We start from the raw sequence: 72,089 nt of genomic DNA on the forward strand, positions 1-72,089 counted from the left end.
TGTTAATAACTCTGATAAAATTAAATTTTTAAATTAGAGGTGGGAGGGTAATAGCTCAGTGGTACAGTGCATGCTTAGCATGAACAAGGTCCTGGATTCAATCCCCAGTACCTCCATTAATAAATGAATAAATAAAAACTCAATTACCTAGCCCCCATAAAAAATAAATAAGTAAATAATAAAAAATAACTGCATGCAGAGCCATGTGATCCCAGCCCCAGCTCCCAGAGTTTCTGTACACCCTCATGAAGACCCCTACTCTGGAAGTAAGAACTGGGGAGCAGCAGTCATTGTGAGGACCCTTCATATCTGCTCAGGGAGCTCAAACCACGAACATCTCAATGGCAACCATGATGTCCCAAGGCCAGAAGCCCATCCCCCAATTTTGTATACTGTGTACATTACCCATTTGTGTCCCCACCCCAAAAAAACACAACACATTATACATTTTGACAAAGGATGGGGGTGGGGGACCCTGAACCAGATTTCATTTTAGTTAGAAAAAATAAACAAATGCATTATTTCTTGCATCCAAGTATTGTGTAGTTACATCTGTCTTCGTTCCACCTATTCCTTCTGCCACAAATGCCCTCCAGTTTCACCTTCCTAGTGAAATCCTTATTTCAGAGCAGCCAGGCCACCTTCTTTAGCCCTTCTCTTCCACTTGGCAGAATTAATTACTCTTACATTTTCATTCCCATAGTTCTTTATACTTACTGCCAAGATATTACTTGGTTCTATGGGACCCTTGTCACCACCTTGAGCTTATATATCTCTTCTAGATTATAAACTCCTTGATGGGAAAATCAATGTCTTCTTCATCCTTGAAACGCCAATAACTCTAATCCCTTGGATCCATGTCACATATAAGAATCCACTATTGCTATCAAAGGACTACTTACCATCACCTTCTAGGAACACCACGAATTCTGAGGAGATGCTTATGTGCTTGAAAAAATCAGCATGATATACTCTGCGTATGAACATATATATTTAAATATTTAAACATATTTATTACTTCTATGCAATAAAAACTATAAAATCTTCTTCAAGCTATTAAATAAGAAGACTCTGGAGAGAAATGCAGAGAAAACTGGCAGGGGACTGGCGAGGCACCTGCGGAGAAGCTGAAAATCATAAGTCCAATAACCACACTTTCTGAACTAAATATTGACTTTACAAGGTATGAGAGTGAAACTGGATTCTCTTGGAATATTTGACACATATTGTTTCCTAATTCTTTGAAATCTTAATGGGAAATTAGAAAGATAGGTATTGTGCAAAACAGAAATAGACTCAATACAGACTTGTGGTTGCCAAGGGGGCAGAGGGTGGGAAGGGATAGACGGGATTGCAAAATTGTAGACTAGATAAACAAGATTATACTGCATAGCACAGGGAAATATACACAAGATCTTATGGTAGCTCACAGAGAAAAAAATGTGACAAAGAATATATATATGTTCATGTATAACAGAAAAATTGTGCTCTACACTGGAATTTGACACAACTTTGTAAAATGATTATAAATCAACAAAAAATGTTTAAAAAAAAGAAAGAAAGATAAGTATTGTGACTCATGAAGAAGAAAGCTTATGACACAACATTGTAAACTGACTATAACTCAATAAAATAAAATTTAAAAAAAAAGAAAGCCTAGTAACTGTGTTTAGGAAGCCTTTAGGAAGCTGAAAAGTGGACTGATGATTTGAGAAATCTAAGAAAATTGGAATTTGAGGGGCAGTGTTTTACAAAAAAAAAATTTATTGAAAATATTCATCGTAGAAAATTTGGAAAATATAAACATGTATGAAGAAAATGAACCATCTGGAATCATCCTCCCCCAAAAAATGACTCTAGAAATATATCCACCCATGAGCTTCATTTCTGTACTTGAGGGGGGAAAAAAATCACCCCCAATCAATTTAGTAAATACTTTAAGAAAACTTTGTTCTGAATAATAACCAGAATCCTGTCACGATCATCTAGATCCCACATCAGAGTGATAGTTCTAGAAGAATAAGAGGAAGATGGACTTTTACAAGGCCTTTGTCAACATCTTAGAAAGTATAGGTGCATCTTAGAAAGTATAGGTTGACATGCTGGTTGTCAAAGTTGGGTAGGGAAGCATGGAAGAAGTCATCTGCAGGTCTCCCTCTGGGGCCTACGCTCTAAGCCTTATTAGTAATAGAATCTGTGCTGGGTCCGTTTGCCCCTTTCAGGTCACAAAAGAGAAGAGTGAGAACCCATCTCGCTGGATACTTCCATAGTCTAGGGCATGGCTGGATCCTTCCAACAGCTCCCACTGAAGATAAGTTCACTGTCAAAAATTACAAGACAAGGGGAGACCAACTGCCGTGAAAGGGATCCCAATAAAGTGAGAATTTATAGCAGAGGAATCCAAATAAATCCAAATAAAGAATTTACAGTTCAGGACCTAGGAGCAATAGAACCATCTGGAAGGAACTTTGAGTTTGTTTCGATTGTGTAAAGAACCAAAGAAAAAATAGGTTCCATAAGCGAGGACAGGACATTATTGGGGGGGGGGGAATATCCATGTTTGAAAATGAGCTACATGAAATAGTAGACAAAAATTTATAGTCACTGGGATAAATTTGGGTAAGTGAAGACTCCTTCCTTGATCACCTTTTTTTGTGGGTAGGGCCCCAGGCAGGGGTCCCGTAGAAAGTACAGTTGACAGAACCTGTGCTGAGCTTTAAACAGTCTTTTATAGAGTCTTCCAACCTGGACCCTTCACTAGGATTCATTCTCATATAATCATTTTAAAATTGTGGAATCTACTACTAATATGACAAGTGCTGAGCTTGGTGGGGCAGATAATAAAAAATGAGAGGCAGCCTCTATCCCTAAGGAATTTACTGTCTAGTAAGAGGTGATTTCCACGAGAGTTACAAGGATACAGTCTAATTATAAAAGCTGTAGTTATAACAGCTTTATGCAAACCACCTAGCTAATTGCATTCTCTAATCCTCACAAGGACCCTATAAGATTAGTATCATCATATCATCCCCATTTTACAAGGGAAAACTGGGTCCTAAGAAAGTTATAGTAACTTCCTCAAAGTCAAACAGGCAGAAGATTTTAGAGTTAGAATTTCACTCCAGGTCCTCTGACCCCAGCACCCACCTTCTTCTTTGCTATACTTGACTAGCATTTTGTGTAAAATGCTTTCAGAGCACAGAAGGAGCAGTGGTCTGGCCTCACAAAAGTCTCTATCTTAGCAATTTGATCTCTTTTTTCCATTCCATAATAAGACAGTTACCAACCACTCAAAGAACAGTGTTTTGGCTAAGAAGCCAGTGAATTGTGAGGCCTGGTTCCAGCTTGCAAGGAGCTGCTATTTCAGATAGAATGAGGGGGGAAAAAAAACTAAATGATGTATGAATATTATGAAATGTGTAAATATTGTATATGTGTAATATACTTTAAATGATAGGTGAGAAAGAACACTGAAGCCTCAAACAGTCAAAAAAAGCATGGAGAAAAATAAAAATAAAAGAAAGACAGCATAGAGGAAAGGACAGAAGTTGGAAAACAACCAGGCCTTGAAGAAAAGTAAAGGAATCAAAGGGAAAAAGGAAGGTCGTTGCAGGAGAGTTGAGTCAAAGGGTTGGAAAATTCAATCCATGAGTTCCCATGAAGAGAAGCGGTTTGTCAATCCTGGGTCTTATATTTACCAGCTGTTTGAAAACTATTACTAACCTCTGGACCTCAAGTGCCAATTTCTTTATCTTCCGAATGGGGATAAAAATGCCAACAGAATTTTGTCGGAAGTAAATGCGATCACGTCAGTGACTTGCTCGGTGTGTGCACATCTCTAGGAGTCAACAGATGTCAGACGTACACACATCTCATATTCCCTCTAAAGCTGAGAACACTGAGGGAAATGTAATCATAGCCTTCTAGAATATGAAAGATTTTGAAAGAAAAGATGATAACTGTTTTCCATGTTCACAGAAAAGATAAACCCTCTCCCCGCCCCCAAAATAAAAAGGATTTAAGCTGATTGTAGCCGTATTCAAGGAGAGCAGTATTGGAAACTGGAATCTGTTTCAGAGAATTGGAAGCCAGTGGGGACTGTGGGGGTGGGGGGCTTTATCTCTTCTCGTAAAAGGAGAAGAGATTTATTATCTCGTTGGACATGGTTTGAGGCCGGGGATAGACTCCATCTCACACTAAGACGATAGGATTCTGTAAATATATAAGCTGGTATTTGCCAATAAAAACTTCCTCCTGTGTGGCCCTTTTTATCCAATAATGATTTCCTGCTCTACTTTGGCTGCCAAATGTATCCAAAATGTAATCAGTGAGTAGATTTGTAAGTCGAATTGCAAGCTTTAGAAATAATGGCTAATGGTCTGATCATTTGTAGTAGAATTTTAAAGCCGGCCAATGTTTAAGGTTTCTTGGGGTTTCCGCCTCAGCGGTAGTTTTGTTTTAACCTTTTCCCCTTTCAGTGCCTCAAAAATGATCAGCAAGAATCCTCTTGCCAAGAACCATCTTTTCTCATTAGAATTATTCTGAGTATGAAACTCAGCCAGAGTCATATGAAACTTACATGGAGTCAAAGTCAAATTTTATAATCCTGGGCTTCTAAAGTGTCACCCAAATCCTCTCCTGCCTGCAGCCCAAGTCTGTAACATTTCTTTCCCCATCAGGAAAACCCGCTTACCTCTCTTCAACCCCATACCCAGAGCACCAGCTGCCCAGAGACTGTGAAGTGGAGACAGGTTAGGCCAGGCGACCAGCTGAGGCAAGGGAGGGTTCAGTATCAGACACAGTAGGCACTGAACTCCCAGTGTTCGGTTCTCCCTGGAACTAATTTGCCTGTGATCTAAATCTTCCCTCTTTGAATTCCCAAGTCCCTAAACCAAGTTTGGCGTCCTGATGGCAGCCTCCTGGGTCTGCCTGTCTTCTTCCTGCTTTTCTTAACCCAGATCCTAACTTGTGGCTCTCTCTGTGAGTGATTGCAATGCCCCCACTCCCATCTTGACCTCTCCCTAGCCTTCCTGATCCCAGAGCTTGTTGTGGCTACGAAAGAAGATTCCAAGCCAGCATTTCCCAAGTGTTTTCTGCACTATGCCAGCATGGGGACATACCCCTTAGACTAAATTCTCCTGCAGATTCACAATGTGCAGTACGTAGCACAACAGAGGCTCCCAGATGAAAGGGGGTGGGGAGGAATGACCTGTTTTAACTTTGTTTAACCCAGCATCTTCCTATCTAGACTGGACAGTTATTCTTTCGTCAAAATGCCTACTTCTTCCATTTTAATCTCCTAAATCTAAATAGCCGTTTAGGATTCATACAGGGCTCAAACCTTGGCTCCAACACATTCTGTCTGTGACTGAGCAAGTTACTTAGCTCTCTCAAGCCACGGTTTCCGTATCAGGAAATCGGTGCTAACATGAGTTAATATTAGTATCACCTTGGGTCATTGTGAGAATGAGACGCATTCCCAGCACATGCTAAGCTCTCATTAAAAGCTTGATTTTTAATTAATTCTTTCTAGATAATGTTCCACCCCTCCGGATTACTGTATCCGATTCCAGCCAGCCTCCCAAATTTAAGTCTCTCTCTTGCTCCAGTGATTCCTGTATGCTGTTGCCAAAGAATCATTCCAAAATACTGCTTTTATCAGGTCCCTGGGTTCTGAAGTCTTTTTCTTTCTTTCTTTCTTTCTTTCTTTCTTTCTGGATGGGAGGGAGGGATGGAGGGCGGAATGAAGGACAGAAGGCAGGAAGGAAATCCTGTCAGTAAGGAAGTCCTTCCTTTCCTTCCTTCCTTCCTTCCTTCCTTTTTCTTTCTTCTTTCTTCTTTCTTCTTCTTTCTTTCTTTCCTTTCTTTCTTTCTCCTTTCTTTCTTTCTTTCTCCTTTCTTCTTTTCTTTCTTTTTTTTTAAGTGAATTAAATTAAGTCCAAACTCTTCTGCTTGTCTGTGAAAGTTCCCCATATCCTGGGATCTTCCTCCCCACTGCTTGCCACCAAAGCCCCGGGTTCCCTGGGAAGAATGAAGACTCTCACCCATCCGCCCTATCTCCCAACCTAGGCACACACTGTCCATACACACACTACATACATCGCTTATGTGATATTGGTCCTAGAGAAAACACCCTCCTTTAATTCATCCCTTTGGTAAATCTCCCCTAAGCTATGCTGGTCCATATTCATGGCTCCCTTCTCTCTGCTTCCTGTGGTCTGTTCCACACAATTTAGCCTTTAATTATATGCTATCTTCCATGGTCCACTAATTGTTTCCTGTATCTTGGTTTCATCTTCTCAAAGAGGTTGTAAACAACTTGAGGGCAGGGACCACATCGTACACTTTTCTTCTTAATAACCCCGGGCTTGCACATAAATTAGGCACTTAATCCATCTTTGTCAATTAGCTGAAGCTAACCTAACCAGACTGCCAAGGAGAGACCCCAGGAATCGCACATATTTGGCATACACAACCTGAAAGACTTTCAGGTAACCCATGCTTGTTACGTTTATATTTTCGTTGAACCGAATTGACCTGCTGACCAAATAGTCCCACGCTCCCCCAAATTCTCAACGTATGGATGTAGGAGTTAAGAACATTGATATTCCAAATTCCAAATCCCCTGTGACTTGTTCATAAATAGCTCTGAGGAATGAGGAGTTGGACTCCGTTCTCTTTGGGGAGCTGCTTTTCTGTCTTGGGAAGTTTATGCAAATGATGCAGGAGTTGGTGGGAGACTTAATTACTCTCTAGTGAAAACCCAGACGACTTGTTACCATCTGTTTCTTCAAGGAGAGCCAGCCACTGCACAGTAACCCTCTGTAAAGTTTCAATCCCAGTGGTAAAGTCCTCTGGGATCCTTGGATGAAAGAAAGCCTACAGGTCTAAGACACTATTATTATTGCCATAAATTAATGGTGCTTTGTATTTTATCAAAGGAGCTCAGAGTGGTTTGCAAACATTAACTAATGAATCCTCAAATTAAAAAAAAAAAACCTGTGAAATAGGTAGAAGCAAAATATTATTAACCCCATTACTCAGGAGGGGAGACTGAGACATGTATGAATTCACTGACTTACCCAAAGTCACGTGGCCAAGTCTAAATAGAACCCAGGTCTCCTGACACCCAGTTTGAACAGACCACACTGCGTCTTGTGATGTATTAAAAAAAAAAAGTATGATGTATGATATAAAAATAAACCTTGGGAAAGTGAACGACATCTAACCTTTCAATCACTGTCATGTAATAAAACAGCAGACGTGGGAAAAACAACATCTCGAAGAAAAGATGTGTGGGTAGGACAGTTTAATAAATACAGTGCTTTAATCAAAACTTTCCCAAAGGAGCTAGTGACTCTTTATAAGGAATCTGACATTTAATCATTGCTGTTCTAATCGTTTAAAACAAAGAGGTATAATCCACCAAAGTTTTAAAGAGAAACTAGTCCAACAAGTTCTATACTTTATTTCTGAAAGCTATTTCCTTATTTTTTCAGCATTCTCAAGAAGGTTTTAAACGTTTATCCATGTGATGCAAATGTCACATGGAAGATAGAAATACTACTCTTCAGATACCTCGCATTCTTCCTGATTCAAAGTCTTGGTTCAATATTAATGCAATTCAGAAAATTTGACAAGGAACAGTGTCTCCAAGGAAACGAGTGGAGGAGGGGGAGGGAGATTTGAAGCTGCAATTTGTTTAATAATTAGACACTCTGCCATTTTGCCACTCCCCCCATCACCCATGAATACGCCGATAGGTAAAGTGCTCAGTGTCCACACCCGAGACCCCCAACCAAGAGCCGGCGAATCCTGACCAGATGACACCAGGCTAGTTTTGATTTCAGAAACTCCGTGTCATCCACCTGCATATTCCTTGGGCAATTTTTTTATTTCAAAATTGTCCTACATGTGATTTTATGTAGTATTGTATTTCCTAGTCTCTGCCTTCATGAAATTGGTATGAAATGGTACAGAAAATCAAATCATTCTCTATCAAGAGCCACCATTAGAAATTGAGGTCACCTTTTTGTAATTGAGGCATTACACAACAGAATTTTCTAGCAACCTCATTCAGTTTCTGTTTAAGAAGAATTTTTCAGTCTTTTATTTTGACTGATCCATTATGGCCATAATTAGGTTTCTCTCTGGTGTTTATCACCACAATGTCTGTGTCCTCAGGAAGAGATACAAGGAAATAAAGTGACAGCCAATCTAGTTGAGAAGCTGTGCTGTATACCAGAGACACCCACCAGGGTGGAGAGGGTATAGCTCAGTGGTAGAGCTACATACTTGGCATGCACAAGTCCTGGGTTCAGTCCTGACTAGCTCCATTAAAAATAAATAAGCAAACTTCATTACCTACCCTGCCCCCTCCCCAGAAAACAATGAGTACCCATGAACTTTAACCTCATTATTCACCTATCACATGTCGATGGAAGTTTACCTCTATTGTGTTTATGTTTCCATTTTAAAAAAGAATCAAAACAGTACTTTTACCAACAGCAAAAATATGTTAGGCATTTGTGATCCTAACTTATTCTAAGTGTCTGAAAGTCCCTACAAAATGAAGGTCTTTTGCAATGACTAAACACAACAGAAAGAATAATCTTGAAAGAAAGAAAGAGAAGAAAACTCGAATGATTTGCCCCAGCAGACCCTATTTCACCTTCAGCAGCGTGATAATTTTCCTCATAGCACAGATTCACCAGCCAACACTAGAAAAACAATTTATTTCAGAATGTTTTCAACCTACCAACATGTTATACCTTTAAATCTATAAAAGGAAGCTGACAGCATCTACTGCTTAAAAGAATCAAATTTAAAGAAATGACAACATGCCACTTGGAAAATAAAATTGCTGTTACCACGGGCTTATCTGGGCTAATTCCCACTCTCTGTTGATTAAAAAAAAAAAAAAAAAAAAAAAAAACCTATCAGGATTGAAGCATTTCTTCCAAGCAACCTGTTGAACAACTTCTTAATGTGCCTATCAATCATCTGGTGATAAGAAGAGTTTGCATTCATAATAGCTAGTTGCTAAAATAAATATGAGTTACTATACCTAATTCAATCAACAATGGAACCTCAGAGGTCAGCAAAGAAATAATCAAACAATAAGTATGAATAGGTTGTAATTTTTCTGATTAACAAATGTTCTCCTTGTCATATGATGTTAAGAGCTGCTTAAAGCGCTCAGGTAAATTTAGAATGTATGTATTTACTTTGGAGGGGTCTGTGTGCACTCTCCCAATCAGAAATCCATGAGCCTGTAAGTTTTGCAAACATCAAGTTTTGCTTTCAGAAAACATTTCTCTCTGTGGAATTTATGTTTAACAGGCTCCAGAGCCACAGGGCATAGACTCTCATAGAGATCAAATAAAATCTCCATCCCTACTTTTTAAATATGTTCGTACTCCACCAATCTAAGCTTATCTTCTACAGCAGTTGATGTAGTAAAAGTTGATCATGCCATCTTCTTTTGCCAATTAGAATTTTATTCTTTTTCATGGAGGCAAAGAGAAAGATTTGGATTCTGGGCCAGCCCTTTATGCCACCGCCCCTGCGGTGTCAATAATAACCAGTGTCAATTAGAGTAAAAAGGTCCCAGTGAAACTCCCCATCCACTGCTCTTACCACATCCTTATAATACCAAAATGTCAGATCCAAGAAGTTTCTACTACTTCTGACTCCTCATCTCCACTCCTACCTGGTCAACCGTTTTGAAATGGATGGCCGCGGTAGCAAACAGAGTTTGGTGTAAAATTGAACAATTAGATTAAAACTTTTGGAAGGGGTGGGTGCAGTGGCTTTTTAACAAAAGCAAAAAATTCGAGAAGCAAACAAGAATGCAAACAAAAAGTTTCATTTCTTCCTTTAGTTTAGACACAGAACTTCACTGCTATCCCCAGATTTAAGGTTTTTAAACAGCTGATTGGTTTAGTGCTTTTTTTTTTTTTTTTTTTTTTTTTTTTTTGCCATAATAATTTACCCTAGATTTGGAGGACTGAATAAAAAAAAAAAAAAGGATGGAATGAGTGGATTGGACAAATGATTGATCTCATAGATTGGTGCTTGAGGCATCCTTATTGGTTCCTATAAAGGAACCCAGGACAGAGGAGTCTCCTCCCTTAGGGCCACTGACTCATTTCAAACACCTAAGGGTGGTAGGGATTAGGGTCTCAGAAACACAGAGAACTGAACAATTTGTCAGGTGGCATTTATAAAGGAAGCAACTGGCACAAAATGACTGTTAAATGTCTAGCTATGAAAGCATAAATGTCATGAGACAGTCAGATTCTTCTCTGGAAACTAGATTTTAATAGGTTTTTGATTGTCACTTTTCTTCTTATTTCTTCATTACTCACACCTTGGAGGGATCTGCTTTCCAAAGGATTTGCTTAAACTTCCCCCTCCAAATCCAATTTGCAAATACACCTGCAACTGAATTTGCAATATGTATAGTCACAGGTGCTCTCCTTTGCATGCAAAAGAGTCCTAGCTCACACGTCTGCCCATGGCAACCGGGCTACACCGCAGAGTCCGGGTGACCGATGCCTGCAGCACAGAACGGGGTAGAAGAATTGACTCCATCAGTCAGCTCCAGGGGCTGCAAGTCCACCTGGCGTAAATTCTGAATTCTAGACAGACTCTCCAACCATCTAAGTGCTGGGCCTGTACTCTGAATAAGCAGGCTGAATTTAGATCTCACTTTTATTGGAGGAAGTCTATCCAGAAAGTACAAATAGTTTCCTGATACTTAGAAAAAAAAATAATTGGGTTTAAAGGACAATGGATTATGGAATCCATATTTTGTTTATTCTATTTCATGACAGAACAAAATTATGAACTCTGAGTCTGTGCACATCTACTCAAGGTTTTGATCAGTCAACAATGTTTTCTGAACGCCTGTTGTGGGACTGTCTTGCATCAGGAGCAGAAAAAAATGAAAGGGAAACACTGACTTGAGTAGAGAGGCCTGAATTATAAAATATCTATTAATAACTAAAGCTGTGTAGCACAGATCAACCTAGCTATTAAAAATGAAAAGCTATATAAAACAACTTAAGATTCCATTGCAATAAGAACATTATATAATCTAGGGCCATCTTTTAAATTTTCTCTGAAGCTATTTGTCTGTTATTTCAATTGTATTGGAAGTTGCCATTAACTAATTAAATTATAGTAATAAGGTAATTTTAAGCATCAGACATCATTCAGAGTAACTTTCCTACTGACTACACCGATTTGATTATTAGTTTTCAATTAAGTTAACAAATTGTAACAATAGATTATAATAGTATGGTATCTTCCCTGGGATCCTTGAAATTTCCTGCAGCACCTCTGATCCATGTGGTTCTTTATTAAAAGGTCAGGATACATTTTCCCCCTTGCTCATCAGTAAACTAACACTCTTTGAATGGTTATCTTCTACTATACATGTCTAAACTATGTTGTGTGAAATGTTTCTAATTGCAGCTCTTTCTATGTTTGAAATACTTTTTCCTTCTCAGGCTCCAATTAATTCCTCTTCCTTTCTCTACATCTCTCTGTCTTCATATCAATCTGGGGCACCTTCAATCTGTTTCTTAATTTTTTGCTTCTATCCACTCCATCCCTGAAACATCTTGAAATCTACGTTCACAGAGTTGCCGTTTGATATCAACAGCCATAAATTACCCTTGGTCCCTAACACCCAACGAAAGCTTTGTAATTACAGGGTTAGGAAGGAGGAGGGAGATGAAGCAAAGCATATTCATATGTCACATCATCCACAGAGGAAAATATTTATGTTTTTAAAGAAACACAAAAGAAAGTTGGCGGTTTAAAAAAAGAGTGGGGCAGAGGAATGTGGGCTGCAGGATTTCAGCATATTCTTACTTTACTCCTAGTATCTGCCTCCATTGTCGGACTTATCAACCTCCATTGTAATATGTATCTGGCTCTCCCACTAGACTGAGAGCCCTTTGAGGGCAGGAACTGTGGTTAGTATCAGATCAGGCTCCAAGGAGATAATCAATAAATATTTGGTGAGTGAGTAAATAAATTCCTTTCTGTTGGAGGGCATTGAAACATTGCTCCTACCCGGACTGCCCTACCCTCTCCGCTCATATACAGTCCTATCTCCTGATTTTCCTGTATGCTCCCCCCCAGGTCTCTCTGCTTCAGCCTTTACTCTCGGGACCCCCTGATGTCTCTGCTAGTGATGCTGGGGACAGGAAGCCTCCGGGAACACCTAGCCCGGGTTGCTCAGCAGAATTAAGTTCACTGCTAATCTTGATGTCATGGCCTGTCCTTTGGATAGCTAAGGTAATCTTAAAAATGTGCATGCCCCACTAAATGACCTTTAAGATTCCTAACAATTCTAGGATTGTAAGATAAAAGAATTCAGGTCTGTTAGTTTTCATGGAAATTCCTGCTTGTAACAGAAATGTCGCAGCGAGTCCCAGCACCACCAGATGCATCCACATGTTCACTTTGAAAATCATTAAAGAAAATGTACACTTTCCATATAAAATTTAAAATGCACAGATTACCCTCAAGAGCACAGTCAGACCCAGACTAGGCTGTGGGTCCTTTGCCTCCCCTAGTCTGCCCTATCCGTTTCCCTTGCCCTTTGGCTTTCCTTGGAAGAGATTTACACCAAGTGTGGCAACGACCTGTCTGAAGGTCAGAATCCTTCGAATTCAGACTCCTGGGCCTCCCGTTGGCCTCAGCCCGCAGCCATCTCAAATTCTGAGTCAGTGAGGCTGGAATGGCATCAGGAATGTAGATGTTTAACTAGCTTTCCTGATCGTGACACTCAGCTAGATATGGGAACCAGGGACCTGGGGCGAGATTCATGAAAAAAGCCAAAACTTAACTTCCTCCAAGGACCCATCACCTGCCAGAAAGCAGGTCTTGAGCACCTAATTTAAGTTTAGGCCATGGAATCAAAGGGGTTTTCAGGGGGGTGGTCAGAAGCAGGTGGGAGAAGATAGGGAGTCGAACTCAGCTGGGAAAAGCCAATGGGCTTTTTTGGTTTAAAGAGTCTAAATGTGATTTGGGGAGACAAAGAGGCTGACAGAGGCGGGCGATCTGGCACTATCAAAGTACACACAGCAGAAAGAGAGGGTTTGCTTGTCTGAATGGAGAGGACCAGAGAGGACTGAAGAACAAAGGAGTAATCACAGCAGAGCCACTAACTTGAACGTGACAACACTGAAAGGCTTTTTTTTTTTTTTTTTTTCAGCAAATGTGTCTTGAGCCAAGTTCTGTTCAAGGTGCCAGGGGTTCAAGGTTCTCCATATATAGTCCCTGCCCTGCAGGATCACAACTCAGTGAAAACTTCTGATATCAGGAATTAGCACACATCAGTTGCAATCCCATTTTACAGAAGGACATGAGAAATGGAGCATATAGGAATTTATTTAAGCTCCGGGATCTTGGGGGGAATTTTGCTAAATGAAAAGTGCAGTTCGTTTCCCACTAATATTTTCCTTGGTCAAAGAGGTAAAGTGACATATTTTCTAGTATAACCCCAGTTCAGGTCTTCATTACCTTTCTCCCACATTTTCATAATAGCCTCCTGGTCTCCCTGACTCTGGTCTTTCCTGTAAGCTTTACATACTAACCCATGATTAATCACCCTTGTTCAAAAACTGTCCCTGGCTCCCCAGTGCAGAACAAAACAAAACAAATAAAAGAACTGAATTACTTAAAGCTGCCATCTAGATTCCCAAAGATCCAGCCTCAACCTTCCTTGCTGATAGAGTCCCGGGATTCGCTCATACAGTCATTCATTCATTTATTCCAGGAGTATTCATTATACTCTGGCTACTTAATGAGGCTTGAGAACACAGAAGTGAAAATAAGACACAGCTTTTGCCTTTAAAAAGGTAAAAAAGGAAACTAAATAACATAATCATCATCATCATAGTAATAATCATTTAATGATCACACACCCAATGCACTAGGTGCTTAAAAAGATGGACCATGTCTGCCTGGAGGAGGGGATGGAGGATAATCTAAGAAGGCTTCAAGGAAGGCAATTTAAGAGCAGAAACCAAAGAATAAAAGTAGAATTTTCCAGATGGACAAGAAAGGCAAAAGAAAAACAGCGTGTGTGAAGACCAGGGCTGTGGGTGGGTTCTCCCAGCTACAAGTTGGGGGTTCAATACTGCAGGCCATAGGATGCAAAAGGGAAAATATAAGGGAGTGTGACTAGGCAGTAGATAGGAGACGTCACAGTCCCTCTAAAGTTGAGACATTTATCATGTGGGTGATGGGGAGACATTGGAGAATTTCATGCAGGGGAACAAAGTAATCAGATTTAGAAAGACCATCCATCTCCCAGGAATGAGGACAAGATATGAGGGACCAAGTCCAAAGAAGGATGAGACAGAGAGCAAGTCAGAGGGAGAACAAAGGCGCAGTGGTTCAAGTTGGAGCTGATGAAGGCTTCCTACATAATTCTAGTCAAACCAAACTCATTTTCGTTCCTCATTTAAAAACCACAATTTCCTGTCCTGCGGTTTGGTCTTATGTCCAGGAATGTTCCCATCCCCCAGCCCTGCTGATTCCACATGTGCAAATTCAGCCCAAATTATCTCTCTCCTACGGGCTGTCCCTAAAACCCCAAAGGGAAGTGTCTCTTCCTATTTGAATCTCTATAGCGATTAATCAGTCTCTCTCTTAAGGCACACCACACTTTTTCCTGGGGTGTACTTCTTGGTACAGAGGCAGTGTCTCTTCTATGACCACAAACTCACAGAGAAGGGAGCAGAACGTAGACATCAGCCAAGCCTGGTATAAAGCTCACATCTATGACTAAATGGTTTATGGTACTTTAGTTACCCCAAGGAGTTTCAGTTTCCTCACCTGGAAAATGGGACAAGTAAGACCTATTCTGCAATATATTTTTGAAGCATAAATGAAATAATCAATATAAGGCCCCTGGCATAGAAGCTGACCCACAGGAGTGCTCAGTAACTGGTAGTTATTAATACTATTAATAGGTTAATCATTTACTTGATCCTCTGTTCATGACTGGTTTATCTTTGACTCCACCACATCATCTCACACAGCGCTTAGTCTGAAGCCAGAATTCATCATGTATTTGATGAATAAATAACAATAGCTAACATTTTAAGCCCTCACTAAGTGCTAGGCACTGTTCTAAGGGTTTCATGTGGATTATCTCTTTGAATCCTCACAATGACCTTATAAGGCAAATACTGTTATCATCTCCATTTTACAGCCGGTAAGGTGTTGCTTAACTTCTCTCAGAGCTCAGCAGCTAACAAAAGGGGAGAATGACTCACAATGCACAAAGAGTTTGTTTTTGTTTTGTCTTGTTCTGTTTTCTGGGAAGGCTTACCCTTTGGTGAGGTGGATATGGCCAATGTCATGTAGTTTGAACGGCTAGAGAGAATCCATGTTTCATGAGCAAGACGGCATCATTATTTGAAATTCACTTCTAGAATCTTCCATTGAGTTATCAGTGTTGAATGGATTCTAAATAGAGCCCTTCTGAATAAGTGGTTCACCTTTCAGTTAGGTGGCTGTTATGGGATAAATTCCGTCCCTCTAAAATTCATATATTGAAGTTCTAACTCCCCGTACCTCAGAATGTTATAGTATTTGGAGACAGGGTCTTTAAAGAGGTAGTTAAGGTTAAATGAAGTCATTAGGGTGACCCTTAATCCAAAATGACCGGTGTCTTTATAAGATTAAGACCCAGATCTACACAGAGAAGGGCAGAACAGAGCAGACACTGATTGAGAGAAAAATTTACAAACCATATATCTGATAAAGGACTTACATCTGGGCTATATGAAGAACTCAACACAATAGTAAGAAAACAACCAATATTTTGTTTCTTCCAAGTTTACTGAGATATAGTTGACGTACAACACTGGAACCAACCAAATAAATTTCAAAAGGTGAGTGGAGAAACAAATTGGGCTCTGTCCATACCAGGGCATACTACTTAGCAATGAAAGGAATGAAATCTTCATACATGTGACATGACTGAATCTCAGGATAATCATATACTATGTATTTAACGTAATTAAAAGAAGCTAGGCAAAAATGGGTACATACAGGACTGGTTTCCTTTATACAAAACTCTTAAAAATGCAAAGCAAATTATACTGTCAGAAAGCAGATCCCTGATTGCCTGGGAAAGGGGAGGGTGGGGAGAGGGAAGAGGAATTAATTTTAAAGTGGCATGAAAAGACTTTGGGGTGATGGGTATGTTCACGATCTTGATTGTGGAGATGGTTTCACAGGTACATATATATATGTCAGCACTTATCAAATCACATGCTTTAAATATGTGCAGTTTATTGTGTGTCACGTATCCCTCAATTGTTCATAGTAAAAGCAAGATCTGTGTGGGGCTTCTTTATTGGTTGGCTCATTCAGAGAACAGTCTGGAATCATTCTTAAAGGAGTTTGTGGTAGAGGAGAGAGAAAGACAGCTTTCTTGCACACAATGCAGTTCATGAAGGCGGGACCAAGACCGTTGGTAAGAGAAGCCGAAGGAATGACACATGTGTGACCATCCACTTGGACATCCTGAGATCCCTTCCTGTGTGTGGAAAATGCGGGAGAGTTGAAGGTCGTGGGCTCTACTCTCAAATAGCAAATTAAAATTAGTATTTAACCTTTCCCTTCTTGACTGTTTATGAAAAGAAACATTTATTTAATGTTCTTGGAAAGCTTTAAAGCAGTGTAATTAAAGTGTGTAATCCATGTAACTGTCATGGACCTGTGAAGCTATCGAAAAATAGGGAGAATAAACCCTCAGAAATTTATATGACAATTGCACAGAGTTATTTTACATCTATCACATCTAATATTAAGAAGTTTGGGCTGGTACTTGGTATACTATCATTTTATTTTTCTATTAATTATTTAATATTTTCTTGAAAATGGTTTTTTATTAATATTTCATTTCTTTTATTTTTATCACATTTTTTTAAAGTCCACAATGGGCTGGGAATTTTAAAAACTGTCCTGCATGACACATACTTTGAGAAGCGTTGGTCTCAAATCAGTCTTCTCTTTCCTGCTTCAAGAGAGTCTCACACCCAAAATGTACGCATGTGGAGAAAAAGATTTAAAAACCCTTTTGTGGCACTATGTTAATTACATCATGAAAAATGTTTAGTGACATGGGAAAATTATCATGACTTATTTAGAAAACAAAGCAGATTACAGAAGAGAATGGAGAGTATAAAGTATAACCCTTGAGTCTGCAAAATGGATTTACAAATGGCAGGACGTGGCCAATGGTTACCTCTGATTGACGCCTGGCATTGAGGACCAGGCTACATCTGAAGAATAAATGGTGGAACTACTGGAATCTTTACTGCCTTCTTTCAGCTTAACCATATTTCTACAATAAAGATGTAATATTTTATCATATAAAATTTAATGAATAATATTACCTTTTTGGGGCAAAGGTTATAGGCTTATTGTAAGAAAGAATTAAGACTGTTTTGTTCTTTGCCTGCATTGTTCCATTTAGTTTAGGTTGTAAGATAATAATTAACTTTTCTATAAAGGAAAGAAAGAAAATCTGTTTAAAAGTCAAGTTTAAGTTGTTTTAAATCAATGGAATATTTTTATATTTTTTTTACAAATAAAATAACTGAACAATTTGCATCTGCACTTCGGCTCCTGGATCATAAATGGTGTTCATACACAGGGAAATTCTAAATAATTAAGCAGTGTTGAATAATGAAAACAATAGAGAGAGGGGCTATACTTATGTGTGACAATGCCATCAATCCAATTTCCATAATAACTAAACATTTCACTGTGAGCTGTGTGCAAATGATTGGAACATAACATTTATGTCTGAAATAAAACTCTCCAATTGTTTCTTTCTGTTAAAAAAAAAAAAATAAGGCTGGGGAAAGAAAACATCTAATTTTAATGTAACACTAAATCCAAAGGCAGTACAGCTGTTTGGTTTTGGTTGTTTAGCTCAGCTGTTTTATTCCGAGAAGAGCACAGCTGCCTTTTGATGTTGTCTGCTATTCAAAACTGTTCTTGAGGGGAGTTAAGTGTGTGCGGAGCGCTCCCAGCCCGCCGGTGGGTTCAGTTTCCGCTCTTGCTACAGTCCCATTTCTTGGTGTCACTGTTCACATTGCAAAATCGGCTAATGCAAGTTCCTTCCCTTGTACCTTGGCTTTCCCTCCAGAATTCTGCTGCCTGCAGTGGCACTGTTGGTGGAAGAGTAAATGAGTTTTTTTCTTTTCTTTTTTTTTTTTTTTTGAAGGACCATTTTTAAGAATCTATTCAGATTTAAAATGATCAATCTGCATGATATTAAGAAATTATTAATTTTTAAGGTACAAAGATGGTGTTGTGGTTAGGCTTTAAAAAAAAAGAATATGGGGGTGTGGGTGTAGCTCAGTGGTAGAGCACTCGCTTAGCATGCAGGAGGTCCTGGGTTTTATCCCCAGTACCTCTATTAAAAAAAAAAAAAGAACAAAGTGATGCTACTGCAACAGTTACAAATGAAATGATACAAAGTCTGAGATTTGCTTTAAAATAATCAGAGATCTATCCCCCCAAGGGGAGAGAAGACAGGGGAAAAGGTAGGAGTGCAGGTAAGTTAAGGTTGGCTGTGAGTTGATAATTGTAAAAGCTGGATGGTACTCATTATACTGCCCTCTCTCTTTTATATTTGTTTGCAAATCTCCATCATAAAAAGGTTTTAAATATGCTAAATTAAAATGACATAAATGCTTACCTGCATGTTGTTTTAATTTACCATATTTAAATTAAATGACCCTTCATTTCCACATCTAGAGATCTTTCCTACAGGAACACTCACCCACACACACACATTTATGTAGAAAGATGTTTTCTTTAACGTTGTTTGGAATAATAACTGGAAACCATATTCCTGTTTCACACTGGGGGAGTAGTTAAAATTATCTGTAATTCATTCAACTGTCCATTATTTTATGACCTCCTCCTCCCACTTAGAGGTAGTTAATGTAAGGTAATGTTAAGTCCCCTGAGTGACATTCAAGGAGGAAATCCCGCACTGAATGGAAGTCTGGCAGCTCGGTGAGTGATCTGCCGCTCAGCACGATGCCAAGCCCCTGAAAGGGGAGCCAATTATCTACTTGGAGATCTTCGGGAGAACTATGCCAACAATCCGGATGACTCAGAGCAGGAGAGTGCTGACAAACCCAGGACAATGACACCACTTCCTGCCTCGGGAAGCCTCCTGTCGGGGGAGGAGAGGCCTGCGGCAGGCAGGTAGACAAGATCAAAGGCCTGGGAACATCCTCACTCCCCTTTTCTCTTGTCTTCCCTCTAGGGATAATCTCAAGGAGGGTCCTTGTCATTCTGTTTCTACAGTGACTTGTATTACTGGGCTTGGAAAGTTTTTTCAAGTCAGTGGACAGACCTTTCCCTAAAGGTGCATCCAGGCCCTGGGGTCTGTTCAAACCCCCCGCAGCTCTGATCCTCCACTGCCCCTCCTCCAGGCACGGCAGAATCTGTGCTCCTCTCTAAGCAGATTAATCCACTTCCTTCATCTTATCAGGACTCACCTGCTCCTCCTGGCAGGCCCAGGCAGGCCACGCCCTGGAACCCACTCCCGTCCCCAAGGGAGACCTCTAGGTGAGCTGACCTTACCTTCCTGCCCAGTGTCCCTAATTCCTTGACTCTGACGGGCTATCCCAGACTTAAAGTGAGTCTCCTGACTCTTGAGACAGGTGTGTTCTTTCGGAAAGAGTCAAGGAGTTGAAGTCAGATGGCGGCCTAGTTCTGGGGGTCGGTATAGCTCAGTGGTGGAGCACATGCTTAGCATGCACGAGATCCTAGGTTCAATCCCCAGCACCTCCAATTTAAAAACAAAAAACAAAAACAAAACAAAACAAAAAACCCACCTAGCTCTGCCTCTGCCTAGCTGTTTTCCTATGAGGAAAAAACAAGTCGCTTACCCTTCCTGAGCATTATTTTCCTCAACCATAAAATTAGTGTAATAAGTCCCTTATACGATTATAGGGAGGCAGGTCATGTGCATAAAAAAAAACCTGGGACAGTGTCCTGGCACATGGCATAAGTTGGTTACGCCTGACAAGCTGCCTGGTTTTCAACCTACTCTTCGCTGTGACCACCAAACTTGGAAGATGAGGCCTAGTCACCCAACCCAGGATTCCTCTGAACCACACCTTTCCAGAAACTGGCCTTTCCCTGTTTCAACAATCCCCCGTTTTCCTGGTCACTGCCCTTCTCTTCGATTCCCTCTTGCCTATAATCAGGGCACAATGGCTGCACCTCATAAAGAACTTACTGAGATGTAGTTAGGGAACACAGACTGCTGATTCTCCAAATAGGAAGGTGACAATCACTTTCCTCTTGTCAGTCCTCCATCCAGGGGAACCTGGGACAAAGATGCTGGGTGCCCGAGTGTTCCAGCTCATTCTCGGTTCAGCTCCCGCTGGTCGCTGACCCACATATGTCCACCCAGGGAATAAGCCGGTGGCCAAGGTCTAGCTGTCACTGGACCAGGATCAGATTACTAATAATGGCTGTCTGCAATGCACCCCAGAACAATGGGTGGATCCTTGCGCTGTGTTACTAAAGGAGTCATCCAGGTAGGTTTTTCCCAAAATAAGGAACAACCAGCTCCAAAAATGAACTTAGAACTTTAACTCAAGAAAACAAGGTCTGCTTGGAGCATGTTAGTCCATTAACATTTGATGTAACAGTTGATATGGTAGGATTTAGGTCCAGTATTTTACTATTTGTTTTTGTTTGTCCTCACTGGGGTTTTTTTGTTGTTGTTCCTCTCTTCCTACTTTCCTGCCTTCTTTTTAATCATTTGAAAAAAAATTTTTTAGAGTTTGATTTTATCTATTGGCTTTTCGTTATAGTTCTTTGTATTTTCTTACTGGGTTACTCTACAGATTATGTCTGTAACTCTTCACGGTCTAGAGTTAATATTGTACCACTTCATGTAAAATGCAGAAACCTTGCAACCATATAAGTCCCTTGCCACCTCCTTGATTTTTGGTATAGATGTCAAATGTAAGTCCCAAAGGACCATGTGATCCTTTTTGCTTTAAACACTTACAAAATTAAAAGAAATTAGCAGGAAAAAAAATAGCATTGGTAAGATAGCTCTGATTTTCTTTTTCGTTATTTTTCTTTTTGTCTCTTTGGTTTTTTTTCTTTTCCCCTTCCAGTTTTATTGATTTATAATTGACATACAGCACTGCACAAGTTTAAGGGGTATACAGCATAATGCTCTGACTCGTACACATCATGAAATGATGACCACAGTAAGTTTAGTGAGCACGCATCATCTCATACAGCCACATTAAAGAAATAGAAAAAATATTTTTCCTTGTGATAAAACTCAAGATTTACTCTCTTAACAGCTTTCATATATAATGTACAGCAGTGTGAATTATATTAATGATGTTATATGACATCCCTAGTACTTATTTAGCTTATAATTGGAATTTGTCTCTTTTGACTACTTCCATCCAATTTCCTCTTCCTCCTCCCAATAGCTCTAACTTTTTGGGGGAGGGGGGGATTAGGTTTATTTATTTATCTATTTATGTACATGCATGCTAAGCACACGTTCTACCACTGAGCTACACCCTTCCCTCTAATTTTCTTAATGGAAAATCTTCTTAGTAAATTGCCTGAAAAATTTAAGCATTTTGTATCTAATATATCACAATATTCAGCTCCTTCTTATTATCCCCAAATAACTGGCTTTTATTTTTGATACTCAGTTTTTTAGACATAGTTTATCTGATGCCATTCCAGGATTATAAGCAGTTTAAACAAAACAAAACAAAACATTAAACAAAATCTCTCCACCTGTTTCACTTTTGGCCCAAACCTTAGCATTGCCAGTAATTTAATAACGATCACATTGTCAAGGCCAGAAACTTAACGTATCTTTCAACAAATAAATACCTCACATTCTGATAAGTAAGACTTACAGGGGGCGGGGGGAACATCTTTGAAGTTCTGTTGGCCCTTTCTGTTTGTTAATAATCAGCTCATTAGGTGGGCATTTTTATAATGACCAAGACAGCATTGAATACACCCAGAGTATATCTCCAAGACTGCTGTAGCCATAAACATAGTCAACTAAAATTTCTATTTATATTTCTGTACAAATGATGAACTCTTGTGTGGAGCTAAGGATCCCAAGCCCTGACTACAGTAAGTGTAATTTGGTCCTGGTTCTCCACCACCTCCTATAAACCTTATGAAGGATGAAACAGGGAAAGTCGCTGTGGAACTCCTGTCTAATTCACCTGGAGTAGCCTAAGTGGGAGTGAATTCGAAACCCAGAAGAAATTAAAATTCAAAAAGGAATCCGCAACATTTTTGCCACAACTTAACATTTGCAAAATTTTCTGTGTTTGACAGAAAATGACTACAAGTATTTTAGGCTTTTTGTTTGTTTCATATATATATATTTTTTAGAGTGATAAAGAGATGTGTTTATTAGATTTTGCCATAAGGAGGTCTATGTTTTTCTTTCTTTTTTCTTTTTTTAAAAATTTATTTTTATTGAAATATAGTTGATTTACAATGTTGTGTTAATTTCAGGCGCACAGCAAAGTGATTCAGCTTTACATCCACACATACATCTGTCTTTTTCAGATTATTTTCCATTATAGGTTATTACAAAATATTGAATATACTGTGCTATACAGTGGGTCCTTGTTGTTTATCTGTTTTATATACAGTAGTGTGTATCTGTTAATCCCAAACTCCTAATTTATCCCTTCCCTGTTTTGTAGCCTTTCTTTCTTTTTGTTTTTTTGTTTTTTTGTTTTTTTTTTTGGAAGGGGGAGGTAATTAAGAGTATTTATTCATTTATTTTTAGAGGAGGTACTGGGGATTGAACCCAGGATCTCATGCACAAGACCTCATGCATAGGACCTCGGGGATGCTAAGCATGCACTCCACCACTTGAGATATACCCTCCCCCTTTGTATTATTTTTAAGAAAGGGAGGAGGAAAACTTTCTCTGGAGAAATCAAACAGTTATAATCTTCTGGCAAAGAAATGCACATGGATGCTAGACCTTGTCTTCAAACAAGTATTCTAAGGTTAGGACTAGATGGCCCTGTCCCCTTGACTCCCTACAGCCTTAGAAAACCAAACAAAGACAGATTATTCCCCACAATAATTTAGAATATTAATTAATCATGGTTTTAATTTTATGGAAGTCATTTCTTTACTTTAAACCTTAAGATACATTTTTAAGGTAATTTTTTAAAATATAGATCGCTCACATGTGGAATCTAAAAAACAAAAACAAAAACAAACAAACAAAAAACAAAGTGTAAATACAGGACAGAAATAGACTCATAGACATAGAATACAGACTTGTGGTTGCCAGGGGGGCGGAGGGTGGGAAGGGATAGACTGGGATTTCAAAACTGTAGAATAGATAAACAAGATTATACTGTATAGCACAGGGAAATATACACAAAGTCTTACAGTAGCTCACAGAGAAAAAAATGTGACAATGAGTGTGTATATGTCCATGTATGACTGAAAAATTGTGCTCTACACTGGAATTTGACACAACATTGTAAAATGATTATAAATCAATAAAAAATGTTTTAAAAAAAAGAAGTTGTGGTATATTTATACAATGGAATACTACTCAGCCATAAAAAAATAATAAAATAATGCCATGTGCAGCAACATGAAAAAAAAAATATATATATAGTTGAGCATACTTTTCTTTAAAGACAAAGTTCCATACCCCTTCAGCCACAGAGAAAATGAGCAGTCCTTATCACCATGCTTTCCTTTAGGTGTCTCTGTATGTAGACACAGAACACAATCCTAAGCTAACTCACAGTGGCACAGTGATGAAAAATCACTGATTTTTTTTCAAAGAGCTGTGCCTCCTTGGATAAAATTTTCCATGTAAATATAAAATCTTATTTTCTCACTCATTTTAGGGTCAAAGAGGAGTAACAATCACTTTATAATTTTTTATCTTAATATCTTTCAAGCACATAAGAAATTAATGTACTTAGCAAGGCAAGTTCATTTAAATCTCAAAGATTTAAAAGGTGGCTTTGAATCCTATTATGCAGTAATAGGATTTTTCAAGAGAGTTGCTAATGTAACACAGAACAATAGCTTTTCAATAATTTCTGGTGAGAATTCATGACCACCATTACTTTTTACTCATCCTAATTTAAGTCACCCTAATTTTCTTGGTCTAACACACCAAAAATTTCTTCCATATTTATGAGCTATTTTTATAGATTCTTTTATTTGGCCAGCACATCTTTATTGAGCATTGACTTTGTGCCAATCCCAGTGTGGAAAGTTCAGAAACAGAAAAAAATGATTTTCCCTGTGTCTTTTTTTCCCCAAGATAACAATATCTTTTTGTACATCTCTGTACAAACCATAGACTCCAATATTAGCACCTCAATGCAAACTGCTTTCAACCATTGTGTACAATAAAGAACCTCCAAATATTATACTTAATTCCTTCTAAACCTACACTTCTTCAGTTTTCTTTTGTCTTTTATGCTAATTTTCACATGAGAAATGGAGCCTCCTCTCATACAAACTACAGAGTCAACCATTCAAAATTATCCAGCAGTTTCCAAAGGAACCATGGGGTACACATTTCTTACTTTCTCATGAGTTGATTGTCCTCCTTACCTCTTCTTCCTCCTTCTGTTCCTGTTAATTTTTATCAAAATTATGCATGCATATTGTTTAAAAAGTTAAATACTTCTACAGTGCTTTTTTAAATGAAAAATCCATAAATCCAAACTTCCACCAATGGCATTTTTCACAGAACTGGAACAAAAATTTTTTTAATTTGTATGGAAACACAAAAGACCTCAAATAGCCAAAACAATCTTAAGAAAGAAGAATGGAGCTGGAGAAATCATGCTCCCTGACTTCAGAATATACTACAAAGCTACAGGAATCAAAACATATGGTACTGCCAGAAAAACAGACTCATAGATCAATGGAACAGGATAGAAAGGCCAGAAATAACGCCACATACTTATGGTCAATTAATCTATGACAAAGGAGGCAGGAATACACAGTGGAGAAAAGACAGTAAGTGGTGTTGGGAAAACTGGACAATTACATGTCAAAGAATGAAGTAAGAACATTCTCTAATGCCATATATAGAAATAAACTTAAAATGGGTTAAAGACCTAAATGTAAGATCAGATTCTAGAAAACTCCTAGAGGAAAACATAAGCAGAACATTCTTTGACATAAATCGCAGCAATATTTTTTTGGATCCATCTCCTAAAGTAATGGAAATAAAAATAAACAAATGGGACCTAATTAAACTTAAAAGCTTTTGCACAGCAAAGGAAACCATAAACAAAATGAAAAGACAACCTACAGAATGGAAGAAAATATTTGCAATCAATGCAACCAACAAGGGATTAATTTTCAAAATATACAAGCAGCTCACACAGCTCAATATCAAAACAAAAAAACCCAATCAAAAAATGGGCAGAAGATCTAAATATACATTTCTCCAGAGAAGGCATACAGATGGCCAACAGACACATGAAAAGATGCTCAACATCACTCATTATTAGAAAAATGCAAGTCAAAACTACAATGAGGTACCACCTCACACCAGTCAGAATGGCCATCATGAAAAAGTCTACAAATAATAAGTGGTGGACAGGGTGTGGAGAAAAAGGGATGCTCCTGCACTGTCGGTGGGAACGCAAATTGGTGCAGCCACTATGGAGAACAGTACGGAAGTTCCTTAAAAAACTAAAAATAGAGTTACCATATGATCTAGCAATCCTACTCCCAGGCGAACATCTGGAGAAAACTCTAATTCAAAAAGATACGTGCACACCAGTGTTCATAACAGCACTTTTTACAACAGCCCAGACATGGATGCAACCTAAAAGTCCATTGACAGATGAATGGATAAAGAAAAGAGATATACATAAGTGTGTGTGTGTGTGTGTGTGTGTGTGTGTGTGTGTATTCCTTTCCATATATTTTTTCATTATAGGCCATTACAAGGTAGTGAATATAGTTCCCTGTGCTATGGAGTAGGACCTTGTTGTTTATTTTATATATAAAAGTTGGTATCTAACAAACCTGGAACTCCCAATTCATCCCTCCCCCTCCCCCTTCCCCTCCGGTAACCATAAGTTTGTTTCTATGTCTGTGAGTCTGGTTCTGTTTTGTAAATCTGAATTATTTTCTTCATTTCTCTCCCTACCCCCATTTTTTTCTCTTCTTTCTGGAACTTGTATTTAGATGGTAGACCTCTACTTATCTTTTGCACTTTACCTTCGATTCTTTCATTTCTGCTCTCACATCTGTAATTTTAATTTTTTGTTCTCTGCATGTTTAGAGCATCCTGTTTGTTTCATAGTTGTAGTTTCTTTCTTATATCTCTAAGTCTATAGTAATAGTTTGTTTGTTTTTTTAACCTACCTTACATAATTGTTTTCCTCCAAGTTGCTCTTCTCTGTTTTATCTCTTTCATGGTAAATGGCTTCCTCAAATATCTGGTAATTCTTGGTTGTTGATTAACATTTAAAAGTGAGGGCCCAAAGACTGGAAGCTCTGGGTGTATGTGTGCGGCTAACCATCTGCGGGTTTCTCTGTGGGTAATCTAGCTAGGCCATATTATTGCAGAACTTGGGATTTTCAGTACATTTAGATCTTTTGTGGGGGGAGGTACTGGTCCATTCTGAAGATATTTCCATCCTCCTGCCTGAAAGGTAAAGGCTTGGCTCCAGCGTTCCGGGAACCAGATGAGGAGGAGAGGAAGAATGGGCTCCAGCCACCAATATGCACATTTATCCAACTCTCCCGTTTTCTGTTTCCCCCTCTTAACTGGGCCTGTAGTCTACTAACTTAGAGACAGGCCCTCTGTCTTTACCCTCTCCAGAGAATAAGCACATAAACCTCCATTCTTCTGCTGGGGTAGGGACTAGCTGGTTATTCCCAAGTCACAGTGCGTGGGTGTTGGAGTGGGTGGCAGAGGAGACTACGTAATTAACAACTTCTTCGACAAACTGTTAACAATTGGATTTCAGTTCTACTTCTAGAAGTACTTGATGCTACAAATTCCTGAGAGCTTTGGGGATTTTTGTGGGGATTAGAATTAGGTTTGTTCCTAGTTTTCTCCACTGCTACTTTAGGATTTAGCTTTTTCGGTCCTGCCCAGCTGCTTGCCCCTTCTGTCTAGGTTTTCCCAGCTCCCACAACATTGTTGGTATTTCCATCTTCCTTTTCACCGCATCGGTTTATGCCTTGGAGGGAAAAGGACCCTCATGTTAGTGGGGTTTTGAAGGCTACCAAATTAGATGCATGCAATCTACCATTTTTTCCCTAGAAGTCTGTATGAGCATCTTAGTTTCCTATTCAATTCCTTTCACATATATCATCATTTAAATGTCTTTAGTTGCCAAATAACACTCAGCTTTAACATTCATATTCAAGAATATTACCATTTCTATAATCCCAATTGCTTTCATGGGGTGATATGCCCTGAGAGGGACAGATTAAATAAGGAATTGCTGGTTTACAAAGAAAAAGAGAAATTCTGAGTTTTCAGGTAGCCAACTCTTGTAATCACACACAGCTGTCATGCGATTTATTATGCTTTTTTCCTTCATAGCCATGGTTAAAAGAAGTATTAAAGATGGGGTGGGGGTGGGGGGTGCGTGGGGGGGGGTCTCCTATTGATTAGTTTAAGACTGCAGTAAAGAATCTAACCAAAGATGGAATTTGGTTAACTTCAAAGTGGAGACCAGATTTAGTAATGGAGAATAAAGCCCTGCTTTGTTATGTTTCGGCCCACGAGTTAATCCAAAGAGCTCTGGTGGGCTTAGTTGCAGATAGGAAAGGGGATCTAGCTAGATTTTGAAGAACATTTTTATGTAGACAGGCCAAGTCATGCTTATCTAAGGATTCTCTAATTGGATGCTATGAAGTGATGCACTTAACACAAGCTACAATGTAAGAATGAAATAACAAAATGAAGCAAAACAAAAAACAAGGTAATTTGGGTGAGGGATGAAAAGGAGAATAAAAACTAACCAAAGATAGTTAAAACTCAGAGCATTGCTAACTTGAAGTCAGAACACGTAATTGTGTTCCGGCTAATTTGTATCTGGTGTATTACTCAATTTTTGTCTAGATGGGGTAGCTTACTTGAATGCAGATATTCATTTAATGGACATGCTAATGACCGGCAGTTAAATTATTTGCAGCCTTTGAAAGTGTGGTAGGCACAATTGTCTAAACTAATTTTCCCTTGAAAATGCACTAACAATCTGAAAATCCACAAGGCATTACCTGTTTGCTCACGTTATAATCGGAGCTTCAGTCCCACACCTTATAAAGAATCCAGCACCAATGCTGTATCAACGGGGCAACATGAAGAGGAAATTTGGCGAACATCAGATTGATTCTACCAACGTCAGGGCTGAAACCAGTTCACACAGCACCATAAAGTTATTTTTGACATCTGCTTTAGCAATCAATAAAAACAGGAATACTAAGGCAATCTAAGAAGTGGTGTTTCCTCCAAGGCATTGACAGTCCCAGAAAGAAAAACATATGTGATATTAGTCAGAAAATAATTCAAATGCTAGCTAATGTCTCCAAATGCCAAAGAAGTTCCACTGAGTGTGGTGAAGGAAGACTGAGGGTCCGAACGGAGCTTTGGCAGACAAGGATGTGAACATGTAGCTGGCAAGAGAGGCGAAAGAGCAGCCTACAGAAGGGAGAAAAGGAGCGGTAAGAGGGAGAGAGACTAAGAGCAGCCATGCTCTGTAATCTGGAACGAAATGGTATTGAAGAGTTAGGAAGTCGAATACAATTAAGTGCTAGCAATCACATCAAGAGTGGAGGTTTCTACTCAAAAAAACCCCTTAATTTATACAACTGTCAAAGGAATACTGTTCCATCTCTGATGTGTCATTAGACAGACAGAGCTGTCTTTGCTTCAAAAACCTGGTAGCCTCATTTTCTATCTCAATTTCTAGAAATAAACTTAAGCCAAAAAAAATTATGTTTTTCACCCACGAAAGAATGAGGAATTCTGGCTGGGGAATGAACTGTGTGGTATTCGTGAGCTGTTACTTGAATGACAGAAAGGAGTCCCAGAATAAGAGAGGCTGAAGAAATTTTCAAAGCCGAATTGTGTAACTGCAATTTTCTCTTTATCTTCCCATCAGGGATTTTTGCATTTACTGAAAATATATGATAGTGGTAACTGCACTGCAAACTTGGTCCTCAACTTTCACTCTAACTTCCACTCTGAACTTTATCCTAGAAGTTTTAGATTGACAGGATTACTACAAAGATACTAGAGTTCCCATATACCCCACCCCCAGGTTATTTAATACTGCTTTATTCAGATTGCCTCCGTTTCTCCCTAATGTCCTATTTCTGTTCCAGAATCCCATTTCATTTATGTTACATTTAGTCATGTCTCCTTGGGCTTCTCCTGGGTGAGACAGCTTCTCAGATTTTTCTTGTTTTTCACAACCTTGAGTTTTGACTACTGGTTGGTTATTTTATAGTGTCTAGGGATGTCTGGCGTGTTTCTCAGGACTAGACTGGGGTTACGTGTTTTGAGGATGACTGCGGAGGCAAAGTTCCATTTTCATCACATCGAATCAAGGGTACATACCAGGAACATGACTTACTGCTGTTGGTGTGGACCTTAACCACCTGCTGGGGGTGTTTGGCAAGTTTCTGTACCTGTGAAGTTTCTTTCCCTCCCCTCTTGGCCATGCTGTGCTCTTTGGGACAAAGTCACTTCGCACAACCTGCAACTTACAGGGGTAAGAAGTTCAGTTCTACCTCTGAGGGTGGGGAATCTACAAAAGCCGGAATTCTTCTGCAGATTTGCCTCTTTCCTATTTTTTCAACCACTTATGTTAGCATGGACTCTGGGCATTTTATACTTTGGGTTATAATCCAATCCTATTTCATACTGTTGTTCTGACATACCCTCATCGCTGTGGGAATTTTTTTAAGCTGCTTCCTTACTTCCTAATACCGTAAGGTGCTCCAGGCTTGCTTTGGGTTATTTCCTACCTAGGTCCCAGAAACAGCCGTTTCTCTGAGCCCCAGTTCTTTTTACCAGAGAATGGTATTAGACACCAAAGTGCAGGCCCCAAGGTGTGCTGTTGCTAGTGGTTAAAAATCAACTAAGTGTTTTCTCTTTTAAAAAGGGAAAAAAGAAAGCTCAAAACCCAATTCTTGTTTTGTGTACCTTTCATAATAAAACTAGGATACACAAGTTACCTCTATATTGTCTTCAACCAATGATCTTGAAAAGGTAAAGTCAGTATGTTTGTGAAATAACCAGAAAAAAAAATCAGCATTCATGAATTATGCCTGCCTTTATACGTCTAATATTTTTAAAAACAAATTCCTCTCTTTTATCTTAAACAAAAGTAGGTATTGGTTCAGCGTGGGAGCTGGCTTTTAATTCACTGCCCTGATATAAAACAGGCCCTTTTAAATAGCTATGCGAAAGGAACTGACTGATTTTGCTCTTGTAGGGGAAAAAGGCAGGCACAACATGAATCTTTTAGGCACTTTTTATTTTCCAAAAAAAATTGTCGTTTATAGATATAAACATCTCATTCTCTCAAAAAATTCTACAACTATACAGCTGTTTGCTCCATTCTTTGCATAGGAAATGACCACAATACAAAAATAAGAGGGAAAAAGAAGCAAAACAGCAACCAATTTCTGCTTTTCATGTAGGTGTGTCTCCACGTATAAACATCTTGAAGCCTCTTACAAAATATTTACACCGTTTGTCGTCTATTTACACATGTTTTTTAAGAGCAACTTTTCTAACAAACAAAACTATAATTTATCAAGTTATGAAAATTTTCTAAAAAAATTTACTATATTACCACAAAATAAATAAAGATAAACAATATTTTAAAAACAAAATTAAAGTTTCATTTCAATTAAGACCCCTTTTGGCATTTCGCTTATTCATTCTGCCCTTTGGTTAACAGCGTCAGCATCACATAACTATTTTATATTGCATATATGTAGCACTTGCTTCCTTAAGTTTTCAACATGTCATGTATAATTAAAGGCAGACACTGAGTCAGTATTAACAGTAGATTAACTAAACTGCACTGTAATTTAGGTAAAATTACTGTGTCTCACTGTATATTACATGCAAAGTCCACATAGACTTGGCATCTAACCGACTGTCCAGCACGAGCAACCATCTCGATATATGAAAACTGCATCATAAATTCAACGTTCCTGTATGTGAAAACTACCTAAGTCCTTCTTTTTAAAAATGATACTGCTTAGCTTATTGTAAGAGGTTTAACTTTTGCAATATTGTAACTATCTTTAAGTTCTTGTGTTCAAAATTCATACAAAACGTCATTCATATTTAAAATAAACACTTCGATTTTAATCAGTGCGTGAAATCTGCTTTTGAAGTTCATTTGAATGATTATTATTTCTTCTCCCTAAAGAAATGAATTTGGCAAGGTGTGAAGAGGTATCTTACCACAAATTCTAAATGTAAATGCAGTCATGGTTATTTTCAAAAGAATTACGATTTTTCCCCCAAAAGAATCTTAGAAACGTGTAATAAACCTATAAAGCTGATTTGCATATTTACAAAATTTCATATAGCAAATATAGGCAACTCATATTAAAAAAAAAAGAAGACACATTTGTTCAATGGCTAATTGTGAATTGCCAGGGACACTGTGCACCTCTAAAGAATTATCGAGTATTGAAAAAAAACCCTCTGATATCAAGTAAAATCTTGACACACAATCCCATCTTCCTGTGCCTGCCAACCGACTTGTTTACTAAACACTGTCACATTAAACGGTGTTGCTTCAGTACAAACACTACAAACACACCCTGCACCCCCGGCCCCGCTGAGATGTGGCTGCCTGTCTGAGATGATGAGATCTGCTTGGGTGAAGCTGTGTACGTTACAGCAAGCATTCCAGGTTCTGAAAAGGACCAAACACTTTGGTATGAATACAATGTATTCCCTGTTTTCTCAAATATACAAAATATACATTTCCAGTTTTTTGTTTTTGATTCTTTTATATATATATATATATATATATATATATATATATATATATATAAAGCCTTAACATATATATATATATATATATATATAGAGTTAAGTTTGTAGTTTAAAATTTTGCCAAGTGAGCTGCTGGGCAGCGGTGGGCGATGCGTAGGCATGGTGGTGGCAGCAGTGTTGGCGGCTCAGTTCTGGTGCCTCTTCATGTGCAGGGCCAGGTGGTCAGAGCGGGAGAAGCTGCGGTTGCACACGCCACACTGGAAGGGTTTGGCCCCTGTGTGCTTGCGGTAGTGGCGGGTCAGCTCGTCCGAGCGTGCGAACCTCCAGTCGCAGCCCTCCCAGGTGCACTTGTACGGCTTCTCACCTGTGGCAATGGACCAAGAGGGCGAGGTGAGGGGGCAGCTCGCAAGACTGACACAGGTAGCACTACCTGCCTAGGGATGTCTTTAAAACTCAAGCTCCAAGTGGAGAGGGTGTGGATCCCATGATGAATTAAATAGATGCCCTCAAAGTCATCTAATGAACAGGGTCACGGTTTTGTAGAAGAGCAAGGAAACAGAAATAACAGTATATAAAGAGAAAAGCACTCTGTATGCTTTTTAAAGAATGGAAAAATGAACATTTTAAATGTGCAGGATGAATCAGTGCTTATTTTTTGTAGAGCTCTTGCATATATAAATCTATGAAACTGACTAGATGAGCTTGGGTGGCTTCATCACTACTGTGCGAATAGTTTCTACACCAACAAACCCAGTTGAATTCACGAAGCACTAACGGCTCAAAGATGGCCAAGGGAGGAAGAGCAAACCTGGGAACTACTCAAATCACCAGTACTGTGAATTTAATGGACCACGACTGAGCCCCTTTTCCTCAACAAATTGGTCCTAAATGTTACTAAATTAGCCACACTGAAACAGCCAGCACATAAGTCAGTTCGCTTGAACACGTGGCCTTTCCAAATGGTTATCAGGGCACACGCTCTTCGAAATTCACTCCAGGACAAACACACATTCACACTTTCAGACTGAAGCAAAACAAAGCTAGAAAAAGATTCAAGTTGAATGGTGTTAAGGCTTTATGCATTTGATGCTTAATAATTCCTTAACCAGATCAGAAAGTCTGGTAACTTCACTTGGGTAAAGTCATGAAACAACCATGATTCTAACATTTGCTAATATATGCATTCAATTCTTCTTTGTAAATGCATTGCACCAAGAAGATGATCAAAATTCATTCCATAAACGACCTGTTAAATGCATATTACACACAGGCACTGTCCTGAATACTTAGGATGTCCGAGTCACCAAGACAAAAATGCCTGACCTCATGGAGTTTATGTGCAAAAGACATTTTAAAAGCCTCTAATCTCAATCTTCCTGTTCTTTAACAACTCTCTTCACTTAGTGAATTGGTATCTGAGCCACTGTCCAGCCCCTGCAACTGGTATTATTATCAATGTTGTCTAAAGTTTGCTGGTTGCTAATCTTTCAAAACTATTCAGTGTTGGCAGCCCAGGAGGATTCTGCCTATGGTGGCACCCAAAGAAACCCCCAAAGCAAGTTTGGCAAAGGCCAGATTAGCTTCCAACTTCATGCAACTGCCTCAAATCATTGCATATATTTGATATACAAATAAAATTAGTATCACCTCTGGGAAAAAAAACTACTTAATATTTACAATTCATTTTTAACTCCCAGTTTTAGAATTAGTTAATCCTGTTTAACTAAGATCATGTATTCCTCTAAATCCCCAAACCTAAGAATCTCTCACTGAGCATTAACTAGTAGCTCCAGTATTTATGCTTAATTTTGTTGTAATTTTCTATGAATTTCTTTAAGATGAGAGTTGTGAGACACATTTGCATATTACAGTACTGCTGGCTTACTGCTGAGTTTTATATGGATATCACATTAAAACTCTAAAGAGCCAAACTCCTAAATTCCTTTAAAAAAGTGTTTTCTCCTGCAAGGGAAGAGCCTCAGAGTTGCTTTGAACACTGGTTACTTAGTACCACGAAGAAATTCAACTACCTTTCTGCCTGATTTACCAGGATCATATTCAGAAGTTGTAAGAATACACAACTGAGCCCAAATTTTAAAAGACAGTGTCCACATCAACTGAGGTTTCTACAGCTTGTGGTTATTTTATTTTTGCTGCCCTGATGACCTAAATTTATTTAGGACTCTGGCTCCTAAATAAAATCCCGTAAGGTCAAAAAAGAAAAGGCCAGAATAGCCCCTTGAATTTTATACCAATTACTTCCCAGGAGATTTCTCTTTCAACTCCTGTAATCTGCATCCCTGAGAAGACTCTTCTCTCTCCTTTTTGGCTCTGAACCAAGTCAGTTTTTTTGTTTTTGTGTTTTTTTTTTTTTTAAATTCTCTTTTTGGTGTCCATCACTCCACTCCATTTTAAAAATGCACACTTCAACTCCTGAAGTATTTTTTCCCCCCATAGTAAATTCTAAGAATTTAAGCTAATACACTTAAACCTTTTAAGTACCATAAAGAATAAACTTACAGTCACCAATAATGTTTAATGCACAGCAATGTTTTAAGACTGGTAGAAAATGTGGCTATCATTCTTACAGATGTAAATCAAACAGAAAGAAAACCCTAACTTTCTGCACAAGTGTTTGTTTTTGTTCCTTGTGAAAAATAAATCACAAACACAAACATGTTGGTTAAATACCCTACTGTCATTTAATGGAAAGAGTTATTTCTGATGTCTGAGGCAGGGAAAAAAATTTCCTAAAGGGCACCAATTTTAAAAGAAGTCATTCTAGTCTTTTGAATTGAATAATTAAATTGCAAGAGAACTGAATTTTCAGAGTTTATTTTAGAAACAAGGGACACTAGCCTCTTTTTGTTCACTGTTTTTATTGGCTATGAAGCAATAAACGGCATCAATACTTTTTAAGTTTATTTTACTGATTGGTTGAAAACCGGTAGCCATTTAAAGCTCCTAAAACATTTGGGTTTCACTCTGAATCTACGCACATCTATAGCTTATTCAGCCAAGAATACGACCAGTGTCTGGACGCTAGTTATGGGGCAGGGCTTTACCATAAAAGCAAGGACAACTGTGCCCCACTTGGGGCAGTTTCTGTGGGATTTGTTCAAGTGTCAACACGGCTCAAGTAAAACACTGTAGAGGAAGCTGGTACCCAATTTCTGGCCAAACAGCAGACTCCAGCCTTTCTTCCTCAGCCAGAAACACTATGCAGGGTACTTCTGGGAAACCAAACTAACTTCCTTTAAGTTATTTCAACAGGATAGAGCTTTCAAAAGTTTAATTGGATTTTTACAGAATCCCTTTCCAATACCACCAATTTAAAATATTTAGTTAAGCCCTTTCAACATCAACTGTATTTTTAAGTTCTCAAGATGTTAATGCGAAACTTTCCAAAGGCAAAAAAGAAGGAAAAAAGGGACAAATTTGGACAGTGTGAAAAACAAGCTTCAACTTTATCTCAAAACATGTACTTTCTCATCCTATTTTAAAATCACTAGCACTATTAGGAATCCCTAAGCTTATTTAAAAAACGTTAAGTTAAACATGCATATTGTCCATGCTGATACAGTCAGCTAATACATTTTATTAAAATGTTAAGCAGAAACATTACCAGTAGAAAGAGGGAGGGAGCAGACAGAAGCAGACACTGGGCTCCTAATCCAGAATCAGGTACTTATCAGTACTTCATTCAATGGTCACAAGAACTCTGTGAGTTAGGAACAAAACAAGCAGCTCCAGGATGAGAACCCTGGCCTGCCACTGTTCCTACACTGGCCGACTTCCCTCCTGCATTAGCAGGCACTAATACACTCCACATGAATGATTTAAGGAACACACAGATACTGTCCACATGTATTTAAAGATTCTAAAGCCACTTGTGAGGGTCAGTTAAGGACTAGCTTAATGGACTCAAGGCAGGGCTTCCACCCCAGACTGCAGGAAACCCACGGCACACCCTGGTTGAGCCAGCCCTCAGAGGAGCCTGGCTTTCCAGGACCCACGGAGCCCTAAGAACTGTTCTGCGCTGGGACTGACAATCCTCCACTATCATCTAACGACGGCTCTCTTTTACCCCAGACTAAGTGAACCTCAGTGGGTTAGCAGAACATGTTTGTCAAGTGTCTGGAAAGTCTTTAGTGATGAACTAAACAATTATCTATTTTTTCCCTCTGATGAATAGATTAAATGACTTCTGAGTCTACTATAATAGAGCAGGAAAAGTTTCTCTGCTCTGCTGAACACTCTCAATAGACTCAGAGCAAGGCCTTTGCCTAGAATGTTCTACATAGATGCTTCTAACGACAACAACAGAAAAATCATAGATGGAAATAGTCATCTTACAATAGTTACTTTAGGTAACTTTTTCAAAGTTTATTACAGCAAATGTGCACATCTGGCTTCCTTCCTCATGGCTAAACGATAGAGTTAATCAATTATATCAGAGGCCAAAAATCATCAGAATTAAAGTCAGTATTTAGTAAAGGAGGGTGTAATTTGTACTAAATGACTATACTAAGTGACTTGCAAAACACCACAAATAAGACTCGGCCTCTGGTCTCAAAGAGCTTAAAATCTACATTCTATTCTGACAACGAAAACAATGCAAACTGTTAAAGTGGAATAAATTATTTCAATAGTCAGCCCTTAATTCTTAGAATTTATGTGTCCTTGAAGCTCAAAATGAGCTCTTATTTCAGGAAAATATTTTCATGCAATTGAATAATAATTAGATCTTTTCCCATCATTAGAGACATGGAATTTGGAGTCTGCAACAGTATATATTCTAATAAAAGGTTTAAAAAAATAGGAAGCATTAATACCAAGATGAAAAAAAAATCATGGGGAAATGAATTTTTAACTTAAAAAACAGATAAAGTAGGATGATTCTGGCTCATTAATTCATACTTTTATATATCCATGCCAGTAATTTTCCATTAGAAAAATCTTTTTATTAAAGGTCACTGAAGCACATCTCCTACCCCTGGCAACAGAAGGGCAGGCAGCTCATTTTAAAGATTTGTAGTATTAGTATTTGCAAAATGCATCTAGTGTTTAGATAGAGTATCCCTGTCAATAATGTGCCCACATTAAGGAAACTAATTAAAAGGATACATTAAGAAACTCCTTTCTTTCTCCCTGTTGGTCAATTCGTGTTTATCCCTTTCTTTGAAATCTGACTCACTTGATTCCTTCCAGAAAGCCTCAGAACCGTCCGAGAGAGATCATACCACTTCCCTGTATCCCCATCATCTCTTAACTCTGCTCTGAATGACTGACTTGCGCTTGCATAAATACTGCTGAGGGAAGGCTCAAATAGCTGTCTTGTAACTTAACAAGCTTTGAAAGTTCCTCAGAGGCAGGGACGGTCTTCCATTTCAGCTCTATTGCCACATTTCTCCTCACGCACCTTTGGAACAATTGCATTTGGCCCAGGTCTGACAGACTTGGGACTTCTCACTAAGGAAAAGGAGGGAAGGTCTCGTGTGCTTCTAAGATACTGTCTCTTTTTCCCATGGCCCCACCTGCACCAGGGCTTTATCTGGTTCTGTTCTGCGAGGACCACTGAGCCTAACAGTCTGACTAAATGTACACTGAGCTGAGTGGGAACCAGGCTTTCAGAGCCTCTGCAGATGGACTTGTTTGGATCCACTGATTATCCATCCTGAAGCTGTACCAGGATAAGTAAATTCTATGTAAATGAGTTTACTTTTCTAGAATTGGACTGGATGTGATGAACACCAAGCAGTTCTGGAGCCCCTGGTGCTGGCCAAAGGCAACGAGGGAACTGCCGGGGCCAGAGGGCAGAGATGTGCCTGACCTAAAGGGGCCGGTGCGGGCTGCTCAAGGGCGCCAGTCCCTGGCCAGGGACCACCCACCACCTCCAGGCGCCCAAACTCCTCTGCTGCTTCTCCTGGGGGCTCTGGATGAAAACCCCAAGAACCATCCACTATGGTTCAGTGTTAACGAGATACCTACTCTTGAGTCTCCAGACAAAAAGACAACATTCAGATTCACTTTCTTGTCATAAAGCCCAAGCTAAATTTTTTTTTAGAAAGTCAAGTCTTGGTGAAATGCTTTACCTTTTTTTTTTAATCAAAATGGAAAAACTCTTTTGTATTCACTTTTCTGGCACTGCATGAGAACTAGGTATCCTTCCCATTAATTTGCACTCGATGTGGTTGCCTGGACCAGGAGACCCCCTCTCACCTCTTAACGGTTTGAACTTACAAAGTAGGCAAAAATGGATTCTTCTGCCCAGAAGTCTTTTCATGAAAGTTCCCTATGGTGCACTTCTAAGACGGTAACTCACCCTTCATCAGACTTGTTAGAGATCCTTGAACATTAATAATACAGGCTGACAGAATAAGAATGCTGCTACAGAGATACTTCTACTAAAGTAGGACATTACTTTGTTTCTAATCTTTCACCAGAAAAGATGTAGGGCACGAAGTAAACAGCTACTGCGTTCTATAGAACTAAAAATACCTGCCAAAGTGAAAGCATTTGATGATTAAATTATTGTGCCCCCCCCCCTTTTTAAAAAAAGAAAAGCACTGCTCTACTCTCTAACTTCATATAATTGTTTCTCTCTCAACTTCAGTAATTCTATTTAATCCACTTGTGAGCTATCTTGGCCCACTGGTTTATAAAAACAAAAGGGAAGAAGAGATTCTCTTTGGAGAGGATCAGTCAAAAATATTTGCTTAATCCAATTCTACTTCTTAACCTTCGATAAGCTTATCATCTCAAACCAAAGTTTAATCAATTCCCTATGTAAATGTTTCTTCTGATGAAAGGACAAGTCCTAGAAGCACCGTTTAGTTTAATCTTTCCAGTGAGTCATTAAAAAGAAATTGTTTCTAAGCTTTCATGCTCATAAATACCTTTCCGAGGGTCTGAACCAACAAATCTCTTTAAGCTGATCTAATATATATAATTATATATTATATTTAAATACATATTTTTTTACATTAACTTGAAATTGTCAATATAAAATCAATTTCAAAGCTGCAAATGAAAATAATTTAAGAATGTTGAACTAGTAACATCCAACACAGGCTAAATGTGATACTTTTTCCTGTAGTTTTCAAGCACAGACTCAAAACATCACTGAGTATTAAATAATTTCATCCTGCAAAACTTTCACCTCTACCAATCACACAGGTTACACATTTAACCAATATTGATCTGTAGATCCAAACTGCATGATCTCCACTGATGCTGATTTTAGCTCTAAATAATTTTCCAAGGAAATGAAGTCCTTCCTATATTTTAAGTGTTTCACTACTTCGCACAGTTCCACTAAAAACGGATTAACTCATATTTAGAACATTCTGAATGTCTTCTTTTTGTGGGAAAGTGCTACAAATAAAAAAATCTATACCTAATATATTCCATGAATAAGTGCAGAGCAAAGAACTAGATAGGAATTTATACCTAAGGATTTCTTAGTCCCCAAATTGAAACTAGAATCAATGCTTAGCAATAAATCTCTAGCAGTAACATTTTAACATAAATGTCATCAGAAAATAAAGTGTTCTACACAGGGAGTGAGGCAGAACAGGGGAATTTACCCCTTTACAAGTAGGCTTGGGCTAGGCATCTTTCCAAGACTTACTGTAGAATTCTTTCTTAAACAAGGAATCCCAGATACACCTTCCTCACTGGCAGATGCTACAGCCCCACCATTCACTTTGTGTTGGCCTGTTATTTGTATGTTTCCATTTTCTTTTGTGGGAGGTTCCCAATTGTCCTTTTCTTGTCAACCCCTGGCAGGCCATCTGGAGATAATCTAGTACACAGGTACCAGCCCGTGCACAGGGTCTGGGTCTCAGGGATACTGGAACTGAGGGTGTGTGCTGCTCAGACTCTGCACAGCTGCTCATTTTCTGCCCTGCTCCAAACAGCCGGGACTGAGAGACGATCTTAAAACGTTACCATACCCAATTTTCCCAGCTGCTTTAGCATATATATACTCTACGGTTAAGTGCAGAGCCACACATATGACTAAAACCACTCAGATTTCAAACATCTGTATGGAGTTCACTATTTATTTTTTCAGACCTCTTTCTTTGGAAAGTACTTTTTACTGAAGTGTAAAAAGCAGCATGTCAACTTACGGTACTCTGAGGCATACCAAGAAACCAGTATCAGATGATAAGAAAGTTTTTCAATTTCTTGTAAATTTTTTTTTGGTATATATAGTCTTAATTCTTTTTCTATTGCATTTGACTTCTTTTGGCCCCAAGCCTATGATCAGAAGTTATTTTAAATCCTCACTATGAAATTAAAGATGCTGGTTGCAGTAGATTATTCCATTAGATTCATGAATCAGTTTAACAGTCACTTTGATTTGTCAGGGCAAAATGGTACATGAATCTTTTGTTTTAAGGTGCTTGGGAGCTTTTAAAAGATGGCAAGGGGTATGGCCCCTTGTACACATCATGGGGCTGATGCAATTTCTGTAGAATGTTCACAATTAAACGTTATTAAAAGTACAACTATTTTTATTTAGAAATACACATTTCTTGACACTGTTGCCTAGAAGTAGCTATAATTATTTCTGACTAGAGGCATGACATGCATACACACACTACAAACAACACACACAAGCACCCACACACCTATAAGGGATACCTCTACAGGCCTGTAACTATGTTACCATATGTATATAAAGACATAAGTGAAGTTCAATTTTTCCTAGAATATATGCAACACCCATTTCAGGTATTTTGTTGACCATACAAATATAAAACTTTGTATCATTTGTATATTCTTTCTGAATAAAGAAATCAAAGTGTATGAACTTAGAAAAAGTTGAATGCTATGAGACTTATGATTTAAGAAATTGATTATTTTCTACTTTCATACCATTTTTTTTTAAAAAGTCTTGTTTTCGAAAGACTATTTCCTTACGTTCAATTTGCAAGTCAAGTCAAGCAGCATTTACAATCTAAAAATCCAGAATAAGCAATTAAATAGAACTCAGCCGTAGGTTGTCTCAATTGCTTAAATCATTTTTAAAACATAAGGTAACTTGACATTTTTAAGCAATTACAATTATATTTCAAAGAAATCCTAGGGTGCTTCACATTCTGCCTACAAAATGACAATGATTTAAAGAGTAATTTTTTCATATCAAATCCAGGATCAACATTCCCATATAAATTGTTGTGAAAGTCCCCTAATCAACTGCCGAGGTGGAGGTGGGGAGAGGGAGCGACAAAGAAAACAAAAAAGCTATTACATGAGAAGTTATTTAGAAATACCTGGGCCTTAAAAGGGAGAAGGAGAAAAAAAAAAAAAGAAACTCTGCTGGCTTCAGATACATTCATTTAAAAACAACAGGTGGGGTGGGGAGGATGCAGCGAGAGAGCCCAGGTAATTTTAAAAGGCATTGTCTAGAAACTAGAAATGAGGAGAAAACAACCTCAATACTCTATGATTACCCAAGAACGGGTTTAGCCAGATGAGCAAGTCTGCTGCAAACCCTCCCCAAGGCACCTGAAAGACTATCAAACAAAACTTTATTAAACTGGATTACAGGGTCTCGCTCATTCGAGGTTGATGGCCACGCATTTATGATTAGGTGAAAAAGTCGATGCAGGGGATCCAAACTAGACCGAGGTCCTCGTTTTGGCTTGTTTGTTTTATTAGCACAAGCATTGTTAAGACAACCCACTATTAGATTTCTTTGCCAGCAGGTCAAGTTCCAGAATCCCAGGTCCAAGCATTCAGAGCACTAAACCCCGACGGGGGTTGCGAGGCCACTCAGATATGCTCTGACTGTGTCCCTGTAATAAGCAGTTGATTACATCGTTATATGGAATTGCACGCCTCTTTTATTAGGGGACTTTAACCTCAGGAGAAACGTGTTTCCTCCAACCTATCTCCCGTTTCAAGGACTTCCAAAGAAGGAAAAAAAGCAATAGTTCTGAAGTTATTTCCTCTTCCCCTGAATCAGACTTCAGGTAAAAGCCCACTTTCGACGTTCCCTTCCTTACTATAAGGTACATTCTGTAAAAGGACAGTTTAGTATTTCTAGGTGGAATGTTTTCATGGCCTTGTCATTTATATTTTGAAAACTTCAGATTGAGTTTTATATGCTTAATGGATCTCTGTTTAACCATAAATATAACCTCTGCTGTGAGCTGCTTAGGTAGGATCTCTCCTTTTATATCACCAATTTGTCTCTATCTAAAGACTTCAGGCCCAAACAACCCATTCACTTTGCTGGTGACTACAGATGTCTTTTCTTTAAAAGCAATTTCTCAGAACACCCTGGAATCTACCACACTGTCGCCAACACTATTTGGATTTTAATAAGTAGTGCTTGTCACTGGGGTATCAAGCAATACTTCCTAACATGCACGCACAGTGTCTGCGTCCATCTTCTATCTCAGCACTGACCTTTGTTCAAAGGCTTTTACTTTTTAATGCAGCAGTTAGAGATAACTACTTCATTTATCAAAACTCAATTTCCATAGTAACATCTAGCCTGGGGAGATTCAAGTCCTCGCACTAATCCAACAGCCCATTCAAAGGAACAGTTGAATACTTCGGTTTCCATAGCAATGATGGAATAAAACATTTTGCTAGGTCATTGCTTTTATTAGCAAACTTATTCTTTGAACTTTAAGTTAAGGCTGCATTTGCTGGGAGGGGAAAAAAAAAAAAACAACACAACCACTTTCCGTAGGTTCTTTCCTTTAGGGCTGTCCTTTTAAGAAAATCGCAAATAGTAACCGTACTTGCAAAGTCTTTGGGTATTTGGGGGTTTTTATGGCATGCCCTCTAGTCTAATCACCCTAAAATGGGTTCTGATGTCAAGTCTTAAAATTTAAAAAGCATATTAAAAGGATTGTATGCATCTGACAAAGTACCTATTTATAAAATTACAGGGGCTCAACATTTTAAATACGGAGATACAAGGTGGAATAAGGATAAAATCTCTGGCTCTGGCGTGTATAAGATATGGGCTGGGTAGGGTTGGGTGGAGAGTAACTTTTAAACCACGACCCCAACATTGCCTAATTTTACCACTCTGCAATTTCCACGCAAGCACAGAAAACATGCTAAACACAGGTACAGGTGAAACTAAACATACTGTACTGAGCATGCCAAATGGAGAGGAATGCAGTGTTTGATATAATTTTATAGAAGCCAACTGATTTGTTACAGAGGGAGAAAACGAGTTACATTTTTTTTTCCTTCAAGACAGGAATAGCAGCGCCATTAAGGTTTTAAAATCCATTAGTAAACATCGCTGTTTGTGTTTTGGGGCAATTAATTCTACGTAGGGTGACAGGACAAGGCCTTAGTGAGAGAACATCGGCCTTCCTGGAACCAGACTTTTTTCTCTGAACTGAATTTTGAGCCCAGCCTGTGCTGAAATGGTAGGCCATTAAAAAATAAAAGTTGACAGAAGAAAGAAGAGATCAAACACGTGCTGGCTTTTAAAAGGATGAATACCACTTATACTATTTACACAACTCCCAGAATTAACAAGAAAATTACATACCAGTATGAGTCCTCAGGTGAGCTTTTAAATGAGAAGACTTTGTATAAACTTTGGTGCAGCCTGAAACGAAGAAGAAACACCTTGTCATTCTGGAGATCCTTTTGAAATCTTTACATTGGATGATTCAGTGTTTAAAATCTGGCTTTAAAGCAGAAATCTCTCAGGCAAGATGAGATATTTGAAGCTTCAGTTTTAAGAGCTGTAAAGAGTACTCCCCTATTACCTTATTAAAGGTATAAAGTGATTTGCTTTATGTATCACTTGAGCAGAAAGAGCAGAGACAATTGAGCCAAGCTACACATGGGAAATTTGTGTTTATACCAGAAGGTGCTTTATGCTAGTAACACATACTTCAGTGATTTAAAAAATGTTAATGGCTCTCGAGCTGACAATGTCAAACCATTATCTGAGATGACTGCAATTTTCTGTACTCCTACATTTCTTGTTTTCATTTTTTCATTTCATATGTCATGCCATATCACGTACCAGTCAATAAATTATACCCTGTATTAATCATAAACTAGCTGATGCCAGCAACTGGTAGATACATTCATTACCATCATCAATTTATATTTTGGGTCACGTATCTTGTTCAAGAACGGGTGCTCGTACGCTACCAGAACTATCCTTGAAATCTACTCTGTAGGTAGTTATGTAATCTCTTTTTGGGGTACTTAGAATTAAAAACTCCTATGTAGATTGTCACAGGGAACAAAGTCAATGGAGCCAAACGCTAATGTATTTAAATATCAAAGAGAAAAAAGTCCAGAGTTACTTTTTTCCAGAATATCTCAGCTGCTTTAACACATCAAATAAGCAATAGGTAACTGAATGGTCACAGACTGGGATGTGCAGAGAACAAAGTAGGGGAATTTTTTTTGTTGTTTTTAACTGTCAAGCCCTAGTTTCCTGCGTAAATTTAAAACCTGAGGTTGCAAAAGGCATGCACTCAGAGACAAACACTAAATACACGTATTGATATTCCAACCAGGGAGGACCACGTACCCGGGTAATCGCAGTAGTGGATGCGTCGTTTCTCCAAATCGGGGTTACTTCTCCTATTGTACCTGACAGGCTGGATGTTCTGCGAATTAACTGGCAGGGTGGCGGGTAAATTTGGATTATGAATTGCCAGTTTAGAAGCAATTGTAGCAGCATAGGATGGAGGTGGGGTGAGATTCTGGAGCATCTCTGCTTGTCTATCTGGGCTTCCAGGCTCTGAACTTGGTGGTGACGGGGGGAAGTAAGTGGCCTGCTGGGGAAGAAACTGACTTGGCATTGTGTATGTGCAAGGGGGCATGCTCTGGAATTGCTTCATCGCAGTCTGTGGGACGGCAGAGGTGTGGGTGTTCAGGCCCGCCATGGCGGCTGACATAGAAACATTCAGCGTGTCCATCACTGCCGTCTGGTTTGTAGAACTGGGCATATCTAGATCCGGTGTATTCAGGAGCTGGTACAGGTGGCCCTGCTGGGGAGGGACAGAAAGATGAAGATCGGGTGTAGGAAGTTCTTGTTTGATGAAAATGTTGTTCACCTCTGGAGCTGTGGTCTGGTGGGAGCTGAATATACTGGTGAACTCGGGGAGGGCTTGGGTTGGGGCCGGAGGAGGGGCAGTCGTTTCACTCTGGTGGCTGAAAATGGTAACAGGTTCTGTCTTGATGTGTGTTACGCACGGTCTCTGGGATTTGTAGAGGCCAGTTCTCAGGTGAGTGATATCAGGGAGGAAGACATTCATGTTGATACTGTAAGGTAACCCCTCGCTGTCAGTGAAGAACTGGTCTACGACTGAGGCACTGTCTCGTCTATACTTTTTATGCTCTGGAATTATAGACACTGGAGGAAGCTGAGGTGCCAGATACTTCTCCATTTCACATCTTGTCTAAAAAAGAAGAGACACAAACATGTATAATCCACCCAATTCATCATCTCAGGAAGGACAAACTGTGCTTACTAAAAGTTCCCCCAACAATCCCTGTGAAAAGTACTAGGGTGAACTCCTAAGTGTTGCTTATAAACATATCAGGTTTATTTGTCAATTGTGTAACACAACCAGTTCACCGAAAACCTTACGAAACTTTGTATAACAAGCACTTGGTAAAATAGCTTACGATCAACCTCGGACAAAAAGTGAAAGAGACAAATCAAGGGGAAAAAAGGGAAGCAAACAGAAAAAAATATTCCTTTCTGATGCAATAATAAAGTATACTTCATTATCACTCACATACAAGCAGCAGTCCCTGCCCCATTGCAGCTAAGTTTGCAACTGAAATACAGCACTGTAATACTGCCAAAAGACCTCAATTCCGTTCATGTCCTATACATAAGTTAAATGTGTTTTAAGAAAAAAAAAAAAAGAAAGAAACCTTAAAAATAATATTGGAAAGTTTTTTTTTTTTTTGCTTGGATAGACATTGCTGAAATATTTAATATAAAACATATTCCTTGGCTATTTCAGTGCCTTTTCCAGTTTATAGTTCAACGGAAACAGTATCTTGAGCAAAACATAGTATCCCCTGAAAAGAACAATTTCACATTCACCATTTGATCTAAATGTTGATTTTAATCAACAGATTCTGTAATTGGTTAATATGATAATGAAATGTTCCTATTCATATCCCTATCTAAAACAGATCTTTAATTACCTAGGGGAAAACCATTCCCTTGGTAGAGTGGTGCTAAGGGGCCCGTGGGTGGGGAGAGGCTGGTATCGCCAGCACAGTCATCAGCAAAACATCTATCGTGTCCTCCTCAGTGGGTCAATGCTACATTCCCCCTCACTCTGTAAAAAGCTCAGTCATCCCTGAGTCTCCGTGTCTTCCCAAGTAGAAAACTGACAAATAACCAAATCGTTTTCAAATGAAGATTTTTTTTTTAAGAACATAATTCAGTTTGTAACTAGTCTTTCCGGTCTTTTTGTGGCTATCTTCTTTCCTAATACAACATAAACTTTTAAAAAACCTTAACATTGAAAGAAAATTTCAAAAGAAAAACAAAAAACCCAACTAGATGCTCATAGAACTATTAACCTTGGCATCCTCACCAGTGAATAATACAGCCATTTTTTTGCTACTTCTTAATTTCAAAAGTGTTTCCTTTCGGACCTGGTATCATGGATACAGACCGGGTTTCCTCATAGACACGGATTTAAAAATAAAATTTAACGCTCTAGTCCTGAGTCACATCTCTGACAAATGCCACTGCCCTTTCACAGCACGGCGACACTCGCAGACCCCCCGGAGTAGGAGGGTAGCAAATACACAGTATACCATGGGGCTATTAAATGGAGCGTCTTGAAATAAACCGAACTAAACCCTTTCGTGCACTTCGCTCCCATGGTGGTTAGTGGTTGCTGATTTTAGCTCTTCCAGCTGTTTGCATGTGGGTATGTTTCCAATTTTTTTTTTCCTTGGGACAGGCTAAAAGTCCCGGGAAGTTTTTTCTGGGCTATATGACTCCCTGCGTGGGCGAAAGAAACAGGCGGTTGCTCTAATTCGGCTGCCGGGCAAGTGTAAAAGCCAACTGCCAGCTTTCAACGCGGCTCCGGGAGGAAATTTACGCGCACATGAAGAAAACAACACCACCCCCCACCCCGATCTTTTTTTGTCTTTCTTTTTAAGGAAAAATAAGAGCTCCAATATCACCTTAGCCTTTCTAACTCCCGTTTCCCAAAGGCAGCCCACGATCGCGTCTAAAGCAGGTTGAGCCAAGACGTAGGAAACTAACACCCCAAGGGGCCTCCCTCCAGCACCCCGACTTGTGTTTCCACCGAACCCGAGACCAGGTGAGACAGGGAGGTGGGTGGGACCTCCAGGGCCAGGGCAGCGGGAAAGTGGGGATTAAGGCGACACGGGGAACTGAAGTCAATCCGGGCGGGAGGTACGAGGTTTCATCCCCCAAATGAAAGAAAAACAACTAAGGTGCGTGTGAGCACCAGTTCCCTCCTTAACCATTCCCGGGCACGGCCAACAGGGCAGATTCCTCTGGGACCCCCTTCTTCGGTTCCCCCCACCTTCTCCCGGAGAAATGCGAGTGTCCAGGCCAGGAGGGCAGGGCGGGGCTGCCCCCGGCCTCAGTTCGCCCCGACGAGCGCCCCAGCCTGGAGCGGCCCCTGTCGCCCGCGCGTCGCAGCGGCGGGACACGCCCGAGCCCCGGGAGGGAGGAGGAGGGAGGGAAGCTGCTCTCCCTACCTGGACCAGCTCCTCGGCGGGCAGCCGCGGGCCCGCAGCGGGCGGCGGCGCGGGCTGCGGCGGCTGCGGCGGCGCCGGCTGCGCCTGCGGGTGGTGGTGCGGGTGCTTCAGTTCGTCTCCAGGGAAGAGCGCCGCGTCGCGGGACGGGTTCGCGGCGCCCAGCACAGGCTTGAGCTGTGCGAACACAGGCTCGTCCTGCGGGGCCGGCGGCTGGGGCACGGGTCCCAGGCGGGCGCTCATGGTCAGCACCCGCGTAGCCATGGGCACTCGGTGGGGGGCGGCTCCGGGCGCGGGGCGCGGGTCGAACGCGCTTCCCTCGTCGCCCACGCTGGCTCCGACCGGCGAGATCGGAGCGGGGCGGCGGGCGGAGAAGGGGAGGCTCCGGGCAGACCCCTCAGCCAACCGCAGACGCGGTTTTCGAAGGCGCGCACGAAAAGCCAAACTCTTCCGCTCCGCCACGCGTAAACGCCGACGTCCTCCGGGAGGCCACTTTCTCCCGCCCCGCCCCGCCGCGCTCCCTTGCTCCCCGGAGCCCGCTCCCGCCACTGCCCGTCTCCGCGAGCGGACTGCGAGCGCGCGTACCTGCCCCACGACTACTGACACTTGACGCCCGCCTCTATTTCACCCAACTCCGAGTGGGCGGGGCCTGCCAGCCAGACTGGCAGCGCTCCGGCGAATCCCGAGGCCCCGAGGCCGGCGGGGCCGGAGCGGCTAAGCCTATGAGAAGGAAGAAACTCGCCCAGGGCCCCGCCTCCGTGGGGCGGACCGCACCCCTCTCGGGCCACGAGCTTCGCGCGCAGGGCGGCCGCGCAGTTTGTACACAAGTTCTCTGACAGATTGGGCTGGCTGGGCCGGGGGCGGAGGGAAAGAGAGAAGCGGATGGAATCTGGGGAAGAGAGGGAATTCGGGTGGAGACGTGGAGGGAAATCTCTTCGGACTGTTCTCTGCCAGGATTAAGGAGAGAGTTCTGGACGTCTTAGGTGTTGTGCAAGGACCTGAAATTCAAAAGCTGAAACCCAGAAGGCAGCTAGGTGGGGCGCTAAGAGTTTGGAGAGATTTGTTTAATGAGTGTGTATTTTTAAATATATGAAATGTTCTTTTCTTTAGCGGAAAACTAGGGGCAGTGTGATAAACAAATTTAAAAACAGATCTGGCCTTTCCGTATCTTCAAGCGGTGAATATATCCATTTAGCAAAGCAAATTTGGAATGTCCTGAATAAAAGGTTTAATGGCAAGTATTTTTCTAAGTCCTTGCTTAAAAGCTCGTGTCTGTCCTACAATATTTAAATGGGCAGAAGTTTTCACACACATTTCGACCTTGTATCCTGGGGGTGGGGGGATGGGCCATATGAATTCGAAAGTTTTTTTAATATTTACACTGTTGATTCTAGCTGAAGCATGCAATCTAATTTAAGCACTAACGACTAGATGAAATGTATTTAAATAGACATTACATCTTTGACTTATTTTTTGCTACCACTGTGTGTTCAAAAAATGGAGGTTAATATTTACAGAACAGATACGTAGCACATTCACCTTACTCCGTGGCACCTCCTCCTACGAAAAGCCAACCAAAGAAGCCTCAAACTCTAGACACAGAGCAGTTCTGAAAACTGGGAATCTATAAATTTGAAGGAAAGTTGTAGCCAAAATGTATCACCGTCCATTTACTATGTTATAATAGGAAGGTGAATTTTTGCCAGCAATCACCTAAGGAAACCACTTTCTTTAATCCTGAGTTCTTGTACATGATTTTTATCTGGCCTATTGTGAAGCCATAATAATAAACTACAATAAAAATGCCTGGAATATTACTACATATGTACCTATGTTGACAGCACACTGTACCATTAGACATTTTTCCACATACAACATCACTTCACAGTAAAACAGCTTTTAAAAGAGTTCTTAGAAAAGTGTTCTCTTAAAGAGTGACTCCTTCAAAGATAGGGATCTCGTTTCAGTGTGTAGATTTTAAAAATTAATATACACCATAAAGTGTTAGAGGTATTTATTATTAGAAAACATAAAATTATGCTAGAAAATATATTTTTTCTCCTTTTCATTCCTTTCTTGTTAATGATTCGTTTTTATAGCTGTGATCACTGCTTTCAGGGAATAGTTGACGACTACTTCCATGTTATCAAAATATTATTTAATGTGTTTTTTTGGCAAACTTTTTTCTAACCAAACAATTCCATACTACTCACCTTCACCTTTAAAAAGCTATTCTTTCACTAATAATATTGAACCCAATTATGTAATTAAATAATTCAGAAACAGATTACAAAATTGGTATGGGACTTAATATAACTTCTTAAAAAATTAAATCTTGAAAGATTTTTAGTATTTAAAGCTAATAACATGATCAAACCTGAGTGATATCTATGACTTTTGTGTTCTTTTTGACTTTCAATCTAACTTCGATTTAATACGATTTGGTATCTATTTGTATTTAAATGTGTTTTTAAGCCTATTAAGACCTTTCCTTTTGTCTTTTTTTTAACCACTGTGTCGGTGGCCTGTTGTTTCAACCTCAGTTCTCACTGCAATAAAATCCAGTTATTTTACTAGAAATGTTCCTATATTTCACATCACTTTTAACATGCTTTCACTTCTAAAAACTTTACCAATGCAAAAAAAAAGCTATTTGATAAATATTAATAAAATATTTTTATAGTCCTTTAAATTTCTGTTCATATTTCCACTTTCCTTAATGAATATAGACATGAACAAACCTAGCCATGGTTGGGCTCGAAACATATTTACAACAGAAAAGCTGGATACAATCTTTTTTTTTCTTTTGCTCAAATACAGCAGCATTTAGTTCAATTTCATTTCTGACATAAGGATTCAAGAAATAGGGCTGCCACATTTAAGTAATGGTTTCTCTAAAATGCCAGCCCTGCAGTCTCACAGAAAATGACTAGCTTAGCCCTGGACAATAGTAAGGAAATTGGAAAGTAATCTTTTTCTAAGACATTTGCCATGCAGTTCTGAACACAGAAAGAACACATTCAACCAAACCTACTTGCTGTTGCTGTTAACACAAATGCCCAGACTGCAAACCTGCTTCATCAGCTTAGCCCAAAGGGTTAAAACTGGATAAATATTTTTCAAAGGTTCCAGGTTCTACACTGGCGTAAAGCCAGTGTGAATGGACGGATCCTCAATTACTTTGAACTTTCTAGTTCTTTGCATTCCTTCCTGCTTAGTAGTGCTGTACCATTAGGGAGATAGGAGAAAACAAAAAACAAATGTCAGGTTTCAGAAATCAATTAGTGGCCTGGCAGTGGTGTGTTAACGGAACTCTGCCAAAACAGAGAATTCTGAGGGAAAGAAATTTTAAGAGTGGAGTAGTCAAGTTAGGTAGGAGGGTAAGCCTAGAAGCAGTGTGCATGCTTCAGTCCTTAGTCACTGGGCAACACAGATTTAGTCTTAGAATAAACCATAAGTGTCACTATCTTTACGGGAATAAATACGCCTGAATGTGTGGGGGCTGAACAAGGCATTCAGCGATGGGGGAGGGGGAGGTTTGAAGGAGGCACTGGGGAAAAAAAAAAGGTTAAATAGCTTTGGAATGATGAGATGAGAGAAATATGAAGCTATCACTAGGGCAATGTTCACAGGAAGACACGGCAAAAGAAATATCTGTATTCAGTTGTTTGGCCAAAACGTCAGAGAGAGCTTGAAATTAAGGGATCTAGAAGAATTTTGACAACATTTTTATTCACTTTGCAAAGTATTCATGGAATATTGCATTTCTATAAAATCGGAGTCAACTTTCTGAGTGACATTGGGCCACAGAAAAAGCATGACAGTGAATCAAAATCTTTTTTAATAAGCAAGTAAACTCTCCTCTAGGGTATCATTATTCAATTTAAACTGACATTTTTGGATATTCATTGTCCACCGAGCATTAGAATCTGTATCACTAGAAACATACGATACAATTATTTTCCTCTATTTCACACTTCTAATCTTTTTTTTTCTAATTAATGGCAATGGCTTGAAGCCACCCATAAAAACAAAAACAGTCATGGAGAAAAGAACACAATAAATAGAAGAAATCTCATTTCAAATGACAGTAGTCAAAATTCAAACTATTTTGACTCAAAAAATTAGGAGACATGAGAAAAGATGTTCATTCCTTTCGTCATGAAACAGTATGTGATTTAAATAGGATCATACACTTCTTTTTTTAACATAAATTAAAATGATGTCTTAAGAAAAGAACTTAACATTCTATTTTTGTACTGTCTCTAACCCCAGTTCTTAAGAAATTAAATTTGATATTTAAGTTTGGATTTAAATGTGTTCTTCCTGAAATAGCTCATAAAACTCTCAATGTGCCATTATTCCTAAACATACTATAATTTATCCTATTTCTTAAACTCTAATAATATACAAAAAAACAGAAGTTTACCTTTTGGGGGAACTGGGACTGCTTTTTCCACCTTGTTAGTATAATAAGCAGATAAAAATGACATAAATATAAATGTCTTGACCCGAGTTACAGGCCAGACATACTACAGCTTAAACTGTAGAGTCTGAATTCTGGCTTGAAATATGACAGGAAAGGTGAAGAGAAAACTCCTGAAGTAGTTACACCAAACAATCTTTTAGAACGTTAAGGAGGCCACATCACCAGCATCACAATGAGCAGTGTTTTGAGCCAATTGCTGTTCCCGTGAGGACAAAGGCACTAAAGCCATCAGGCTGTGGGTCGCTCCTAGTGAAGGCTCAGGAGAACAGTGCACTGTCACAAGGAAACACCTCTTGGGAGGTTAATTTGTAAATGAAATGTGTAAGGACAGTGCTCAGGTCAACGCTGGCTCTTCATGCTTTAACTTCTGTCCACTGATGATGGTTGTTTATTTAGACTTGTACAATTTTTGAAGAGGACAATTTGACAAACACAAAGGAGGCTAAAAATGACAATAATGTTTAAAACAACAGGTAATTTCCACTCTAGGAAATGTATTACGTTGTAGATTGGAAAGAACTCAGGTGTCCAGCAATAGGAGAGTAGTTAAATAATATAGCCATACAATGGCTACTGTTCTGCTACCAAAAATCCTTTAATTAAAGGATATGTAATTTAAAAACAGTTAAGAGGTTTTATAAACACACACTCCGAAGACGAAGAGAAAATACTAAGCATGTATGTATTTTGTTGGCTCTCGTTGGATGGTCAAATGATGGACAGTTTTTCATTGGTTTATACTTTTGAATATTTGCTAAATTGTCCACAGTTGCCATGTATTCCACTTGTAATCATAATAAATGTTTTTAATAAAACATAAGTAAATGTTACCTCTAAACAATTAAGGGTTTATTGGATCTGTAGGTGAAGGTCAAATGATTTTCCATTTGAAACCACCAAATACAGCCACAACTTGCCAACACCCTGTGCTGGGAAAATAGGTAAGCCTTCTCAACCAAGTCACTAAATTTTTAGGATTCACTGCAGGATAAACAAGCCGAAAAGAGATTACAAGTTTTGAAGTTGGAAAAGATGACCTGGGAATGTTTGACGTTTAAATATAAATATCCTTTAATTCATTTCCTAAGTGATCAGCAAGCCTCCTACAATGATTTAGAATCAAAGTTATTTGGGGTATCTCATTTTACTGTCTTACTTTCTTTTCCTTTATTAAATGAACTAGGTTATTTACAATGTTTTGACAAAATGCATAGACTCTTGAAATTAAAGTTTATATGTCTCTTTGAGGAGCTGTTTGTGCTGTTTTTTTTTTTAATTCTAAAATAGTCATGAAGGAAATAAAGAATGAAATAGTTTCCAATGCAATGTCCTTAATGTCTTCTAAGAGCCTATTTTTTTCCTTACTGGCACCCAAAATTATGCAAAAGTAATTCTCAAACTTGCTTCATGGGTATTGAAAATAAAGCCAAGGGGAGAATGTTGGTGGTGGTCTAGAAACTTGATGTTGATAACATTTTCTATAAACAATTCAATAGAGATCTGCTTTCAGATAAGTTAAGGGCCCACCTCCCCCAACTCCACCCTCCCATCATGACCTCAACCCACAAGTAACACACACACACACACACACACACACACACACACACACACACACACACACACACACACACACACATATACATCAGTCACAATTCTAAATCATCCAGCACATCACTGGTACCTGCAGACATTTACTGAACATCCTCAGTGTTTTTGGCATTGTTATGGCCTTGGAAATACAAAGATGGGTAAGATACAGTCCCTGCCCTAAGCGTCATCTGATAGGTAACACCCCCTCCTCAAATATGTTCCATTGTTTCTCTCATTGTGTAAATTGGAGTCCAGACTCTTCAGCATGGGACTCTGAGCCAACTCCAGCCGGTCTTTCCAACCTGGAATCTCACTATGCCTCCCTGCCTCTTCTCCCAGGAATCTTAAGCTTTAACCGTAGGGATTATTTGTCATTTGCCAAATGCCACTGCTCTTGCCTCCAACTATAATGTCTTTCTCTGACCACAAATACCATAAATCATAAGCCCAGCTAAAATCCCCCTTCTCTCCCAAAGTCACTCCATATGCCCTAGTAAAATCTACCCTCTCTTGGTTTCTTCTCCTTCCCATTAGCTTTGTATCCCCAGTAAAGCACTTCTTACCATCTACCTTGAGTCCATCTCTCCCTCAAATCGTGTGTCCCTGCAGGACACAGTCTTGTCTGTGTCCCTCCTGATATCTTCCAGCACAGTGTCCAATACCAAAGAGGCCATTGATGTTTGAATTCAGTTTTATTCTTATAAACATAGAAAGCAAAATTAAGAAGAAAAGTTTGATAGAATGCCATCTAAAAATGTAGAAGAAACAGGAGTTAGAAAAATCACTATTTTACAACCATCACAGTATTAATTGACTCTGGCAAGGATTAATGGAAGCTAAAATGATTGGGTGAAATTCTGGTGAGGAATAGGATATTTTATATAGTCCCAAAGTCACTTCTGCACAGACAAGGTATTAATTACAGTGGGAAAAATCATAACTTACCAATGGGAAAACTTGGCAGACACTACCTTAAGCAGAGGATCAAAATTAATGTCATCATTAATGGGACAAAGTAATATTGTTGGTTTTTTGGGGGTTTTTTTTTGATGTGATGGGCCTGAGAAGGATGCACAATATTGATTTTGTGTTGTACTGTATCGTATATAAAATGCACAACCTGGATCTAACCATGAGGAAGGTCAGACAAACTCAAATTGAGGAGCTTTCTATTTATGCCTTTTAAAGGCATAAATAACCCTGGTTTGATCTAGATGGGGGGTGGGAAAGAATTGTCACAATACGCATTATTGGGGTCATTAGCAACATTTGCGTATGAGCTGCAAATAAAATTTTCATACGCTTTGAAATTCCACTTTTAGGTATGCCTTCCTTAAAATCACTTAAGTATTTACACAGATAGACATAGCAGAATGTTTATTGCAGCTCACCATGCACTCTATCACTGAGCCATACCCTCTGCCCCTCTGGCTTATCATTTCTGTCATGACGGCCCTGATGTTCTAGATACCACCACCATCACTGCACTTACCAAATTTATTTTTATTATATTTCATGTTCTATTACTGTTTGTTTCTTCAGCACGCCACGGCTCTGCTATGGAGAGTCCTATGTGAAAATGCATGTCTGAATGAAGATTGCTCACACATGTGCACTCACACACATGCACACACACACCACAAGGGCCTCCAGAGCTTTTTTTCTTTGCTTTTTTTTTTTTTTTAATGAAGGTACTGGGTATTGAACACAAGGACTCAAGTATCTAAGCATGAACTCTACCACTGAGCTATTCCCAGCCCCCCAGGCCTCCAGAGCTTTGAACTAAAATATCAGAAAGGATTTTATTGCAGTCATGTCTTTCAAAGGCATTAAGAAAATATCTAAATATAAAACGATGTGACATTTTGGGAGTTGCTTCAAAATAACTCAGAGAAGATAAACACTGAATGAAGTGATGATGAAACAAGATTGGCCATGAGTTAATAATGGTGGAAGCTGGGTGATGGGTACATGAAGGGTTCATTCCAACTGTTTTTGTATCTTTTTGGAATGTTCTATATTAAAAAAAATGTTTTAAGAAAAGCATAGTAGATGCAGTAATAAGAAGCACAACTTGAGCAATCAGTGAAATAGAAATTGCATTTTAATGTAGTTTAGATTAGGTTTTTGACTTTAAATTTTTAAAAACAAACAAATAAACGAAAAAAACTGCTGTCTGGGGAGGGTAATAGCTCAGTGGTAGAGTGACCTCATGCTTAGCATGCATTAGGTCCTGGGTTCAATCCCCATTACCTCCACTTAAAAAAAAAGAGGGGGCGTTGCAGAGGGCAGAGGGCGTGGCTCAAGTGGTAGAGCACATGCGTAGCACAGATGAGGTCATGGGTTCAATCCCCAGTACCTCCTCTAAACGTAATTACCTCCTCCCCCAAAACAAAAAAGAATTTTAAAATAATACAATAATAAAGGGGAGGGGGGCTGGAAACTGCTGTAAAGCCACAGTCCCTTTCAGTGGGCCCATGTTATATCCAGTACCAAGTGCTGTGACTGAGAAGACAGATCTCAGGTAGCATGAAATAAAGACTTATCCTAGGGAGTGAGTTAGACTTTAGAGAGCCACCTTTCAAATTTGAAAAACTGAGTCTTCTTTGTGCCACCAGAGGATTTTGAGAAAATCAGATTCTTAACATTGTTCTCAAGTTTATTGCTGAAGTTCAGAAACTCAGATGTTATAATCAGGTGTGAACTAATGGCAAATGGAACAAAAGACAGATTAGACAAAGCAGAGGACTGAAGAAATGCACAGGCAAATTGCCCACAGTGTGCATGTATAGGGTACAGGGGGTAGATTCAATATTTTCCTATAAAAAAAGAATTTTTAAAACAACCAACCAATATTTGTTAGAGTCCCACTCTGTGTAAGATACTGGGAGCTGTGGCAAAAGCAAGGGATCTTCAGTTGAGTAGCTTCCCATCTGGTGAAGTTACAATATATGTGCACATAAACTACAAAATAATTTTATCACGTGCCAATGAACAGTGAACGAGGAAGAATGAGCGAGATCGCTGTGGACTTTGATTCTTGAATTGACCCTAAGGAAAACACAAGATTCTGCAAAACAGCAGATAGGAGGAGAGAGGAGGGAATTCCAGGTGAGAACAGTCATGGTGCTTAGGGTAAATCACAAACTGCATAAATTGGTGAGAGCAGTTGGTCCATGGACCATGGATTGATCAAACCCAATTTGTACATGCTACATAAAAATTTTATATAATAAAGTCCAGGAGACAGTCTAACATAATGAAGAGTCTTGTGAATCAGTGTTCAAAGCCAAATGACCCCTCTACCCCAACCCTCCAAAACAGTAAGTGGCTATCTAGGAGAAAACATTTGCAACAAAGGATTAATATCCACAATCATAAAAGAGAGCTTTAAAAAATCTATAAGGCAAAGAGAACCCAAGAAAAAACAAGGCAATGCTGGTAAATAGACAGTTCACTAAAGAAGATGCCCAAGTGGCTGATAAACATATGAAAAGATTCTTAACTCCACTACCCTTAGGGAAATGCAAATCAAACAGCAACAGGATAAACATTTTTGCTCAACTGATATACAAAAATGAAAATGTGCAGCCATTCCTTAAAAACCTGAAAATAGACTTACCCTATGATCCAGCAATCCCACTTCTGGGCATACATCCAGAGGGAACTCTAATTCAAAAACATACATGCACCCAGTGTTCATAGCAGCACTACTTACAGCAGCCAAGACATGGAAGCAACCTCGATGTTCATCAACAGATGACTACATAAAGAAGTTGTGGTGTATATATATACAGTGGAAAGCCATTCAACCATAAAAAGGAATAAAATAATGCCATTTGCAGCAACATGGATGGACCTGGAGATTATCATACTAAGTGAAGTAAGCCAGAAAGAGAAAGAAAAATACCATATGATATCACTGATACATAGAATCTAAAAAAATGACACAAATGAACTTATTTACAAAACCAAAACAGACTCTCAGATAGAAAACAAACTTATGGTTACCAGTGGGGATGAGGGAGGTGAAGAGATACATTGGAAGTCCAGGATTTGCACATACACACTACTCGATGTAAGACTAGATAAACAACAGTGTCCTGTTGTATAGCACAAGGAGCTAATTTCAATATTTTGTAATAGCCTATAATGAAAAAGAATGTGAAAAGGAATATATATATTTATAACTGAATCACTATGCTGTACACCAGCATACATTGTAGACAGACTATACTTCAATAAAAACAAATAAGAACACAAAAATTTTTTTTAAACAACAACAAAAAATGAAGATTCATAGAAGGTGTGAGTAAACTGGAAGTCTCATAGTGCTAGTAAACATATAACTTTGTATGGACTTGGGAAATTGTATATCTGTACAGAGCATCTATCAAAAGGTAAAATTTTCACACAGTGAATTCCACTTTTTGGAATTCATTCTTAAAAGTCACTTAAGTGTGCACAAAAGTAGACAGAGGTGCCAAAGTGTTTATAGCGGCATTGTTTGTAAGATGGGAAAATTGGCAGTCATCTAAATATCCAACAGTAAGTAATGGTCAGGTAAATGATTAAGTAAATTCTACTATATCCACATCAAGGACTACTATCCAGCAATTTTAACAGAATGAAGTAGCTACATCTCTACTAATATGAAATTATCTCTAAAGGCATGATAAGTGGAAAAAAAAAGTCACTGGTTAATACACATTTCATGGTGCCTTTTGTGTAAATAATTTTTATGAAATATACATTGTCTAAAATGGCTAACACACAATTGCTAACAGTTGACCTCTGGAGAAAGGAGAGCGATTGGGGTTACGGATGGCAGGCGGGGAGGGAGGTGGCTACCTATGTCCTAAGAGTAATTAAGCATTACTGATGCATGCACAAAGGAGCCTACCTCCATGAATCCCTGCTACTAGGGAGATGAGCTGGGATTCACCGAATTTTTTGGTCTGAAAAGAACCAAAGGATTCGTCTATCCTAAGAGAATCCTTTCCCTTCTAGAAACTCACTACTGAACAAGCATTTACTGAGAGCCTACTATAGGACATGAATGGTGCCAAAGAGCACTGGTGATTCAAAGCAGACCAAAAGTATTATTAAAGGTTAAGCACAAAATGCCTTGAAAACCCCAAAGATAAAGCATTACCTGTGCCAGATAATCAAGGAAGGCTTCCTGGAGGAAGAGCTCTCTGAGCAGAGCCTTGAAGAATTTGAACTCAGTTTTTTGACTCAAGTCCACTTGATCTTAATCTTCCATTCCAAGATCCTCAGACTTCTATAACAGGAACATAGAAAATAAGAAATAATTACATATAATCTCATTTCTGCAGAGAAGTTATTTATAGAGAGACCATATATCCACCTATTAAAATATATATATATTAGAAACTTACAATGACTGAGTTTAGTTTCTCAATATACTGCACCTATTCTGCAAGATACAATGCCACTGGTCAAAGCTCCTGAAAATAAGTCAGCAGAATCATCAGTAGGATGCTTGCTCTAGCCTTTTGCTCAGTCAGTGTGGGGGACCTGACCCTTTCAATTTTCCTGCCCAATTATTTTATGCTGATTATATACCTGGAAAATCTCGATTCCTCTCATTACAGATATTTGATTATGTATAATCACTTTTTTTCCCCCATAACACATTCTGTTTTACACATTTCCTTGTTTATTTGATGACTTGGTTAAGTGTGTATAAAGTGTATGCCTCTAGTAATACGTCACCACTGGAGTTATACAAAAAATAAGAAGGGAGTAATTAATGCCGGTGCCACCTCAGCCCTGTGACATTTGACATGCAAGCACAAAGGCCATCCTGACAAGTGGCAGCACATATGTCGCATGACTATGGGACTGTGAGCTGAAGTCCAGTATATTTAAAGAGGAAAGCCACTTCTTAAGAGTTCATGAAAGATACAGCCATAATACAATTTTATGATAGCCTGGTAAATCTCTTAAAGAAAAGGGAGAGGTTTATGACAGTACTGGTGATAAAGCTTTAACTACATGTGTGTGGTTAGCTCTGTTTCAGCCATTCAAGTTAACTTCTACCTACATTTATGGGCTTGATTGCATAATACATGAAGTTTGCAGGAAGTACCCAGAAGATAAGGTTACATAGTCAAGTTGTTTAAGTTTGAAAGTAAACCACGGTGTATGCTGGGAAACTAGTTTATAGCCAATTTTGCAACACAAGTGAATATGTCATTCATTTTCTTTTAATTTCTTTTCTTATCTCATAGTTAACATTAGGTGATTAATCATTGTTTGAATGCGTAGCATAGTGAGTTGACCAAAGACTGCATCTTTGGGGGTTGATTAGCTGAAAATTAAGTAAATCACATTATAAAGGTGCAGATAAACATTTGATGATACGGAAACCACCTTGAGCAAATGGATGAGCTGCACATATCATGATGTCCCAGTAGACAATGGTTTCCTTCGGAAGCTTTATTCTGTAACGAGACTCATTTCTACCGACAACTATTACTTGATCAATAGACCTTGCATTTGCCATAAGAAATGACCTTCCATGGTTAATGTATAACTGATGATTGTTCTTCATCTATGGTAGCCTACATTTTCCAGTAGAGAAATACACTGTGTACACGAAGCACCCTGAAACACTAAAAACACGTCAAACGCTGTAGTACACCTTCAGTCTTACCATTTGGCACTGTACAATGGTTAGGGGGCGTTTGCCCTGCACTCACCCACCATTTCAGTCCTTGCTGAAGGCAACTGAACTTTTGCCATGATATTTCGATGCTTAGAAAAATCGAAAATAGTCTTCTTACACATTAAGGAAAAAACCAAAACCAAAACCAAAAACCCTCTAATGGTGACAACCAAGGTTTTGAATGAGAATGTATGTAGCAGAGAAACGACTCCCTTCCAAGGAAAGGAAATGACTCTAAAATCTTTGTTGTGGAAAATTAAAACTAATGACACGCTCCTGTTGTGATGCAGAATCGCCTGTCACCTCATTTCCCCCTGGGAGAGGCAGTTTATTTTCAAATGTAAATAACTTGTCTATTTCATAATTTGCCTCTCCCCATTACTGAAAAAGAGCCTTTTATCACAGCCTCTTCTCTTTCATTAATTGTCAAGAACAATCTAAAGGAATTCCAGTATTTTCCCTGGGATGATTTTTAACAGATTAGATTTAAAGAAAGAAAAAAAAAAGTATTCCTGTATCTGAGGGCTCTGTCTTTGAAATAAATGTACATAAAATGTGCCCTCTTATTAAGTTTGAAATGGGCTGTTACCTGTTTTCCCTTGACCTTGTGAGGGTTTTCAGTGATAACTGAATTAACCAGGTGAGGGAGGATCTTGGAGGGGGCCAGTCACACTCTATTGTGCAGGATGGCACCTTGCAAAGCACTTAGATTATGTTGTGGAGGGAACAAAGCTAGGTACACTCTCTCCAGCCTCAGATAAACAAGATTACTGTCCTCCATCCCTGCTGTTTGGAATGAATGCAATGCCACAAAGCTAACTGCAGCCATAATTAGGGGGGAACCCCCCCCCCCAAAACGACTGGGAATGTGCTAACTCAGTGTGGTTTAAACACACATTTCCCTTCCTATACAGGTGTGATGTGCTCTATTCATAGTTTTTTTTTTTTAATGATAAGTTTAAATGTTAACACAATATTGCAAAAAAAAAAAAAAAAAAAAAAACCTCTCCAGTTGGAAGGTGGCTACTGGTGCCAGGTGTGAGGGCTTAGTGGTCGCTAGCCTTCAGGTCAGAGGAGGAGAAAATTCCATTTTGGGATTTAATACGATGTAAGATAGCAAATGCCATCGATGGAAAGTTTCCCCTTCTGAGAGAGGGCCCTGCTTGGCTCACAAGCTTTGCCCCACACACCGTTTCATAAAATCTGCAACTTTCAAGCCACCTCCGCAGAAGGAGATTTCGCTCTGCTGTTGAGACATTCTTCCCCACATCTAACTAAATCACCCGATCTGCAGTTTAGCAATCCCATTTCCTCACATCTTCAGCAACCTCTAACTTTCTATATTGACATATGCGCTCTTACAACAAAAATTAACTAAGCTGAATACCACAAAATTAAAATAGGAGGACTTAAAAAAAAGGTATTTTCTTCTCTCCATGCTATACTTATATACTCCAAATTGGATTTAGTTCGTTTCAAATTTAAAAACAAGCTTTAGGTATCAACCATTGTTTAAACTGTGGCTTGCCAAGTGGGGCTTCCAAGTGTTAAGTCTGGGGAAAACAGACTTCTGAGCTCCAGCAGGATTATGGTTAACAGGTTAGCAAGTACATCTCAGTTCAGACTTTACCTCCTTCCATGCTTTATAGGAAAAATAGGACATTTTTAAGATTTAAATCTTATCCTTCAACAAGATAACTATTTTGACCTATGTGAACATTAATGAAAACAGTAATAATTATACCTTTTGCTGCTTGGCCTAAAATAATCTTACTACTGTAATTAGATTTGAAGGGGAACTAGAAAAGACCTTCAATAAAATGCTGTTGCGAATTCCCTCCAAAACAGGCTTGCCTGTAATTAAGGTGCATTTACAGATCTGATATTCCTTAAAAGAAGCATTAACATTACAAAGACCAATTATTCATGGTCAAACAAAGGAGATTCAGATTCTCTGATCAAAGCAGTAATCTCTTTTACAATTGTTATTTTTGAAGTATCTTCAAACAGAACAAACATACATTGACTATGTAAACAGGTATAGCTGTGGGCTAATTTGCTGTTTCCAGGATCCCAACATTTTCCCACAGGGCTCAGACTTAGTGTGGTCTACCCTGTATCCTTTCCCTGCCCCAACCTGCTGGTGCTGAGAAATAATAACTTGTCAAAAGAAGAAAAATCCCAGAGGGGTGGGAACAGCTCAGTGGCAGAGCACATGCTAAGCAGGCTCGAGGTCCTGGGTTCAATCCCCAGCACCTCCATTGAAAAGTAAATAATAAATAAAAAGTTTCTTTTAAAAAGGCGAAAAATCCAAATATCACTTTCAGTGTTTAAACAGTTGTGATGTAAAGGATATCTTCCATCTTTGATAGAACCTTGTCCATTTCCCCAAGTGGCTTGGTTTTGAAAACCTCAATGAGGTTTTTAAACGATCAAAAGCCAGAAAAACCAAGACATGAGTTAAATGAAAGAGCACTGAATCTTTTCACTTTTTTGAGATTTGAGAAAACATAAATTTGGCCCTTCTCTTGCTGTAAGGCCTGAGCAAATTCCTGGGGAACTAGGTCTTTTTCTGCAAATATAAACTAAGGATAACAGCACATCCTTAAACTAGGTTGTTGCGAAGGTCAGATTTGACCTCAGGACAGGAGGGATGGTCATTTAAATAAAAAGATGTTTTTAAATCTCATGATATCTCTGGATAAACATCCTTGGAGTCCCAAGGTGTTAAAAGGAAAAAACAAAACAAAACAAGAAAACCACCACTACCTTAACACCTATAACAGCTTCTGCCAAATGTGCTTTGGGAAACTAGCTCTGTGGTTCTAGAATGTTGAATGAGTTTCTTTCCTAAAGGTCTCCTCAGAAGCCCTTGAATCTCCAAGAGAATCTCAGTGCTATGAAACTTATGTCAAACATTTGACAGTAGAATTCCTTTAGCCTGAGGCGGTCGGAGCGCTCCTCTGAAAACACTTTGGGAATTGTTGCCTTCTGCTGAGTTACTGATTTGCTTGGGTAGAGAACACTTAGATGCTCAAGCAAATCTACTTTTTAGCCTATACCTTTTGGTACTAGTGAACAGTTAATGGCAGCAGACTATCCTGACATAAATAGCAGAAGGAGTTTGCAAAAATCTGCCACTGTGAGTCAATCTCTCTAGGAGCTCCGCCATTTATAACCCGAGTGATTTTAGGTAAGTTTTTAAAACTCTCCATGTTCTCATCTGTGAAACAGAGATATTTGTTGCATAAGTTGAGGCCAAAATCAAATAAATGTAATTAGTACAGCGAGCTTTACAAACGGTGGATTTAATCTTCTCGTTCTTTGTTCGGAAATGTCTAGGTCAAAAGAGTGACCTTTCCTAGGTCACAGAGCAACTTAGTGACATTCTTAGAAAGGAACCAGAATTTTGGAAAGGACTATTGTTTGAATTCACCTCTATCAAAATTCTAGAATAGATTATTAAAGAGGATTTATAAGAAGAAAAAGAATAATCACCAGGAACCAATATTATTCCAATACAAACAAGTCAAGCTTAATTTAGACAAACATTTTTCCCCCAGGGTGGTGCTATGAGATTCATAGCCAGAGGAGATGCCAGAGGCATGAAGAAAAAAATCTTAAGTTGTTCTCCTGGATAAGATGACTATAGGTAAATTAGCCTAGAATCCAGCAAGATTTATTTATAGTTATTTGACAAAACTGAAAAAAATAAAATAAAAGAAAGAAAAAACTGTACCCAGAGAGTGACTGATTTCAACCTAGATGAAATGTTTAGCATTTATCACAGGGTTCTCTGGTGAACTACATTTTTATCAATGGCTTAGAGCAAGACATCATTTGCATCAAGACATCAGTCACACAAGATGCAAATTGGGAGAAAATATGTTGGATGGTGGAATCTTAAAGGTTCCAACAGAATGATGAGCAGAAATTTTAAACAAGACTTAGCAGAGAAATAAAGACTTTTACTTATGTTCTGAAAAACTTGGGACTAAATTCCAGCTCTCACTTACATAAGTCTTGTGACTTAACTGCTTTGAGTCTGCTTCCTCGTCTCAAAAATGCAGATAATAATTACCTCATGGAATTGGGAGAAGTACGTAATATAAAGGGTCATCCAAAGAGGTGTTCAGTGCAGATCCTGGCACAGATAGTCAGGTCAGTAAGTACTGCTACTAGTATTAGTTGTGGCAATGATACTACTAGCAAAATAAGTCATACAGAAAAAGCTTTAGGGGTTTTACCTGACTACAGATTCAATATTACTGAACAGTCTGATGAGGCTGACAATTATTTTGGTAAGTTGTAAGTAGTTCTTGAAGCCCCTTTTTAGAGACACATGGGCAAATTAGAATGCATTTATGTAAGGGCCGCCAAATGGTGGAGAGTTGAGAAACCAAATCACATGAAAAGCAAATGACTTTGTGACAGACATTGGGTTAATTCCTTTTTTTAAAAACAAAACAAAACTAATTTATTGAGATATGCTTGACATGCAAAAAGCTATGTATGTTTAATGTATACAACTTGATGAGTTTGGAGAGTACATTCCTTTTAAATCAATCACTTCCTTTAATCCTCTCTATAATTCGCTAGGTTAATTATTCCAGTTTCAAAGATGAGGAACTAAGGCGTAGAGAGTTTAAGTGATCACATATCTGGTAAGAGGTGATAAAATAAAAAACTGAAATATGGACATAGACAATGGATTACTTTTACTTACTGTTGCTCCAAAAGCAAATTAATGTAGGCAGACAGAGTCAAAGGAATATTTAATTGATGGACAGTCAACCAAATAACTGACATGTACTCTTCAAAAATATCAGTATCCTAGAAGACAAGGAAAGAGGAACTATTTTAGATTAAAGGAGATTTAGGAGATACCACCACTGAGGGCAATGAATGGAGATTTTCCTTGGCATAAAGGGCATTATTGAGACAATTGGTGAAATCTGAATAAGGTCTTTAGATTAGATAACACTATTGTATCCATGTTAATTTCCTGATTTTGATCATTGGCCAGTGCTTATGTAAAAGAATGTCCTTGCTCTTAGGAAACGCTTACTGAAACATTTGGCAATAAAGGGAAAACATATCTTCAAAGTACTCTCAAAAGGTGCAGGGCAACAACAGAAGAGAGAGAGACTAGAGAAAAGGACAAAGCAAATGTGATAAAACATTAACATTTGGAGAAACGGGGTAAAGGATAAATGAGAATTACTTGCAATATCCTTGCAACTTCTTTGTAAGCCTGCAATTATGTCAAAGTAAAAAGTTTCAAAGAATTAAAAAATATGAGGGCATTGAGAAGAAATAAAATCCAAGAGGAACTGTTCTGTAGACAGTTGGTAACACAGGACTGGAAACAGAAAAAAACTAGGGATTTTAAGGGCTGCCCGGGAAGATGTGAAAGTCATATGTGAAAACAGGTGAGCGTAATTGATTCATTGCTTTCATTCATTCACTCAGAAAAATACTTTGCATCATTTAGGACTTTTTAAATAATATGGCTGTATTAACTTTTGGAGCTAACTGCCACCTTTATTTCCAAAGCAATGAGAAACAAACACTCAGATAAATTTGTCTTCACTGACTCTTTTGGGAGGAAGAAGTTCTGTGTGTTTGGACACCAGAAACATATCTCAGGAAGAGAAAAGGGTAAAAAAAGACATTTTTATACATGTCTAGTATGAGCATACAGATCTCATTAAAAAAAATCTTTACTTTTGCAAATACTAACCACTATTATGAAATAGAGAAACAAGTTCATACTGTATAGCACAAGGAACTATATTCAATATCTTGAAGTAACCTATAATGAAAATGAAAAAGAATATGAAAAGGAAAATATGTATGTATATGTATGACTGAAACATGCTGTACACCAGAAACTGACACAACATTGTAAACTGACTGTACTTCAATTGAAAAAAGAAATCTTTCCTGCTGTGGAGATGTGAGGGGCTTAACAGCTAGCATCTTTCTTCCCAGGATCTGAACAAATTGATTAGGAAGACAAAAGCGGTGAAAAGAGATTGAAAATACCATCTTTCTTATTAATAAGTATTATACTGGAGGATATAGTCGAATGTGAAAGCCAGGTGGGCCTTAATGTCCTCCACAGCGTCTTAGACTTACCCTCTCAGTCACAAGGTGGTGATTATGACTTGGAACAAGAGGAGCAGGCCCTACTGTAGGGCACAGGGAACTCTAATCAATTTCTGGTAATAACATATAATGGAAAAGAATCTGAAAAGAAAATATACGTATGTATGTATATGTAAAACTGAATCACTTTGCTGTATACCTGAAACTAATGTTGTATATCAACTACATTTCAATAAGAAATTAAAAAAAAAAAAAAAAAAGAGGAGCAGGGAACTGTCCCAGGAATAGAAAAAGTGGGTTCCTCTGTAGGAAAAAAGAAAACAAAACACACAAATGGAGAGAGGAAAAACTATACAAGCACAGCTCCTTAAACAAAATGCAGCGACCAGGGAGTCAGGAGGCAGAGAGGCAGGAGTATCTGGGAAAACTCCTCCTTGGGGAAAACATGGAGTGAGGGGTGGGAGGGAGGTGACTGGGACATATATATTTCTTACTAATACTTTCTATGCTCAAAGGAGAATGGAAAAAAACAAAACATGGGGCTCACAATGGAACACTGAGGAGTGACTTTATCCAAGGGGTTAGAGAGAGAATATTTAGACAGGACACAATGAGAGACACAGGCTTAGAAAGAAGTTCAGTAACAGAATGGCCAGCCTTTTGGGAGAAGAGTTTTAATTTGGGGGCAGAAACAAGATTGCAAGGGATAAATAAGAATAAAGGAGGTTCTCCTTTTTGTTTGTTTGTTTGTTTCTTTGCCTTTTCCTCAGATGTTGGTATGTGTTGTAATTTTGTCTAGGGCCCTCTGCATTTCTCTCTCCTCACTCTTCCTGGATCATCCTCTCATCCACGGATCTCAATATACCATAAACAGTACAAGTATCATGGGGTTAACTTTGGAAGAAATGCCTCTTCTTTTTAGAACAGGGAAAAAAAAAAAAGATATTAAGACAGAGATGGACAATGACCTTGTTTTTTTGGATAACATGAGAGAAAGTGTTAGCTAATTAATTATTAACATTTTTTTTCTGCTCTCCACTGAATGTTTGTTTCCCTCCCAAATTCATGTGCTGAAACAGATTCCCCAATGTCCTGGTATTTGGAGGTGGAGGAGTCTTTGGGAGGTGATTAGGTCATGAGTCCTTCATGAATGGGATTAGTGCTTTTATAAAAGTGACCCCAAGAGTCCCCACACCCCTCCTCCCAGGTGAGGACACAGCTACAAGACACCACCGCCAGGAACCACGCGGTGGGCCCTCTTCGGACATCGGATCTGCTGGCACCTTGATTTTGGACCTCCCAGCCTCCAGAATTGAGAAATAAATTTCTGATGTTTATAAGCCATTAGTCTATGCTGTTTTGTTATAGTAGCCCAAATGGACTAAGGCTTTTTCCAATGAAAATTCAATACGAAAAAAAAAAAAAATTGAGAAGCAAGTACCATTTTTTTCCCCCTTCCTTTCTTCCTACCATTCAACAAAATTCCAAGGGGCAATTTTTCTGTGCCAGGCACTGTGCCAGGTGCTGGGGATACCGCAGTGTCAGATAAGATGCTTGGCTTTCCTGGAACGTACGATCTATTTAGGAGAGACAGGCAAGGAGCAAATAGGAAAGTAAATAAGAATTTCAGATATTGCTCTAAGAATAAAACAAATGGAATATAGAGTGGCAGGTGTGTATGTGTGTTCGGGGGGAGTAGCGTGTGTGAGGAGGAAGGGGCTGAACCCTAAACCTCAAATAGGAATTTAAGTAATGATGTATCTATATACATTGAATAAGCTATAAAATCCAGGTATTTAAAAAATAAATTCGACTATTTATGAGGCAAAAGCAAATCACATCAACATTTGTATACCGCTGCCCAAACCATTTACTCCTGAGCTATCAAACGAAAACAAATATCATTAAAATAAAATAAAACAAAACAAAATAAAATAAAATAAAATAACTCAGTTCACCTGTCTGCCTGAATATTTGCTGGAACAATCACATGCTAAATTTTACTTCACTTTTTGTTGAAACATAAGGTACTTAAAGAATCTGTGACTGAAGATCTAACACAGACAAACATGTTCTAATGTATCTGGACATATAATTTATTTTGAGCAACTGGACTGACACACCAGTGAATTCTACAATGAATGAATACACATATTTATTTGTGGGCATTCCGTGCCACACAAGTAAGGACATGGCTGTTGTTCCTCCTTGTCCACAAATTCAGATTTAACCATCTGCTGTTGAGTATTCATCCTGTGCAAGGCATTATTCTAAGCTCTGAGGACTCGGCAGTGGATATGCCCTCCTAAAGTTCTTGGTCCTCTGAAAGTTTGCCCTGGTGGCCATTGTCTTTTACCCTTTAGTCACCAGAGGTAATAGGAACTAGATGAATGTATTCACTAGTTGTTATAGGTCCCTAGGATCATTGCTTCATTCTAGCTCCGGGTGAAAGTATTTGAAATAGCTAGATAGATATTTTTAGAGGATATTAGAAGTAAGAAAAAAAAAGTGAGATAACATTTTACAGAACAGGTAGTATTTCCTGAACTGTGCTGTTAACTGGAAATGATAATGATCCAATTATGCTAATAATAGTAAATCAAGATGATCCTACCAAAAATAAATGGAAGGAAATGAAAGTAAAAGGCAGAGTTATGACTCTGTAGTATTACAAATAAGTGAGCAGAGTGATGAGAGAGAAATCACCAGTAGTTGAGAATGTCTACACATTCTAGAGCACAGTTTTTAATGTTAGTGACATTTCTGCTACATAACATTAACAACTTGCTTAATAAAGCACCAACAGATGGCATTCAGAGAATCACATATGCTATGAACCTTGAAGGTTTAGGGGATAGGAATTTAATTTTAGATTCTCAGTAAATGTTTTAATTGTTTTATGGTTATTAAAGAGAGGATAAAACATGATTAGATATAGAAAACATATACTCAGTAAATATCTGCTACAAAGCATCAGGTCAAAGAAGATAAACAACCAAATTCATTGTTCTGATTCAGGTACCAGTTTATTAACTAAGGGAAATTTAAAAAAAAAAAAGAAAGCTTAAAGCAAAAATAAAAAGAACGGCAAGGAGGGAGAGGAAGGGAGGGAGGGAGGGAGAAAGGAAGACTTAAGTATGTGGCCATGGAGAATTTCATAGTACTTTCCTGAAAATGCTGTCATTGGAAGTATACACCAGTGCTATAAATGAATTTATTAAAGACAATGTTTGTAAGGGGCTGAAAGTGACTTTTGCATCTCAATTGTATTTAAATGACAGGGAAGACAAGAGGTACAATCTCCTTTTTGAAGAGGGATGTTCAACATTAGAAATCTGAGCAATGACTTCAAAATCCTATTACGGTAGCCATGTTGGAAACAAATGAAACATAACTTGTGTAGCTGGCATGGGGGGGGGAGGGTATTGTCACATATAAGGATAAAGTAGCCCTCCGGAAGGAAACTGAAATCACCAGCTCCTGGATTAGAGCAGAGATGCACGCAGTCATCTGGAAGGCAGGTTCACAGGCTCCCAGAAGGGCTGGAAGGTGACTAGCATGTAAATTAGAGGAGATGCAGACAACGTGGCAATGGCAGCACTGTTAATCTAAAACCTCTAAAATCAGTGTCTGGATGGCAATGCCCATTCTAGTATTGTCTAGGGCCATGGTTTTAAGGCTCTTTTAAAAAGGCTCATTTTATATCACAACCTGAGTTCTCCCATAGTGTGCAGTGGAGCTGAGGATTAGCCTGGGAGGAGGCGGGGATGCGGTATTCCAGGCAGAGGAAGCAGCACGTGGTGAAGATCCTGAGGAAAGGAATGCTAGGAGAGTTTAAGGAACTGAGAAAAGGCCATTAAATAGAGAGTAGCGCAAAAGGAGCTTGAAAAGCAGGCGGGGTTGTATCCTGGAGTCCGGGGCAGCGCGCATCCCCATCCAGTGCCACCTCGGTGGTTTGACGCCTGACACTCTGGGAGTATTTATTCCATCTTATACCGGAAATCTGGGTCCTATCCGATCTGGGTCTTATCTCCTGGGAACCTTTTTTTTACAAGTACACCTCTCGATACTGTAATGACACTGAAAAGTTGTGCTTTTGCTACAATTTAAAAAATTGGCAAAGATCTGGCGGAAGTTTCAAGAATCAACATGCTAATTACAGGGTGATATAGTAAAATAGTAGTAATAATGCAAAAATATAATAAAAAGGTTTCACAGATATTTAGAAGGCATGACAGTCCTCCGCTCCTCACTACCCCGCCCACAATCGCTTCATGCTTGGCTTTACTTGGAAGGAAACTATAATGATAAATTAACTAAAAGGTGCTCAATGCATTTCCCTAAAATGGCAAAGCTGTTACTCAAGTTTTTGGATCAGCTTCTAACATTTCTTCTCATTTATTGGGCTTATGTTTTGATTATTTAAAGGAAGAAATTGCAATTAAATTTTTTTCTCTGTTCTTCATCCATTTATTACACATGCCAAGGCATTTTAGAAAATTAAAAAAATTGTACTTTTATTATATCTTTTTCTGTGTTTGAAACTATTATTAGTTTTATGAAGCTGTCAGCAATAAAGGACATAACTGCTGTATTATATGCTGTGGAAATGAACAGTTTAAATCTTTAAAGCTTTAAACTTTTTTTCCTAGTAAGTGATACATAAGCATTTCTATTATTAGAAGAAAAGAGAAGAACTATTTTATATTGCATCTGGGTTAAGAGGAGACATTTTTATTCTATTCCATACCATTTTATTTGGAGGCAATATGTTCAATTCTAAACTACTGAATACAGTTAAAAGCCTGTTTCGTTACATAGAATTAAATATACCTAGGTAGTGTTAGGTGTTTATTAGAAAGTGCCCAACTATAAAATAAGGAAAAAAATCATGTATCAAAAGTTAGTTTAATTTAAATTTATGAAGATTTTTCTAAACTATAGGTACCTTTTTTGAATATAAAGGAAACTGCATTTCTAGTACAAGAAATAAAGGAACTGGATTCTATAGACTGGGGGAATAATACATGTTTTTATCCATCTATTCAGAAGCATTTATCTTGATAATGCCAACCGAGAAGTCTTTTAAGTTAATTATGAACTTCTAGTCTGTGAAGTCAGTAAGTGAAATACTTCTCTGTAAATATTGCAAAAAAAATGTTAAAGTTATGATCAATGTAGTCAATAATTTAAAAATCTGCCAGTGATGTTGAATTTTATGATTACAATGGCCTTGTTTGCATTAAATGAAAAATAAAACTATTCTCTACCTAACAAGAAAGAAAAAATATTTCACATGGGTTTAGGCTTAGCTATCTGATCATTTAAAATTTCTGAATTAAGTTTATCAAAACAATTGACAAACAATAAATTGCACATTTAAAAATATAGAC

General features: G+C 38.8%; 1 protein-coding gene and 1 long non-coding RNA gene across 3 annotated transcripts; one reads left to right on the top strand and one right to left on the bottom strand.

The window, feature by feature from the left end:
* The first annotated feature begins 10,729 nt into the window (after positions 1-10,729).
* On the top strand, positions 10,730-25,918 carry LOC116668721. The gene is made up of 3 exons (XR_004325961.1): positions 10,730-10,741; positions 13,112-13,116; positions 25,846-25,918. It is a non-coding gene; the product is annotated as an uncharacterized LOC116668721 (long non-coding RNA).
* Positions 25,919-30,586: 4,668 nt separating this feature from the next.
* Positions 30,587-48,401, bottom strand: KLF5 (Kruppel like factor 5). 2 transcript variants are annotated; one of them, XR_004325962.1, is made up of 5 exons: positions 47,816-48,401; positions 44,634-45,507; positions 43,629-43,688; positions 32,185-32,456; positions 30,587-32,119 (listed from the first exon to the last, which is right to left on the bottom strand). XR_004325962.1 is itself a non-coding variant. In XM_032496880.1 (4 exons), the coding sequence occupies exons 1-4, from the start codon at positions 48,074-48,076 to the stop codon at positions 32,278-32,280; spliced, it is 1,374 nt and encodes a 457-aa protein (XP_032352771.1). In that variant the 5' UTR covers positions 48,077-48,401; the 3' UTR covers positions 30,589-32,277. The 2 variants fall into 2 exon arrangements, 1 of the variants encoding a protein (XP_032352771.1); XM_032496880.1 differs by having other exon boundaries at positions 30,589-32,456.
* Between the last annotated feature and the right edge of the window lie 23,688 nt (positions 48,402-72,089).

This window comes from Camelus ferus, chromosome 14 (assembly GCF_009834535.1).
Source record: "Camelus ferus isolate YT-003-E chromosome 14, BCGSAC_Cfer_1.0, whole genome shotgun sequence".
Taxonomy (NCBI): Eukaryota; Metazoa; Chordata; class Mammalia; order Artiodactyla; family Camelidae; genus Camelus; species Camelus ferus.

What these genes read in the sequence shown, in the direction of transcription:
- KLF5 (XM_032496880.1), bottom strand. Translation starts at nt 48,076, where the DNA reads ATGGCTACGCGGGTGCTGACCATGAGCGCCCGCCTGGGACCCGTGCCC. An exon ending in CCACTACTGCGATTACCCGG is followed by an intron (nt 43,689 to 44,633) that starts GTACGTGGTCCT and finishes TCTTCGTTTCAG; the next exon opens with GCTGCACCAAAGTTTATACA. An exon ending in TCACCTGAGGACTCATACTG is followed by an intron (nt 32,457 to 43,628) that starts GTATGTAATTTT and finishes CCATTGCCACAG; the next exon opens with GTGAGAAGCCGTACAAGTGC.